The 60,948-nt window shown below is 49.2% G+C and overlaps 1 protein-coding gene across 1 annotated transcript; it reads left to right on the forward strand.

Annotated features, from left to right (window-relative positions):
* Window positions 1–34,704: 34,704 nt before the first annotated feature.
* On the forward strand, window positions 34,705–60,512 carry GRHL3 (grainyhead like transcription factor 3; the record flags this gene model as incomplete). The annotated part of the gene is made up of 16 exons (XM_079942028.1): window positions 34,705–34,790; window positions 37,836–38,022; window positions 40,754–40,815; window positions 43,031–43,376; window positions 43,634–43,707; window positions 44,167–44,320; window positions 44,524–44,635; window positions 46,035–46,129; window positions 48,365–48,523; window positions 49,113–49,191; window positions 49,313–49,446; window positions 51,142–51,176; window positions 52,373–52,461; window positions 53,313–53,398; window positions 55,848–55,912; window positions 60,398–60,512. Exons 1-16 carry the CDS (start codon window positions 34,744–34,746, stop codon window positions 60,510–60,512), a joined length of 1,839 nt encoding a protein of 612 aa, XP_079798154.1. The 5' UTR covers window positions 34,705–34,743.
* Between the last annotated feature and the right edge of the window lie 436 nt (window positions 60,513–60,948).

Genomic DNA, 60,948 nt, shown 5'->3' on the forward strand with positions numbered 1-60,948 from the left:
ATTTCACCCTAATGCAACCTGGGAGAATAATGTAAATTTCAATTTTTAATTTTAAGAAACTTTTAATACTGGAGAGAATAGTCAGAAAAACGAAGGGAGCAATGGACAGAGTTAGCACTCAAAATATATTTGTGGAGGGGTAGGAAAGGGAGGAGGCTAAATGCCTGACAACTGGATGACCAGACAAACTAGCAAATGAACCAATGCATGAATGAAATGGAACCACTGTATCTCCCCCACACCTGGCCACGGCTGGAAAGGAAGAGTGGTGAAGGGAGTTGGCCAATATAGAACACGCATTAGCACAGCAGGTATACTTGCTATGTGACTGGCTCTGTGCTGTGCCTTTTGAATGTATTAACTAACTGAAACCTCAAGCCAATTTCTAGAAGATAATTAGTGCTGTCCCCATCTTACAGATGAGCAGACTGAGGCCCCTGAGAAGCAAAGCAACTTGCCCAACCTCACAAGGCTGGTTAGCAGGGCAACTGGACTTGAACCCACACGGCTGGCTCCAGAAGCTGCCCTCCCAGCCACTACAAGACACTGTCCCTCTGGGCTGTGATGGCTCTGGTCCCTCAGAGACACTCCCAGGAGGCCAACACCCTACCCGGTGGTGCGAGAGAGGGGTTGTGCCCTGCTCAGAATGGTGCCTAGATCCTGCACCCCAAATCACTGGGTCCGGACTCCTTTGCTGCCTCTTTCCCATTTCTCCACAGTCTGGTTCCAACAGAACTTTTTGCATCTTATCTCCTTCTTCTTCTTTTCCTGTACCAAGTGCTGCGTCCCAGCCCGGCTGCTCCCTGGTCACACCCATGCGTTCCTGTCTCTACGCCTATCCTACTGCTGCTCCTGCCCTGGCCCAGAATGCGTTCTATTGCAATCCTCTCCACGTCTCCAAGCCAAGCTTCCATGCTACCTAGCCCATGAAGCCCTCCCTGGTTGTCCCTGCTGGAATGCATCACACCTTGCCTGCCTTTAGGCGTCAGTAGCTAACTATCATACCCACCCCCGCCCCCCCCGACCCCGCCCTTGTCCTCTCCCCCTCCGCCCACCATTCCCATCCTAAGAAAGTCTCATTGACCAACAGCGTGCGCTGCAACTTCACACCCCTCCCCAACCCAGACCTTAAGATGCTGGAGAGCAGGGAGCTTAGTCCGCCTCATGCCCTTGTCCCCACAACCTGGCACTGCAACTGACATAGTAAATGAACATACCTCTGACCTTTTGGATACAATGAGGGTATTAACAGTAAAAGTCGATGACAGTTTAAAAGTCGTCTGCTCCATGAGTCCATGTTCTGCTGCTAGCTGCTAATAACATGCTGGCGTCCCAGAGTCCTTAATTCTAGGACTCCTTAAGACTCCCTCGGTACACACCGCTTTTCATCACGCTTCTGTGCCTTTGCCATGCTGTTCCAATACTTGGAATGTTCTTTCCCATCTCAGTTGCTCAGAGAGAGAATCCAATCCTTGTAAACTTGGTTCAATGTCCCCTCCTCTAAGAAACCTTCCCTGACCACTTAGCGCCCTCCTTTGCCCCAGAGTGCACCACTTCTTCTTTCGAGTTTCTCTGCACGTCACACCTACCTGGGTGGTTACCAGGCTTGCTGCTGCACTGCAATGGGTATTTCCATGTGTCTGTCCCCTGATAGCTCTTTGAGGCCAGGAACATGTCACATCATCTCTATGGCCCCAGGACCAAACATGGTAATGTTCAAGCATATTTGGGGGTAGATTTCTCCAAAAGAAAATCTATGTGTATTTGGATAAATTACTACACATGTAGTGCTTAGAATCTGGCACATAATAACTGCTACAGACATATGAGCAATTGATACAGCCCAACGGAGCTGTGGTGAGGATTAGATCAGATCATACTTAAAATGTGCCCTGTCCAGAGCCTGGTATATGGTAAGAGTTCAATTGACAGAAGCTGTTATTTAGTATGAATTTAGCTCAAATTCAGCACATTACATATGAGCTCTTGGGGAAGAAAAACAAACCTGGACAGAAACTCCAAGGCTTTCGATCTCACTCTGCAATCTCCTGTGAAAGGGAAGTGGGTGTGTCCTGCTGCCTGACTCAGAGAGAGGCGCCCCCTCCCACCTGGTCCTACCCGTCTTCTTGTGTCTGCCCATCCATGCGGTGATCAGACTTGACCCTGGAGAGTAGCAAAGATCCTATCACTGCCCCAGGGTGGGGGCTGGCAGGAGGGGTTATAATTATGGGTTTCACTGAAATTGTGGATATAATGAACGCTGCTTTCTGCGGCTCCTCTAAGGGTTCTGTGGGCCCCTCCACGACCCCTCCTGCCTGGGTGCCCCCAGAAGCCAGCACTCCCAGCCCAGCGACTAACTTAACTGTGTGTGCTAAGCACTTTATGTGAAGTATCTCATTTAATGCCCACAAAGGGCATTCTTTTCCCCATTTCACAGATGAGGAAACCGAGGCTCAGGGAGGCAAAGGGGGTGGCCAAGACAGGCTCCAAGGTCTTTTTGAACCTCGGGCCCGTGATCTTAACCTCCACTTGGTACCAAATGGTACCATTTGTGTCCCAAATGGTACCAAAATCTGGTAGTAATCATACAGTTAGGAAACTGGCCTCTGGACCCCAAGAGCCCTGGGTTTGATTCTTGGCTCTGACCTGTGTCATCCCGGGCAGTCACATCACCTCTCTGAGCCTGGGTTTCCTCCCAGGTTTGTTGTGAGGACTAGCTGAGAAAATGTATGTAAGTGTCTGTAAGTGCCTGGGACAGATAAGGGTTCAGTAAGACTCGGATAATATTCATTCACTGTCATTGTCGTCGTTAGGCTGCAGAGTCCTGAAATCACTGTCTACATACATACAGACATCAAGGCGTTAAGAAACCTCTTGGTATTAGACATGCCACATGCGACATTTCCAATTTTGTCCAGATCCTGCGTCATGAAAAAATGCACTGAGTCCTGGGCTTTCCGTTTTGCTTTTATTAAGCCATCGAGTTGTGGGATGTATAGTAAGCAACAGGATCTTCAATGGAAAGCAAATGAAATGGATCCCCGATTTGCTGTGTGAGTTGCATCCAGTCAATGAAACTCTCTGTTCCTGAGTTTCTCTCTGAGGTTCGTAGTGACCATAGGGTAGAGCCCGGAGCTCTCGGAGGGAAAGGGGTTTTAGAAGCCCTGGGTCATCCTGTCCTTGTTTCCCTTTTCCTGTCTTCTGTTTCCGTGATGAATGCCTGGGAGGGGAAGATGTGCAACAGGGAGGAGGAAAGGGAGGGAACTGTTATTTACTGATCTGGGAGCACCTTTCCAAGACAAAGCACAGAGCCTCGTGTCTCCTGTGACCCACTTCCCTCTGTGGCCCCGAGCAAGTAACACCCTGGCTCACGGTGACTATGCTACGATCACCTCCCTCCAACTTACTCACCTCTCCAGGCGAAGCAGGAAGGAAATACCGTGCCTGGCATTGGGCAATGCCAAGGCCCAGGCAGGGCTCCATTAAACCCCGAAATGAACCCCGGGTCCCATCTGCTGGGCCCCACCCACAAGTGTGCTGGGGCTTCCTAGGTAATTTGTGAGCTTCTTCACTTTGCCTGTTTTTTGTGTGTTTGTTTGTTTGTTTTTGTTTTGCGGTACGTGGGCCTCTCACTGTTGTGGCCTCTCCCGTTGCAGAGCACAGGCTCCGGACGCACAGGCTCAGCGGCCATGGCTCACGGGCCCAGCCGCTCCGTGGTATGTGGGATCTTCCCGGACCGGGGCACGAACCCGTGTCCCCTGCATCGGCAGGCGGACTCTCAACCACTGCGCCACCAGGGAAGCCCGACTTTGCCTGTTTTTATGTTCCTCTTATTAACGAGTGGGCTTAGGACATTCAGGACTTCCTTAATTATGGCTTCCTCCTTCCTGAGCATTCTGTCTTAGGATTTTTGACACTGTTCTAGACAACTCGGTCTTTCCACTGGAAACGACAAGGTGCGGGATGAGAGACGGAGATGCCAGGCCCAGATGGGCTCTTGCTCCCCAGGGCCACCAGCTCACCACCTCCTGTCCCCGGCGGGCAAACCCCACACACAGCCAGAGTGGACCTGCGGAGATTCCGTACACACATTTCTTTTAAAATTCAGAGGCCCAACACTTGGTCTCTAAAGGTAGTAGAGTTCTATCTGGTTCACTGCTCTTTTGAGCTTCCTGGTTTCTGAGGTAGGTCCGTGGGGCAGCTTTTAACTTTTGAGGCACTTTTCCCTCAATTTCTCTCGGGCTGAGATGGGTGGGGGGGAAGGGTTGGAGGTGAGGGGACACAGTCTCAGTGAACAAAAACGCCTTTCTTTTCATTCCATGGCATTCGACACACCAGCACGCTTAATAAAACAGGTGGCAGGCCCGGCGAATCCAGGTGCTGATTCAGCCCTGACACCACTTCCCTTTCATCTTGGGCCTCGACTGTTTAACAGCCGCTTAAGGAGAAGAGATGGAAGAGTTGATCTCCTTAATATGCCATCCTGAAACTGCTGTGCGTAAGCGTGCTCCTCTCCCCGGAGGCTGGGGGCATCGTTTCTGGTTATATTAGTAATTTATCTGGTGTGTCTAAGAACTATTCATAAGGTCATCCTAAAAAACAACAACATCAAAGATGAACCATTGATATGGTTTTTTGGGGGGAAAAAAAGCAAGTTTATAAAACACAGTATCTGGTATGCAATTCCATGTTTTGGTGGAAAAAAGATCCACTTATGGACAGAAATACAGTTTGGAAGGTTTAAAAGGTAGCACTGAATGTTGGTATAATGCGGTTTAAAAATTTTTTAGTTATTTATTGCCTTTGGCAATTTTGAAAAATTTCTCCAACAAACATACATAATTAGAAATTTTCTTAAAAAAAGAGAATCCCACAACCCCCAGGATATCCATGGTTAATCAAACCCAGGCTTAGCTTAAACTGTCTCTCCAAAGCAGACAAAAAATCTAGATGTCAGTAGCTAACTTCCACTTTTATCCCTCATTCCTCAATTCAGGCCCACCTCCCCCAAAGCCCAGGGGGTTGAAGCTAATGAGAAATTATCGTTCATCATTTGTGTTTGACTCTGTAGCACATTTTTTCCCCTAGACCTGGTTTCTCCCCATAATGAGAGCTGTCACCGAAGTACGCAGGGGTGGGAGCGGCTGTCTTTCCACAGCCCTAAAATGTTTAGTTTCTCCAGCCTCTGCTTTCTCCTGAAAGGCCAGGGATTAGAACTACTGTTCCGTTCTCAGAGGGGGTTTGTTTATAAAAATTCTCTGTTTAAACCTGGGTTGAGGTAACCAGAACCTCGAGTGTGGAACCAGCCTTCTCTCTCCCATCTGTCTGGGGCTGTATCTTCTGCAGAAGCCAGGAACAAGCGAGGCCTCAGAGAGAGGCTTCTGTTACTGTCTCTTCAGCTCTCTCGAAAATGGCCTGCCTCCCCCCTCACCTGAAGTTAAGCCTGGAAAGTCTTGGCATCACGTCACTTTAAGGAAGGAGAAGGGCTTATAAAAAAGATCTAGAAGATTGGGAAGATGACAACCGGTCGTTTGAGAGTAAAACAACATTTTTGGCTGATGAAGCTTGAAAACTGATTTTGAAACCTCAGATCCTAGTTCCCAGGGGAAGGGGAGAAAAACCCTCCAGGCAGGCCATCGCTCCTCAGACGCTCTCCTGAGCCTCCCTTCCACTCACGGTCACAAAGCACCTTGGCCCGTGAGGAGGGCCTTCCGAGTGGCCCAGCGCTCCCTTGGGCCTGCTGCTCTGCTGCTGTTTCAGATGACAGGATGCAAGCTTCAGAGGGAGGCAACCTCCCAGGAGATTATATTCACCCCAAGGAAGACTTGTGCGAGGAGGGCTTGGGGGAGACAGGGTATTCGTATGAATAACACGTGCACAGTGGGCGCTCGATACATGAATCTTGGAAAGCTGTCGTTAGGAATGTGAACTTTGGAGCTGGTGGATCTGGGTTCACATCCCAGGGCTGGCACTGAGACCTGAGTGGTCCTGAGCAAAGGAGAGCTGAATGCCCGTGACCTAGGGCTGCTGAGGAGATGAAGTAGGAAAGCTGTCTTGCAGCGCAGAAATGAAAGCATAAAACAATAGTTGGCAGCACGAGGGAACTTAGGGAGTGTCAGAGCTGTGCTGTATCTTGACTGTGGTGGAGGACACACAGTGTCACACATTGTCAAAACCCACAGAACTGCACACCACAAAGAGTGAATTGTACTTGATGTACATTTTTAAAAAATTATCTCAAAGATTTCTTCTGGTTTTGACATTCTGTGGATTTCCTCACCTGTAAGACAGAGTTGTTATTGGAAAGGAATGATTAAACGGATATGTTTTTGCATTATGATGGGAAAAAAAGATGTGTATCCTTTTATAATTTCATTCGTTCACCTCAGTGTCCTGATACCCGTCTGCCTCTGGTCCCTTCAGGATTTACCCAGGCCAGAGATGGCCAAGGATGCCCCTCAGAGCCTCTTGTGGTCGGTCACCTGGAGCAGCAATACCTCAGAGCTGCACCATCCAGTATGGTAGCCCTGGCACACGGCTATTGAGACTTGAAATGTGGCTATTGCTACTGAAGAACTGAATATTAAATTTTATTTAATTTTTCGTTAATTTACATTTAAACTTGGAAACTGAATCAGTGTAAAATATTTTCCTATTAAAGACAACTTTATTCAGACAGAGAAAGACAAATATCATATGATATCACTTATATGTGGAATATAAAAAAATGATTCAAATGAACTTATTTACAAAATAGCAACTGACTCACAGACGTAGAAAACAAACTTATGGTTACCAAAGGGGAAAGGTGGCAGGGTGCAGGGTGGAGGATAGATTAGAAGGTTGGGATTAACATACACACACTACTATATATAAAATAGATAATCAAAAGGGACCTAGTGTATAGCACAGGGAACTCTACTCAATACTCTGTAATAACCTATACGGGAAAAGAATCTGCAAAAGAATAGATATGTGTATATGTATAACTAAATCACTTTGTTATACACTTGAAACTAACACAACATTGTAAATCAAATATACTCCAATATAAAAAAGAAAAAAAGGACAAAAAAAAGACAACTTTATTGCTTTGGTAGGACTACATTTTAATTTTTAATATATTGTATAATTAACTTTAAAAATTGAGATATAATTCCTATATCATTAAATTCACTCTTTGAACGTATACAACTCAATGGCTGTTCATACATTCGCAAGGTTGTGCAACCATCTCCACTAATTCCAGAACATCTCTTCACCCCCAAAAGAAACCCTGTACCTATTAGCAGTCACTCCACAATCCCCCCGACTCCCAGCCCCTGGCAACTATCATCTACTTCCTGTCTCTATGTACTTGCCTATTCTGGACATTTCATATAAATGGAATCATGCAATATATGGTCTTTGTGTCTGGTTTCCTTCCCTTAGCCTCTGTTTTCAAGGTTTCCTCACGTTGTACTTTATTCCTTTTTAAGGCTGAATAATACTGCATTGTATGAATATACCACCTTTTGTTAATTCACCAGTTGGTGAACATCTAGGTTTTTCCACTTTTTGGCCGTTAGCCCTTGAAAATGTAGCATCCAAATTGAGATGTGTTATAGTATAAAATATATACCAGATTTCAGACTTGTACAAAAAAAGGAATATAAGATCTCCTCATTAATACTCTATTTATACTGACTACACACTGAAACTATTTTTAATACATTGGGTTAAATAAAATAGATCATTTTTTAAAAAGAGAGCTTAAGAACAAGGCAGGGGAGGTGTGAGCTGTTGAGGAGGGGGCGGGGACTGTCCCCCCAGGATCTCGCCCTTCAGTGCCCCCTGCCCAGTGGTGAGCCTGAATGAGGAGCAGAGTGGGCCAGGCAGCAGGAACAGCCACCCTTGGAGTCACCCTGCCTTGGCACCGAGGGGAGCTGCAGAGAGGACAAGTCCAGGCAGGAGTTGGTGAATGATCTCCCCCTGGGAGGGGAGCCGGGATTGGAACTATTGGACAAAAGGAGTCATTGGAGCGGCCAGTGACAACAGCGCCCTCTCCTTGTATCTGGCTTGTGCCGGCCCACAGAGTTGCTCAAGTCCCCACAAGCTCCTGGGCTCCTCTCCTCGCCTGGGAGCAAGGGCAGCAATGGGAGAGGCTTGTTTCCTCTGGGCACCAGGTGGCTGGCTCCTGAGCAGCCATTGTGAGGCTGGAGCCCAGGCCCTGCTCTGTCACTACCTTGCTGTGTGTCCTTGGGCAAGTCCCTTCCAGTCTCTGGGCCTTGTCAGAACTGGATTAGATCTTTTGGAAGGTGTTTTCCAGCTTTAACCTTTTAGGGTTCTGCAAAAAGTCCTGGCTTTATCCTTACCAGCTGTGTAACTTCTCTGCTCCTCATTTCCCCGTCTTTAAGATGGAGAAAATACGGACTTCCCTGGCGGTCCAGTGGTTAAGAATCCGCGCTTCCAATGCAGGGGGTGTGGTTTCGATTCCTGGTCGGAGAACTAAGATCCCTCATGCTGCTGGCGTAGCCAAAAAATAAAAATTAAAAAAAAAAAGATGGAGTAAATAATCGTTACCTCACCGTGATACTGCAAGGTTTAAATGACATAGTCATTGCTGACACTTAGCACTCACTAAGTACCAAGCACTGTCGTAATTGCTTTGCACAGATGAGTTTATTTAATCTTCCCACCAAACCCTCTAAGGCAGGTCTCATTAGTCCCATTGTCCAAATTCATATAGTGAGGATGCTTCAGAGCAAGGGTTTTGAACCCACAATGCCCAGCTCCAGAGTCTGTTTCCTTATCCACATGCCAACCTGCCTCCAGCACAGATGGGAAGCATAATAAATCCTCGATAACTGTTGGAAGGGAGAGAATCCCATGATTGTTAAAATACCTCTGCTGGAATCACTATTAAGCAGAGGGGGACACCAAGCCCCAAAGGATAAGGTGACGTGCCCTGGGCCACCGCCAAAATGGTGACAGTGTGAAACCCGAGTATCCTGGCTCAGAGCTCCCCTAAGTATTTGAAACTGGACTGGATCTCTAGTGATACATGCAAATCTGCCGGCAGATACAGAGCCCCGGCCCAGGCTGATCTCAGAACTTATCACATGTCTGATTAATATCTGAATATCAGGGCAGCGCTTCTGGAACTGCCTTTGCCTTCCTCTGTGCAGAGTCGCTGAATTTCCTCCAGGTACCATTCTTAGTTGTTAGGTTTTGCATTATTAAGAAATGGCCGTTCAGGGCACTTAAAGTCACTTTGTCTTCTGAGACTCAGTTCAGATATTTCGTGAGTGTTTATTATGAATAGAGCATGTACTAGGCATGGGAGCTACACGTAGAAGGAACTGCCTCCCTGCCCTGCCCTCTGGGAGTTCCCAGTTGAATCAAACAGATAGAAGAAATCTCCTTGCTCAAGAATAATTGCTTATAGATGGACAAAAATGATAAAAGCCAGGGTTGGTGATGGTACAGGGAAACAGCCACTCTCATTCCTTGCTGGTGGGGAAGGAACTTGGTGCAAACTTTCTGGAGGGCAGTTTGGTAACAGGCATAAAAAATCATAAAATTGTGCCTACCCTAAAAACCCCTGCAATTCTACTTCTTGAAATTGGCCCCAAGGAAATAATGATGGCTGGGCACAAAGATTTAGCCATAGTTAATTTCACGCAGCATTGTTTCTAATAATGAAATATTGGATATGACCTAAATATCCATCAATGGAGGACTGATAAATGAGGTCAGGTCTTCCATATAAAGGTCATCATGGAATATCTGATGTTGGAAACAGATTCAGATTGTTGGCTAGTGGGGGTAAAAAAGCAGGTTACAAACAGTAGCTATGGTGTGATGGCCCTTTTTTTTGGGAAGAATATGCATTTGCTATAATAAGAGCTAACATTTGTTGAGTCACTTTTAGGCATTGTTTCAACCGTATAACATAGATGCTCTGTTTAAAATTTAAAAAAAATTTTTTATATCATAGATGCTCTTTTTATTTTCATTTTACAGTTGAGGAAATGAGGCTCAGAAAGTTCAAGAGACTAGCCCACAGGTATACAGCTAGGATTAGAGTCCAGCCAGAGAGGCTGTGCCTTTAATTGTGGGACGACGGTCTTCCTCTAAACAGAATAAAGGGTAGGAAAGAACAATGGTGGTTCTCTTTGGATGGAAAATTATCAGAATTTAATATTTTTCTTCATTATATTTACCTGCATTTTCATTTTTTCCCCCTCTCAAAGACCATGGGTTGCTTTTGAAATGAGAAAAATCATTATTTTATTTCAAAAAACACTGACCTGTTGAATTCTACAAATCAAAGAAACCGAAAGCTTGACCTGTCAAAAGGGTTTTTCCCTGGCAAGTCCTCCACTTGCCAGAGGGTTGTTTCAGGCTGAGGGCAGAGAACCCTAAGTTCTGATCTTCAGAACTGTAATGGGGGAACCTCATCCCCCGCCAGCCCCCCTCAGGCAGAATCCCAAAGGGCAAGGTTCCAGCTGGTGGAACTTCCCATCAACCCCTGAATTCCAAGGCCTGGACTTCACCAGCAATTCAAAGGTGGGCACTCAGGTCATAGTGGCCCCATTCTTCCTATTGCAAGCCTTCCAACCAATCCACTTCAGAATGAGGTAGGCAAGGAGAAGCCCAAAGCAGATGGCAAAGATGCTTAAAAAACAAAAGAAAGATTTTTTTTTTTGGTGCCAAATCAGCTAGGGATCCCCTGGAGTCATCCCCACCAGGGAGTTAGCTGACTTTTTTTCCTCTTGGGCTGACTGGCTGCTGTGATGTGTTTATGATGAAAGTATCTGTCACAACAGCTCTTACAGGACTATAGCCTGGGTTTCCACCCTCTGAGGAAGGGAGGGGTTGGGAACAGGCCACAGCACTGTTGGGGGAGGGGGAGGAGGAGGCAGGGCGTTGTAATCATAGTAAAAATAGCAAAATGATAATAAGCTCAACAAACATTTACTGAGAACTCACACATTCTGAGAGGTTTACATGCACTGTCTCATTGAATGAATCCTCCCTTAAAAGCCATGAGGTAGGCACTGTTATTATACCAGTCTCCACGGTGGGAGAACCCAGGCTGAGTGATATTAAATAACTTGCCCATGGTCATGTTGTGTGGCTGATAAATGGTAAAGTTAGGGTTATAAACCCAAGTCCTCCTCTTGCTAAGTACCCATTTCCTGGAGCTGTGGGAGCCCCCCAAAGCCTTTACTTCCCAGAAAACACACACACACACACACACACACACACACACATTTTCAATTTCAGGGAAACTGCTGCTTTCAAGTCTCTTGGCCAGAAAGATGTCACATTTCTCCTGGATTTATGTGAAGCCACTTTGGAGGCAGTCCAGCTAAATGGATCTGAGATCAGGCAGTCCTTGGTTTGCATCCTATTTCCAGCACGACACATTTCTGTGACCTTAGGCCTCAGTATTCTCGGTGTACAATGGAGACTCATAATAATAATACACACACACACACACACACACACACACGCACACGATCACATAAAGCTTGGAAACAAAGATACTATTAACTTGCCTGTATTATAATGTAATACAGCTAAACCATTCACATTTGTTATGCATGATTTTCTGTTTTCAGACTTAATGGCTACTCTGAATTTATCTCATGGGGGTTGTGTGTGTATACCTATATATACTTGTGTAAACACATGCATATATATATATAATTAAATATATGTGTAAGGAACTTAGCACACAGCTTGGCACACAGTAGGTGCTTAATACATGATAGCCGTTTTTGTTGTTCTTTTTTTTTTTTTTTTTGTGGTATGTGGGCCTCTCACTGTTGTGGCCTCTCCTGTTGCGGAGCACAGGCTCCGGACACGCAGGCTCAGCAGCCATGGCTCACGGGCCCAGCCGCTCCGCGGCATGTGGGATCTTCCTGGGCTGGGGCACGAACCCATGTCCCCTGCATCAGCAGGCGGACTCTCAACCACTGCGCCACCAGGGAAGCCCTGTTGTTCTTTATTTTTATGAATCTAGCCTCAACTCAATCTCGCAAACATTTGTCAAATACTTGCTGTGTGAGGGCCTTCCATGAATAATTATGGAAGGCTGTCTATGTTGAGTGATGGGCTGCCAGTATAGACAGAGTGCTTTGAGAGAATAACAAAGGAGTGCATTCTTGGCAGGGAGATCTAACTGGTAAGATTTTAATTTTTAGATTAAATTTACAATACGGGGAAATACACAAATCTTAAATGTACAATTCAATGAATTCTGACAAATGTACACACTCATATAACCACCACTGGAGTCAAGATATAGACTTTTCCATACCTCAAAAGCCCCTTTGCGTCCCTTCCAATCAATCCTACTCCTCAAAGGCAACCACAGCTCTGTTTTTTTCCACAATAGATTAGTTTTGCTTATTCTTGATCTTCGTATAAATGGAATCATTCATAATGTCCTCTTTTTGTGTCTGGCTTTCATTTAACATGGGTGGCGGGTTCTGAATTGAGCCTCGTTGCTAGGATTGAATAAGTATCAGTGCGGGCAGGGGAGGGAATCTGAGGCAAAAAGAATAGCCTGAGAAAAGGCAGGAAGGGAGAAAGACAAACATAAAGTGCTTTGGGGGAGGTGCTGTGACTAGAATAAGGGGTACTCAATGGGGAGTACTAAGAAAGAAGGATGAAAAGGTAGGTTGGAGTTTTATTTCGCAGGGTTTTAAATGCCAGGTCACGGCATGTGGACTTGATCCTGAAGGAAGCAGGTTACCACACAGGATTCCTGGACAGAAAAGTGGACTGATGAGATCTGGGTTTTGAGACGATATATACACAACAGGAAGCATAAAATCGAGTAGGAAGAGTCTGGAGGCCAGGAGACCAATTATTTGATCATTCATTCATTCATCCAAAAAGTACTTATCTGATTCTGGGCTCTGGACTTTGATTATTCTCCAGTACATTCCATCCCTGGCTCTGGTCCTTGGAATAGGAAGTAAGTGCTGTAAACCCTGTCTGCTGGTTGTTTCAAATTCTACTCCTCCTCTTCCCAAATTCTGAAAAATCCCTGATTTTTTTCTGAAAGTAGCATCCTCATCAAATCTTAAGAGAATCTTCATCCCCATTTAGTATGTAATTCTCAAAGACCCTACTGAGCAGACATCACCTTAGATTATTTTGCACGTTAGACTAGCCCAGAGAAATATGAAGGTCAATTTTATACTTTGGTGGTGGGCTGGGGGTAGCATTTCTCTAAGTGTGTTCCACAACGGATCACTGGTTCTATGGGTTTTATAGGTATGTGGTGGAGATGGGGGCAGGGGGAGATGATTTCATGGTCATCTCAGTTTGGGAAACCTTGGGTTGAAAAAACAAACAAAACAGGATTTCCTAACTGTAGAAATTTTCAGACACTTGATAGCTGTATACTGTTAATTTTTAATGAGAGCATCTGGTATGAAGCTTTTCCCAAGTATTTCGATCCCAGAACCTTTTCCGCCTGGAGCATCTTTGGCATTCTTGTGTCTCCCAGAATGCATTTGTGGGATTCCCTGACATGACTTGAGGGGACTCGGAAGCAGTTTGGGTCCAGGAGAGTTACAGAGCAAACTGCCCAGGAAGGTTGAGCCAGAGCAGGGTAGAGCCCACGGCTGTGAAGAAGAGGGAGCTACTTCCTCAGGAAGGCATAGGGAAAGGAGCAAAGGAAGTGGGCTTGAGCTGGGCCTAGCAGTTACACAGAAGTAGGAAGAGGAAAGAAACTTCCAGCTAGAGAAGGAACTGGCTCAGGGCTGGACTGGAGCCTGGAAAGGACACCCACACTGCAGAATTCTCACAGAAACTTTATCTTCAAAACTGGCTGCATCTGGACCCTGCATTTGCTGGACAGGAGGAAAAGGACCATGGTTACTGGCCATTGGACATGACAGTGATCAGGAAATAGCGTCCCCCATCGCAATATCTATCCCTAGAACCAGCCTCTTTCCCACAGACAGAGGAGCCCTGAGCTGTCAAAGGACTAAAAGATGATCAGGTGTGTCTTCCAGAACACCGAGTCTGAGATTTCATAAAAGGTGAGCACATCTCTGCCTGAGCAGACTTCACCAAGAAAGCTTCTTTTAAGTTTGCACACTGAAGTCCTGGCTGCAGCAGATGTTCTGCAATAACACAAGTTCCAGCACCACCACTTACTCTAAGCAAATCACCTTACTTCTCTGGACCTCAGTTTTCTCACCTGAAAAATTAAAATCATATTTTTTCCCCACAGTGAAGCCAATATTTTTTTTTAAGTAAGATAATGGGTATAAGATGTCTGGTACGATGTTGGGTACTCAGGGCTTCATAAAAGATACCTCTGTTTGTTAGTTACCACCAATAAATTCCTCTTAGGCCCACCGTCTCTGTAAAGGGAAATTTGTTACGTTAAAATGGTGAAGTGATGTTTTACTATAGAGGGTAAAAACTGGTAGAACGAGTTGAAACCAATTGCTTTTCATTTTCTGCAAATCCCACACGTCTCATCCCCCTGCGGGTTCAAACAGAGCATAAGAATAACTCAGTGGGACTCTGCACTAACGGAGACACAATGGGGAGGGACCCGTAGGGATGCTGAACGCCTCCTCCATTCCCAGCATCTGTCTCCTGCAGGGGGTGGCTCAGACTGCTTGGGGGGCCAAGAAGGGGGGTAGTGTCAGAGGTCACTAGACCAAAAAGAAAGCGTTCTAGTTCCCTGGCGGGGCCTGTTTTATGACAGATCAGAACATTCCCAGGCTCCAGAGGAAGCATCCCTCCCTTGCCATAAACGAATCCATTCTGGTAGAGTGAAGGGTGGTGCTTGCTCCAGGCACAGAAGGGTATGATGCTGGGGGCTGGCTAGTTCATTGCGATGCCTGCTTTGCTTTCTACACGGAGTCCTGGCTGTGGCTCTAGAAAGCATCTTGGGGTCTTTTGAACAGTTCCTTGGGTCGAGAAGCTTCAGCCTAGAGGCTGCTGGATGGGGCGGCTTTTGAAGATGGTGTCAAGGTCCTGGGATTTGTGAAATGTAATCTTGGCAGATAAAGGCATCTGGTACTAACTCTTTTTTCCTTTTTTTTTTTTTGTACCTTCGAAGTCACAGTTCACAGATCTTACACAGCTAGAAAGAACCCAAGTGACCTTCAAACCCAAAACTTTCATTTCACAGTTGAAGAAACTGTGGCTCAGAGAAGGGAGTTAACTTGCCTAAGGTCAACACAGCCAATGAGCAGCAGAGTTGGAACTCAAACCCCAATCTCTTGACTCTGGGTCCAGCACTGTCTCCCCCACTGCAAGACAATAGTACTGCTAACAACTATGTGCTGGGCACTATATTAAATGCTCCACATGCATTTAACCCTCATAACCACCCTATGAAGGAAATACTTTTATTATTCCCATTTTACAGATGAGGAAACAGACTCTGAGACACAAGTTATGAAGCTCAGGGTCCTAGCTAACAAAAAGCTGAGCCAGGTTTTGAACCTGGGTCTAGGGCTCTAGAGACCTGGAGCTTGTCATCATTAACACTAAACTATCTAATGCGCAATTAAGTCTTTAAACTGAGAGCTTTAACTTTCAACACCCCAAGCCACCTCATAGGCTTCAGGGAACCCCCAGGGACTGGAGAGTGGAAGAGAGTGAAACGTAAGCTCCCGAGCTTGTCCCATCCAGACAGGGCTGTGTCTGAGATGCCACTTAGTCCAAATGAAATACTGTGACCCTCTGTTGCTTCATAAATCCAGAGGCTACTAGTAGTTTGGAAATATGTACAAACAGCCAAAGCCACTGGCTAGAGTCAAGTCACTGTCATCTGCCTATCAAGACTCTTATCTCCACAGAGGTTTCCCTAGGGCCCATCAATGGGTAAAACTGTGGGTATCTGCACATGACCTCGGAGGGTACGAATGACTGAGTTTATTGTGAAAGGGGAGTAGGTTGAGGCTGAAGGAAATCTCTCTTTAGGGAGAGCTGTCAGGCTGTGACTCAGATTTCAAAGGCTCCTGGGCAGAGGGGAACACTTATGCTCACATGCCCTGTGAGGCTGAGGAACCTGGTGACTAACTTCCATCCCCAGGCACACCTGCCCTGGGCTGAGTGGCGGGAGCAAAGGAAGAGGCAAGAGAGGAACTCACTGTTTCACTGGGGAGGCCAGATAGGCCCATCCCTAATGACAGCAACAATAGCTCACTTTATCAGGACTTAGTGTACAAGAGTGGTGTAAATGTTTGGCATGTGTTACCTCATTTAAAACCCTACGGGGGGGGGGGAAGGGTAAGCTGTGACAAAGTGAGAGAGTGGCATGGGCATATATACACTACCAAATGTAAGATAGACAGCTAGTGGGAAGCAGCCGCATAGCACAGGGACATCAGCTCGGTGCTTTGTGACCACCTAGAGAGGTGGGATAGGGAGGGTGGGAGGGAGACGCAAGAGGGAGGAGATATGGGGATATATGTATATGTATAGCTGATTCACTTTGTTATAAAGCAGAAACTAACACCATTGTAAAGCAATTATACTCCAATAAAGATGTTAAAAAAATAAATAAAATAAAAATAAAACCCTACAGGGACTTCCCTGGTGGCACAGTGGTTAAGAATCTACCTGCCAGTGCAGGGGACACGGGTTCGAGCCCTGGTCCAGGAAGATCCCACATGCCGTGGAGCAACTAAACCCGTGTGCCACAACTACTGATTCTGCGCTCTAGAGCCTGTGCGCCTCAACTACTGAGCCCGCGTGCCACAACTACTGAAGCCCGTGCACCTAGGGCTCGTGCTCCACAGAAATAGAAGCCACCGCAATGGGAAGCCCGCGTACCGCAACCAAGAGTAGCCACTGCTCCCTGCAACTAGAGAAAGCCTGCGCACAGCAACGAAGACTCAAGGCAAACCAAAAAAAAAAACAAACAAACCCTACAAGGTAGGAGTGACTTTAAAGATGAGGAAACTGAGGATCAAAGAGATCAAAGGACTTGCCCAAGGTCACACAGGCAGTAAATAGTAGAGTCAAGATTTGAACTCAAGTAGTTCATCTCCAGAATCTAAGTTCTCAACTAGATGTGCTCTACCGTCTGTGCGTGTGTGCGTGCGTGCGTGTGCATGCGTGTGTGTGTGTGTGTGCTGGGGCAGGTGCTCTGCAGTACAGACTCCTGCATCACCTGGAGGGTGAGATTAGAGAATTCTCATGGAATCCTCCAACACACATGAATCCATGAAATTCGATAGCAAAAAAGATTGAGCAAAACTCCAGTTGTAGATAGAGAAACGAGGAAAGGTTTTCCCCAGTAGAGGGATTTGATGAAGGTTCACCCACCAGGCTTCCTTGGGGGCAGAAAGAGACAGTATCCGTTTCTCTCCGCAGCCTGTGGTACACATGCCTGACCAGAGCAGGTCCTCACTAAATTTACTGAATGACTGCTTGTTCAGGCAACAGAAAGTGGTGGTTCGGAAACTGAGTTTTTGAGGCAAACAGCCTGAGCTCAGTTCCCAGCTTGGTCACTCCAGGGCCGCATGACATGATGAGGTTCCTTAGCCTGTGTCCACACCTGTAAGACAGAGGTGATGGCTGTAACGAAACCTTTGGGCATTTGTGAGGATTGAGTGGAACAGGGTGGGTAATGTGCTTAGCACAGTCTGGCATATAGTTAAGTATTAAAAAAATGAGAGCTACTCATTAAAGAATACCTTTTTAAGTAAGTATTAAAAAAATGAATAATGTGTGAACACAGCTGGGTCAAGAAGTGGAGGAGGTTCCAGAGCAATTGGGGAATGCAACGGGGGGGGGGGGGTGATGGAGTCAAATAAATGAGCCTAGTCTGGGAGGGAAAGCTGGCCACAGCATGGCACGTGCCCAGGCAGCGTGGGCAGCCTGTCCAGACACCAGTTGAAAGGTGAGTTGGGGCAAGTGAGGGGCGGTGAATGGTTGGTGACCTTTGAGTGACCGCCTTCCCAAGGGCAGAGCCCGAGGGGCCTGATCCTGGTGTAAGATATGGCTCTTAGGCCCCTCTAGGCCATTCCCCTTTCCCTTCCCTACTGCTTGACCACCTTACCCCAAACTGAGGGACTTAAAATTCTTCTGGGCAGGCCAGCCGTGGATTCAGAAAAACCCTCCCCTGAATGCCCAAGGTCCAAGGTCAAGCACTTAACCTCTGACCACATGGCCTCTGCCTTCCGCAGAAGGTACTGAGCTCAGAAGGCCCTAGCAAATCCCTTCCCCTCCTACCACATCCCCCTCCAGTGAGATCAGATCTAAACAAACACCAGAGGCAGCCTAGGAAGGAAAACCCTTAAGGAAAAGGAAGGGACCTTAAGGATTAACTGTGCCTATTTGAACCTCCCTGAGCCTGAAGCAGGCCACACCCACCCCATCCACCCCACCCGACCGCACCTCACTCTAACCTAGGAAGGCAGCCCTGACCCCAGACACTCACTTCTTCCATTCAGCACTGGGGTACCAGGACCCCCTCCGTCCAAGCCAGGCCTTGGACATTTTTCCTCTGTAGTTCCGCAAGGAAATCCTCATCTGAATCCCCAAGTCCCCAGTTTGACTCCTTCAGATAGATGAAAGAGAGGGGGAAATACATTTTTAGCCTTGTTGCCAGGGTGGTAGGGATTAACAGGTGTTTCTCAGCGAAGCTCTCTTATTTGGAAGTGGGCAGTATCTTGTTTAATGGCCCTTTTCTGATGCAGGCTGATGATGGCCCACAGTAGCAGGTGGGCTACTAGGGCCTGAGGCCAGGTCCCTGGAAAGAATGGACCTCAGGGGCTGAGCCAGCTGGGTTCTGTTCTTTCCAGTGGGTCCGCTCCTTCCAGGATTGAGGCTACATTCTTCCTGGCACTCCTCTCTCTAGCTGCCTCCTGTTCTGTCTGGTTCCTGGCAACAGAGAAGGAATCTCCAGACAGCACTCTGGCCTCTTCTTCCTTCTCAGCTCAGGGGTAAGCCTTCTCTGATTTATTACTCTTTAATAACTGTAAATAGTTTCTTTTTTTCTATTAACGGAAGAAATAATGTCGACAGATAAGCAAAAAGAACAAGCTATAAATCACCCCTGATCCTATCACCCATGATATTCTCTGGTGTGTATCTTTCCTCTTTTTTCTCTATTCATGTAAATGGATTTTAAAAATAGGAATGGATTAATTTACTAAAGGTAGAGTAAGTGAAAGACTTAAAGTAGGGAATCAGACCCAGGTTCAAGGCCAGCTCAGAGACTCCCTGGAAATGACCCTGGGTAAGTCACTTCAGTCCTAGGCCTCACTTTCCTCATCTGTAAAATAAGGATAATGGTACTTACTTCACAGCGTTGTCTTGAGGATTAAATGAGATTAATCAACTGAGCCTGGTGCCTTGCACACAGCAAAGACAAAAATGCTAACAATTGTGCTGTAAGTGTAGGAAGTAATTTCCATGGTACTAAGGGGCCTTCTGTAGCATCCTTTTGAACCATGACTCAGTATCCAACTACAATTCAAGTACCTTAATTTACTTCACTGAATCTCTGCTGAAGGGTATTTATATTAATTCTAATTTTTCAGGATTGTAACAATGCTCTGACGCATATCCTTGCAGATAACTCTTTGCATACAGATTATTTGCTTAGGCGAAATTCCTATGAGTGAAACTGTTAGATCAAAGGATGGGCTAAAATCGAAAGCCCAAGTCTGGACTGATTCACACTCACTGCAGCAAGGAGAGCGCCTGTTTTCTCTCACCCTTGCCAACACCAGGGCTCAGCATCTTTTCTCTCATCTTTATCAACTTGACAAGTGGAAAAAACAAACTGACAAACCCTGCCTGTTTGCTTGTTTCCAGGGTTTTCAAACTTTCTCTTAGTTTTTTTTCAGGGGAGCTTCCAGGATGGCTTTAGACCCCATGATTCCTCATGTCCTTCCATTCCTCTAGAAGGAATGTAGGTCATGTTATTGGCAGAACTGTGATAAAAATCTAAAGTACAGAGTGTAAAAGGGCCTGGAGGCTGCCCACTCCTTGTCCTGACTCTTCATGAGCACAACTTCCAGGTCGTTCCACGCCTTCAAATCAGGGCTATATTCTCTATGTCTGGTGTGTGGCCTATCCCTCCACTTAAGTCCAGTGACAGGGTAGAGAATATTAGGATGAAACAGACCTTTAGGTGAACATCCAGGATGGTACTTACGGGACCCACGGGATCCATAATGGTGTCTACGGTAACGCTTTATCCCAAACTTGAGGTTCCAATCCAAACTCCTTTGCTTAAGTAGGGGTGCTTTCTCTAAACCTCAGTTTATGTATCAAATGGGGCCAGTAATACATTGTGCCCCCACCTCTCTGTGGCCTTATCAGAGGAGATAAAGCATAGGAAAACACTTTGTAAACTGAAAAGAGCTTTACACATAGAAGGGGCTCTTTCTAAGGGAGGCTGAGCGCTGAGTGCTGTGAACTAAGCTGTGTGTTGAGGCTAGAAATAGGTGGTGGCTGGGGACCCCTTCCTAAGCTGAGTGCTCACCTATAATACCAGCTACCTACTACTCCTTGCCATTGGGTCTACATTGAGATCTTATTTAATCCTCAGGTCAACCCCACTGAGGGATGATGGGGACACTGAAATTTACAAAATTGAGTCACTGGCCCAAAGGTATATGCTAAGAAAAGGGAGGGCAGGGATTCAAACTTTGGAGGTCTTCCCTGTGGGGTGGGGGTAGAAGGCCACACAGCTGATTTGTCCAGAATGATCTTGTGTAAATTATACACACTCATTTTTCATTTATTCAACACATATTTATTGAACACTTGTTGAGATCTGGGACAGGTGCCATGTGAGATTCATTTTTCCTTGTAGAGTTCCTGCAGTCCAGAAGCTAACAAATCCTTCCTTTCTTCCTTCCTTCCCTCTTTCCTTCCTTCCTTCCATCCGTCCATCCATCCATCTTAGGCTTTGTTCCAGAAAGGAACTCAGGAGACTGAAAGGACCGTTTCCATGGTTTTGGGGTCGGGTAGAGGTTGCTTTGATCCTATCTCTGTTACTAAGTAGATAGCCAAGTGACCTTAGATGAGTTACCTCGTCTCTCTGAGTCTGTTCCTCTTCTGTAAGGTGGGGATAATTACGACAACTACTCCACAGGACTCAAGAGAATTACATGATATGCAATAAAGCTCCTGGACTGTGTCTGGCAGTAAGGCACTAAGGACACTGGGTTATCTCCTTTAATCCTTGTGGTGATCATGTCACTGAGGAGGAAACGTGGGTAATGAAGAGGTGAAGTTGCTTGTCCAAGGTCTCGGGCAGTTGACTCCAGAGTTACTCCTTTAGGAACCTGGTCAGTCTCCAGGAGTTTGCCAATCTCTGTCTGGGATGAATTATGCGATCCCATAATGCAGGGAGGAGTGAGATAAAGCATCTAAAGACAGTATCATAGAGTAAGTGCTCAGCAAATGATAATAATTCTAATTAAGATCCGATTCCTGAGCTGACTAGAGCCTGCAGGTTGGACAGCCCCCCAATCTCTATCCATGGACCTCACAGGGAAGCTCTGAGCAAGGACTGAATTTTTACTATCTTTATCTCCATCTTTACTCCAGGAAGAATAGGGACATGATGACCATTGAGTCAAAGGGCATTTATTTTGGTTTAATGACATTTACACTGGGGCTTTGTTTAGAATTCCTAATTACAAAAGCACCATCAATGCAGAAAATTTGGTGGGAGAGGGGAGATAGGGAAACAATTAAAATCCTATCATTTCGGCACCCACAGAGAAGCACTATTGACATTTGGGTATTTGTCCTTTCTATATTTTTATATATGCCAACAAATTTTCATTAAGTTTGGGATAATCATGAAGTTTTTTTATATATATATAAATTTATTTATTTATTTATTTCTGGCCGCGTTGGGTCTTCGTTGCTGCGTGCGGGCTTTTCTCTAGTTGTGGCAAGCAGGGACTACTCTTCGTAGCGGTGCGTGGGCTTCTCATTGCAGCGGCTTCTCTCGTAGAGCCCGGGCTCTAGGCGTGTGGGCTTCAGCAGTTGTGGCTTGTGGGCTCCAGAGCACAGGCTCAGTAGCTTTGGCACATGGGCTTAGTTGCTCCGCGGCATGTGGGATCTTCCCAGATGAGGGCTCGAACCTGCGTCCCCTGCATTGGCAGGCAGATTCTCAACCACTGTGCCACCAGGGAAGCCCAACCATGAAGTTTTAATGTGTTAGAAAAGGAAGGGCTGTTAGCAGGACCATCATGCCCAATAGTGCAAGTCTCCTGCTGTAAACAGCCCTGTGACTGTGCAGTGCACAACCTTCACAGATGTACAAAGCAGCCCTGGCTCTCAGCACTCACTTACTCAGTGGTCCTAACCTTCACTCCTCCCCAACATGCCAAGAATGTCACACTCTTTTGGAACAGTGGCTCACGGGCAGTCACGACCCTGGAAAGCAGAGGGAGGAATGAAGGACTGTGCCATCCTCCAGGGGGGCAGATCACGAAGTCTGGAGGAGGAATATTTCTTTTCCAGAACTAATCTAGAAAAGAAAACCTAGGTGACGATATGTACCTCTGCCCTTACAGTGATTCACTAATCTTGTCTTATAGAGAGGGAAACCAAGGCTCTGAGAAAAGAGATTTACCTAGTCACACAGCTAGCTGGCAAGCGGCCAGCGGTTGGGCAGAACTTGAACCCAGGATAATTCCTAACTTAGTCTAGTTCTACAAGAGTGGAGGCAGAAAGATGTGGGTTCAAATCTCAACTCTTTCACTTAATTAGCTTTTGACTTTTGACAAATCATTTAACCCCTCTGAATCTGTTTCTTTGCCTGTAAAGTGAGGTAACAGCTTCCTCACTGAGTTTAAATGTGAATTAAATGAGGGGAAAAGAAGCTTTCCTAACAATTACTGAGTGCTCTGTGCCAGGCGCTGCACAATGCACTTCACATACATTATCTCATTTAATTCTCACAATAAGCCCATGAGGGGGATACTATTTTTATAACCATTTACAGGTGAGGAAACAGGTGAGGAAAGCTTAAGTCACTTGCCCAACATCACACAGCCAGTAAGTGGCTGGGCTGGGATTTCAACCCAGGTCTGCCAGTCTCAGAGCAATACTATCAGACGACACAGGTAACTCTTAGCACTGTGTTTGCAAAATGCAAACATGAAACGAATAGCAGCCATCATTGTTTACTATTACTGTGAATATAATTATTATGTCACATAGGATTGGATGGTCTGTTTTCAATCTCCTCCGCCAAGAAACCAAGAATGGGGCCAATCTGAGAAGGGGAAGAGATGCCAGCCCAGCCAAGCCCTGGGCCATGCCCATGCTACAGAGGAGAAGGAGAGGGCCGAGAGCGGGAGCGAAGCTTGGGTGGTGTCTAAAACCTTGGCGTCTCTGAGGCTTTCAACGAAGGCCTACAACAGCCGGTACCTCCATATTGGGAGGCTCAGCTCCTGCTGGAGGGGTCTGGTGACCTTATAAACTGGCTCATGGTACCCTGCCTACCTACCGCAGACCACTAGTCCCTCCATCTCATCCAGGGTGCCTTCTGGAGCCTTCCGTGTGTGGAGACATAGAAGCCCTGTGCCCCATGATTTGGGCCTCTGCTGATCTCTGCAGATGCGTGCGGGTGATTAAAGACGCAAGATCCAGAGGTAGATGGAAAGGACCCATTTTAAAGAGCCCAGCGAGCACAGACACGCTGCCTGGAATACCAGCCTCCACCTGAGCCCAGCCAGCATGAGTCACCCCCATGGCCCTTTACCTGTGAGTTGCAACACAGCTGACAGAAACTCCACAGCCTTTCAGGAGGTGGGCGGACAGGTACACAGACAAGCGTGCCATCCCTTGGGCTATAGTAAGCTCTGCAGTTACAACTGGCACCAAATGGCCCTCCTGCCACCAGTAACCCCTGTCCAGTGCTTGGGTACCCAGGCTATGCTGTCAGATCAGATCCCAGCTCCAGCTCTACCACTCCCAGGCCCTGCAGCTTGAGTAACTTATTTAATCACTTCGTACCTCAGTTTCCTCATCTCTAAAACAAGCATAACAGAAGTGCCCATCGCATAGGGTGGCTGTAAGGATTAGATGAGACAATGTATGCAGAGGCTTAGCACAATGCCTGACGCAGGCGGTACACTGAACGCCCACCATGTGCCAGACACTGTGGAAGGCGCTGAAGCTACAACAGTGAACAGACAGACAAGGTCTCTGCTCTTATGGAGTTCACACTCCAGAAGAAGGGGAGAAAGACAATAAACAATTAGAAACATGTCCAAAAGTCATAAGGGATTTGCAGAGAACCAAATTAAGTGGCGCGATACAGTGACCGAATGTCTGCTTTGACAAGGGTGGCAGGAGAGGCCTGCTCTGAGGAGGTGGCTTCATTAGCAATTATTATTTGCTATTATTTGTCACGACCCCCTTGGCTATCCCCAACACAGCCTCCAGTGAGAAACCAACCTGACAGTTCTCAAACCTGGTACCCCCTTTCCACAGGCATGACTGCACCCCAAGGGGGCTGCTCTGGATCCTTACTTTACCTTGAAAACCTCCATCAAATTGGCAGGAGTAGCTGAAACTCCGCCTTTCCGTGAGAGAGAAAGGAGTGGGCCAAGGTGAGGCTCCCAGGAAGACAGAGCAAAGAGATAATTTGCCAAAAGGGGGGTGGTGGGGGGAGAACAGAAAGAGAGAAAGGAGAAACAAAAGATACCAAGATTGGCTTAGATTCAATTTCAAATTAATCCTGGTGGAAGCTCTAAAAAAAACCTCTAGCATTCTCCTGTCTGTGTTTGTGGACCTTCTGGGTTTACCAACCTTGTTTTTTACAGGAGACAGCTCATGGCAATCATTCACAATTACTTAGTCTAACGGGCAACTGATTTCTCCTGCGTTTCCAACACAGAATGAAGCACTTATTAGAGTTTGTGAAATGACTGGCGAGCTAAGGCTTTGGAGGTGACTGACTTCGACTTTTCCATCCCTTCTGTGCTGGCCGGAGGTATGTGGTTTGCTCACCCCTCATTGAGATCTGTATCACACCAAATAACAGGCTGCCTCCCACCCTACTGCCCCACCCCCCCACACCACCAACACCCGCCCCCAGACTATAAACTCCTCTAAGAGCAGTGACCCTGTCTTTTTGGCCTCTGTCACCTCAGAACCCAGAGTAGGGCCTGGCACACCACAGGTGCTCAATAAATGTCTGCTGAATTGTGGCCACTGACTTCAGCTCAAAGGGAAAGCCAAATTTGCAGTGAGATGACTGAAGATTCAGATCTGGGCTCTGACACTCACTAGCTCATGCCCTTGGGCAAGTCACGTTACCTCTCTGGCTTCCATTTCCTCACCTGTGAAGTGTGTGTATTGGGGAGGAAGAGAGCGTGATAATCATAGCTACCACAGTGGGTCACTGTGAAAGTCAAAAGAAATCACCTGAATAACTGAAGAAGACTATTCAGAAATAAGATGTCGTTATCTTAAAGGGAAGCTCTAGGAAAAAGAAAGGGAACTTTTACAGAGACCCACAGGGGAAGATCTGCTCTCTCTTTTGAGAATTCCCTGGTGGCTGTGAAGTAGTTGATGCTGGGTAGAAGAGGGGCCCAAGGAATTTGCGGGGGTGGGGGGATGTTCCGGGGTATCCAGGATACTAACTAGAAACAGGAATCGAGGTTTCCTGCAGCCAAGTATCTGTTTGTCCCTGTACTTTTCCTCTGGCTATCTTCTCTCCAACATTTTTCTCTCCTCCCTCCTCCTTAATCTCCACCCCCCACCCCCTCACCAAGGAAGGAATTGGCCAGCTCCACCCATGGCTCCGCCCCCAGCTCGGCAGGCCAAGAGTTAACAGCTGCACCTGTTGAGGTATACCTGCTGTCGCCGGCACCTGTACCTGTAGCCAATCAGCGGCAGAGCTGCCGGGAACCTACCTGTCAGCAGAATCCCGACACTGAAACCTCAACATAAATCAAACACTTCCCTGCGCAGGGAATGTCTGTGTCAGGCAAGAATTAGAGACGAGCGGTCAGCAGAGCCTTGGTGCGCGGTGCCGATCCATCCGTCAAGCCTGCGAGCCTGGGAGCAGGAAGATGTCGAATGAACTTGAGTGAGTAAACACCAGTGGATGCCTGGCGCGCTGTGAGCATGGAGTCTGGATGGGGTTTCTAGAAGGGGAAAGAGCAGGGAGGCTGGCGCCAAGATTCACAGAGCAATTTGTAAGGGTAAATGAATGGGCTGACGATCTCATTTTGGCGTGCTGAGGCAAGCCCCGTCTCAAGCTAGAGCTGAGTGTTTCCCTGGGAAAAAAAATTTTTTTTCCTTTCTCTCTCTGCTGAGCAGTTTCGAGCCAGGTAGGGAAACACAGGACTGAAACTGTGAAGGCTTTCAGCACCACTTTCTGATACTGTGAAGGGGGCCTTGGAAATCAGAGACAGCTCCAGTCCCATCTAGGCTTTCTATCTTCTTGCCAAAAGGAACTTCTTTGAGGTGGTTCTAAGAACTGTCTTAGGCAGAGAGTTGGGTTTCTCTAAAGGGACTTGTTTGTTGGGTTGGAACAGTCCCAAGTGGGAAGGTGAAGTGTGCTGGTTAAACATATGCACTCTTTAGTCAGCTTGACCTAGGTTCAAATCCAGGCTCCATTCCTCATGGGCTGAGATCTTGATTTGGGCAAGTCATTCAACTGACCTGTGCTTCATTTTCCTCATCTAGAAAATGGGTACAAGAATGTTTTGTAGGATTCTTGAGAGAGTTGTGTGATAAAGGCTGTAAAATGCTTAGCACAGAGCCAAAGTCTGAAGATGCACTCAAATAACATGTGGTTGATTTCATCCAGAGGCGGTTCTAAGGCTGAGGAGGCTGAGATGTGGTTTTCAGTGAGGTCATCTCTATTGCCTGACAGGACACAGGTGCCTTCCTGCCCATATCTGGGATTTAGAATCCCCGCTGGCTGATGATGACTTTCACCATGGACCCCTGGCTTGGGGTCCAGACCTCAGAGAAGGTGGGATGAGGCTGGGATTCTGGGCTGCCGTAGCCTGGGTTTGGGAAGCTGGCAGAAGCCAGGCTTCTAAAACACAGACTATCCTCTTCCTGCCACCCTCAGGGGTGAGTAGGCAGAGTCAAGGATTGAACAATCTTTTTTTCTAGCTACTCCTTAATAGACTGTTTTAAGAACTTGAAGACCTGAGAGCAGAGCAGTTGGTGGGTCCTGACCGCAGACAAGTTTCCACGATACCAGTCAGCTCTTGGATTCTCTGGGGTTAGCTAACTATGTTCATGGTACAATCACTGGGCATCGGATTCCTCTTGAATGGGCTCCCTGGGGCTGATAACATGTTAACAACTAGGATAAGAACAGGGGCAGTGGAGCCAATACCTGGGTTCAAGTTCCAGCTGCCACTAATTAGCTGTGTGACCTTGGCCAAGTCACTTCACCAGTCTGAATGTCAGTTTCCTCATCTGTAAATTGTGGCCATATTGGGACCCACTTAATGGAGCTGCTGCGGTATCCAGTAACTTTAGACAAGCAATTGACTTAAAGGCTGGTAAGGAGCAATCTAAGATAGCCTTGTTACTTCATACAGAAATAACCAATCAATGAGCATTTCTGAAACTCTTGCCTTCTATTTTTCCATACTTTGAAAACAAAAAACATCTTCTGATGTGTCTCCATCCCACTCAGATCTGTTGGTTAAAACAGCAGAGGCTGCGGACAGAAATGTATTCATTGGTGCCCCTTAGGGGGTAAATGTCCTGAAGCTGGGTTACTTGAACAAAAAGGTTTCCTGCATTTCTCCTCCTTAATGATTTGAGTTTGAAGTCAGAACTCCTGACAGTAGAGGCTTCTCCGGTTGGGGTGGGGTGAGGGGAACCTGTGCCTGCTGTGTAATTGCTGGCAGACTCTGAAGTCACCACTAAAGATTACAATGACAGTGTCTCAGTGCCTGGGGGCTCAAGTGCCTTTACTGATAAGGGGGGTTGAGGGGTGGAATCCGCTGCTTGGCTTGCAAGTTTTGAGCTCCTGCTGCTGCTGCATTCCCCCCAAACGTGTAGAATTAAGAGGACTGGTCCTAGCATCCATTTTGATCCCGACAGAAACACCACCTCTTGCTGGGCCTTGGCGTAGTAGGAAAAGCCGGACTTGCACATGACTCTAAACTCTGCCACTTAGCAACTTCAGGGTCCTGGTGAATCTCCTTCTCCTCTCTGACCCTCAGTTTCCTCCTCTGTCCAATAAAGATTATAAACACCCACCTGGTCAGGGAAACAGTGAGCTCCCGTATGTAGGCCAACCGGCCCGGAGGAGCAGCTCCATAAACGTGAGCCCTATTACTAGGCCACTTCGAAGGCCGGCGCTTGAGGAGCATGGAGGCCAAGGTGGTGGAGTTAAAAGCCAGCTCCAGGCAGCTGGTGGGGGGAGCGCACGGGACTTTTATGTGGACGGGCCGGGAGCATCTGCCAGCCTCCAGGACTCCGCAAACCTCGTGTACCTCCATCCCGCTTTCCTGGGCGCCTCGGGGGGCTAAAGCCGGTCGCAAGGGATCCTGGGGCGGCGAGGGCGCAGGAAGTCGCTGCCGGACGCCCACTTCTCGCGGGAAAAGAGCTCCCAGATGGGCGACGGGCCCCAGCCTGGCCGCCATGTTTAGAGTCCCATCTTTAGAGTGCGCGAGGGCCTACTGGGTGCCTGGCCGGCCTGCACTGTCCCGTCCAGCCCGTCGAGGATATGAGGGGATTAAGATTAAGTGATCAGCACGTAGTAGATCTATCGAATGGACGAGAGAGAGGGAAGTGAGCGAGGCGCGCCAGGATTCCCCCTCTGTAGCCCCGCTCGGGCCGCAGTCTGGGCCCCCAGCCGCCGTCTGGAATCATCTTCGTCCCCGAAATCTTGGAGAGCAGAAGCGGAGGGTGGGAGGGGGACCCGACCCATCCACCGCTCCACCCAAGCTCCGGGAGCGCTGAGCTCCAGACCGCCTGCAGCGCTGAAAGAGTTAACTAGGAACGCCTCCCGCTGTGGTTTTGTGGTCGAAACCATGATTGCCAGGAGCAAATTTTTGTCGTGCACGAGGTGTGTTATTAAAAGTCGGAGCTACGCTGCTGGTGAATGAAAAGTTAAAAATCCTCGTTAAGGCTGGGCTGTAAAACAGGCGGACTGGGCCCCGGTCCGAGAGATCCCTCGACGAGCCAAACGGCGGCGGTCCCTGCCACTCGGCCCGCTGCCCTCGCCCAGGAGGCCCGGTCGGTGCCTGGAGCCAAGAGGGTCGTCAGGGGTCCACATAGAGGAGGAGGAGGGGGAGGAAGGGCCGCAGGGCTGAAAACACAAATAGCACACCCTAAGCGCCCTTCGGTTAGAACAAAAATAACAGCCAAGCCTTTTCTTGAGCGCTGACTCCACAGCGGACACAGTGTCCGGTACTTGATAAATACATCATCTCCTGTAACCCTCCCAGCAATCCACTGAAGGATGGGAGTATAAATTTAAGGATGAGGGGATTTCAGCTTGCCCCAGGCAATATCTTCCCAACATCTCACTGAAGAGCTGAGATCTTACCAGGGGCCACAAGGATGCCCACACCAATGTGCTACCCTGCTTCCTACCAGCACAGATGTTGAAAAAAGACTAAGAGTTATAACAGACTGCTTACCAGTGCTTATTTCTGAGCAGAGGAATGCAGGTGAATGCTAGCCTCTGCTTCTAATTTTTCTATATGTTCCATATTTTATATACTGTGTTTTACAAATCTGTGTTACTTTTGAAATGAGGAAAGGAAGGAAAGAGAGTCATTATTTTTAAAAGAGAGAATTATTGGTTCACCTAATTAAAGAAAAAACGGTGTTCTCAAAGTGTGGTCCTTGGACTAGCATCGTCACCCGGGAACTCCTTAGAAATGCAAATTCTCAGGCCCACCCTAGACCTACTGAATTAGAAACTCTGGGGGTGGGGTTCAGCAATATGTGTTTTAACAGGCCCTCCAGGTGATTCTAATGCATGTTCAAATTTAAGAACCATTGGGGGCTTCCCTGGTGGCACAGTGGTTGAGAGTCCACCTGCCGATGCAGATGCAGGGGACACGGGTTCGTGCCCCGGTCCGGGAAGATCCCACATGCTGCGGAGCAGCTGGGCCCGTGAGCCATGGCCGCTGAGCCTGCGCGTCCGGAGCCTGTGCTCCGCAATGGGAGAGGCCACAACAGTGAGAGGCCCGCGTACCGCAACAAAAAAATAAAAATAAAAAAAAGAACCATTGGCCTAGAAGACCTGGCAGAGGATTGGAAGGCAGGAGATTCCCAGATCTACCGCTGACCTACAGTATAGTAGCTGAGTAGGCAGGCTGAGAGCTTTGCTGTGGGGTCACACCTGTGTTTGAGCCCAGCTCTGCCGTGTACGGACTGGGTGAGTCCGTAAGTGTCAGTTTCTGCATATGTAAAATGGTGATAACGCCCACCTCACGGCATGTTTGAGAACGAAAAGGCACAAGGCCTGACGCATAAAATAACTTAGCTCCTTTCCTTCCCTTGTCTTCCCTCCCCTTTGTGGAACTCAGCTTTTCCATTTGTAAAATGGAGCAAATAATCCTGGCTGGCTGCCCCCTTCTTCTATTGCTTTTGCCTCCTTAAAAAGGTCAGAGCAACTGATCTAGTGAAAGTCTTGAAGGGAAATTCTCTCACAAATATTTGATGTTATTTCACTGGGCCTTCCTAGGAGGTCAGCAAGAATTGAGAACTTTTGAGGGTGGGGACAGCATGATATTTACCTTTATGTCCCAGTACCCAGCACAGGGCCTATTCAGCAGAGTGAATGAATGAATGAAAGGATGTGGTGCCCTGGGTCTAGAGGTAGATTGCAACTTCTTTCACATCTCAATTGAACAATAGAGGAAAAAAATAGGAAAATTGGACAGGAAACCAAGAGGAGAATATAGCATGAAAGAAAAATTCCCATCGAGGAAGGGATTTTCAAAGGGGAGAAAGTGAGTTTGTGGTATAATTAGAAAATGGCATATAATTAATTTCCGTGCAACTAGAGGTGTTGGCTGGAGCCTGATGGCTCTCAGTCAGCTTGCCCACCTGGATCCAGAGGATGAAGCTGGCAGTGCGTGCCCCTCTTTATCTGGGACTCTCCAAGCATCAGGTCTCCTTCTGCCGCTAGTAGAAGGAGAGAGTGAGGTTGTGAGTTGTCATGCAGTTTTCTGGGGGCTACCCCACAAAGTGAGTGTTAGTAGTAATAGTTCATGTTACTATGTGCTGGCATTGTGCTGATCACTTTGCCTCCATTATCCCATGCCTCCATTATCCCATTGCATTTTCCAACAGTAATACTTCACAAAGTTCTAAAGATTAAACAAAACGATGACTAGAAATTGTTGGGCCAGCACCTGGCACTTAGTAGGCGCTCAGTGAACAATAGCTATCATAATAACTCTGTGAAGTTAGTGCTCTCATCGTCCCCCATTTTTTTACAGGTAAGAAAATTGAGGCACAGAGAGGTCAAGTTGCATAAAGTCACACAGCTAGTAATAGCAGAGATGAAACTGGAACCCAGATCAGCATAGCTCTGGGGCCCACCCTGTAACTATTAGTTCACACTGCCTCATTCAAACTGGAGTCATTGTAGAGCCATGCCCTAGGCGCTGCCATTTCCCAATTGAGGCCCCCAAGTGAGCCCCAGCATGTGATAAGGCACATTTCACAACCTGTGCATCCAGAAACCAGATGGGCCACTGTCAAGCACAACAGCCCCGGAGTGCTCCTGTCATGCCCAGGGAACACCTTCCATGCGGATGACTGAAAAATGATTCCTCCGTGAGCAGCGGCGGCAGGGCCTCCCTGTGGGTAATTAGTGAATGTGATTGATCACTGCTGATGAGGCTGGGTGGCTCACAACAGGGTTTGACAAGTCATTGGGCGTATCTGGGTGTCAACACCCAGCTCAGGCAGCCCCTGGAACTCTTCCTCCTCAGGCTGGAGGGAAGTGCGGCCCAGGTCACTGGATCTGTCCTGTGTCAGGCACCTCCTTTGGTGGGGTTTGAGGCTGCCCCCTTGGTGGTGAGTTTTCTTCCCCCATCTGTAAGATTGAGTCAGAGGCCTTACTTTTCCATCTCTGAATTATTGAAATGCCTTTGAGATAAGGTAGTGATTGAGCTGAGTACTGGACAGGAAGCTAGGAGACTTGAGTCCCAATCCAGTTCTGTGCTGTGTGTCCTTAGGCAAGTCACACCTGCTCCCAGAGACTAGATTTCTAGGGAATTCTCTGGCGGTCCAGTGGTTAGAACGCAGCTCTTTCACTGCTGAGGGCCTGCGCTCGATCCCTGGTCGGGGAACTAAGATCCCACAAGCTGCGTGACACAGCCAAAACAAACAAAACTAAAAAAAAAAAAAAAAAAGAGAGAGAGAGACTTGATTTCTAAAGTCTCTGCACCCTAACTGGAACCCCAAAAGTCTCAACTAATGGCTGAGACACATTGACGTACTCTCACTGGGAGTTTTAAGTGGCTCAGCCAGAATGCAGGGAGCATTGGAGTCTGAAAGGACTTGGGATGAAACCCTACTTCACCACTGTAGGCATTTCACCACTCCAGCTTCTGAGGAGGCAGCCTTGTGAAGGTTCTTGATGATGGAAGACAGAGACCTCTATTCTAGGCCTGGCACCATGAGATACCAGCTGGGTGGCCTTAGGCAAACCAGTGGCCTTCTCTGTGGTTCATTTTATCCTGCTATCAAATGGGGATAGTCATACCTTCTCTCCCTACGTTACAGGGGCGTTGCAGGATCAGAGGTGATGACAAATGTATGAGAAGCATGTTGAAAACTATAACACGCTATGCAAATGTGAGGGATTATCAAATCTCAGACTTGAGTTTCCTTCTTAATGGGCTGGCCTTCCTTGAAACAAGGCAACATATGCAAAAAACCTGGCTCACACCTGTCACACAGTAGGCAGACAAGCTCTGGGAGCTGTCCCAGGCTTCTGCCTTTGTCTTGCCTTTCACCTGGAAAGTCCAAAATCCTCCCCACCCATCTTCACGCCCCTCTCCCCCTCCACCCCTCTCCTCAGCCAACATCTAGTCATTCCCCAAAGTTTAGGCAGGTCAGAAGTCCTCCTGCTTTTTTCCTTCATAGCTTTCTTCACCTGATAGTAGCTGTCCATTTGTTTTTGTGGTCACGTCTGCCTCGGCTGCCACTAAAATGCAACCTCTGTGACAGTAGGGATCTTGTTGTCTTGCCCGCCTAGGACAAAGCCTGGCACATAGTATAATAAATACTGATACATTTTATTAAAGTGAAGCATAGATGGTTAGGTGGATGGATGCCACCCAGATTTATTGGTTTTTCCCCTCTCTTCTACATCCCTTCTTGGAAACTAGTGGTTGGTGGAAAAGTGACTAGTCATGGAATTAGATTCCAGGAGTCTCGCTTTGTAACTCACTCAGCCAAGTCCCCTGGAACAGGTCACCTAACGTCTCTTTCCTTTGTCTATTTCCTGGTCGTAAAGTAGAGACAATAACATGTCATGTATGTCGGGAGGCTCCACGAGATAATGAATGTGAAAATCGAGGCAAGGGGTTATTACACTGTCTCTTTTGTTTTTGATGTGGAACCTGGTTCACAAACAGGAGGCTTGGAGAGGATGTTGGTTTAAGAGCCTCGGGCAACGTCTCCGCTTTACTTTCATTTGGGGGTTCTAAGAAGATGGTGATCACGATGATGATGACGGTGATGATGCCAGTTATCTACTAAGCGATGGTTCTCTGGCAGGCTCTGGGCCAAACACATTTCTTATGTTAATGTACTTAATTCTCCCAACAGCCCATGAGATTATCCCCACTCTAAAGTAGCCAGCCCTGGTAACTCCATCACATGACTGTGCTCTAATTTTCTTCACAGCACTTATCACTAACTAAAATTAACTCATTTATCTACTTGTTTACCATCTGTCTTCCCCAATTAGATTGCAAATTCCGAAGGGAGAAGAGCCTTATCTGTCTTGTTCTTGGCGGATTCCCCAGTGCCTAGAAGAGTCCCTGACTGGCACACAGAAGACTCTCAATAGACCCCATTTAAGAGATGAGGAAATAGGCTTGGAGGGGCTCAGTACCTGACCCAAGGACACATGGTTACTCGGGTCTGTCAGGCTATGACCCTGTTGCTCCTTCCTCCCATGGTGCTACAGATTCTTCTGTGCTGCGGCCTGGTGGAGACCTGATGGCTAGAAGGCTGCCCAGAGCCACTTCCTCTCCCTATACCCTCCTCCCCCGTTCCCCTTTCACCTTCTGACGGCTGAGGAGTTTGGCCTTGGACAGGGACACCAACAGAGAGTTTGTGGAGGCCCTCGGGGAAGGTGACCACGTAGGTTCCAGTCAGCTGGTTTCCCCTCTTTGTTCCGGCTCTGTCTCCCACTAGTAGGGCTCCCTCCTTCCTGGAGCCCTTTTCACATCCTTACCCACTGGACCCTCAACTCTCAATTCTAACCTTTAAGAGAACAGGGAGCCAAGAGTTTTTGGATCCGTGTTTGGCACTGAGTCAAGGCTAACTAACCTTATCCGTAGCCAAGACTTTCTAGAAGCCAGATGCGTAGTCTTGGAACGTGACGCTGATTGGTAGCAAACTTGGGAACCAGGACCCTAGAGCTCCCAGCGCCCGGCCAGAAACTCTTCCACTCATCACACTTCCTCACTCAGTCCCTCTTGTCTTGTGTGGGTGGGAAGTCCCTTTCTGTCTTGCAGTGGAGGATTGGTTCAGTTTATTCCAGAGGAGGGGAATTGCCGGAATAAAAGAGGCATTTGAAAGGAGACTAGCATGGGGTTAAGAGCTGCGTCTTGGAGTCCAACAAGTCCAGGTTCAAGGTAAGCCTCTGCCACTTACTGGCTGAGTGACCTTGAGCAGGTAATATCACCTGAGTCTCAACTTCCCCTAAACCTATTGTGCAGAGTAGATAAGATGATGCAGAATAATAGGTGGAACAGTGTCTACCTATGGTAAATTCTTGAGGTATGGTAGCTGCTGTGTATCAAGGAATCAGACTTTGGAATCCCAACAGGATGGATTGGAGACCACTGTAGACCAGAAAAACCCTCCAAATGAACAGCAAACATTGCCTGTCCTTTCGTTTCTGATGTGACTTTATCATTGTCTTCTAAAAATTAACTTTTGAATAGGGTAAGATAACTGATAGCTCATCAAAGCCGATGATGGTCATTCCACCAGAGTCAGCAAATTGGGGCTCCAGGCCCAGATCTGCCAGTGACTTTCAGGGTGACCATGTCTTGTACCACGTTGCAACCCTTTGATGTCTAGCTCCAGGCTGGGCCAAGAGCACAATTATTCCTTTTTTTGGCATATTACTCCTTTATTAGAAATTATAAATGAGGAATTATTTCAACACCTGAAGACCAAACTACAGCATAAGATTCCATAGGCTCAAGATTTTTGACATTCTGGAAAGAGTGTTCTGTAAAGTATATCCTTTCCATGGCATGGCAACATCATTCTTTTTGTGTTAAGCACTTGTTATGTGCCAGAGACAGTTTTAAGCATTTTTCCTGTGATGTTGCACTCAATCCTCATCATCCTGCATGGTGGGTGCTTTTATTAGACACATTTTATAAACAAGGAACAGTGCTAAGCACTGGGATTCCTTGTTGACCCAGAGAGTGATCCGCCAGGCCGGTCCCTGCTTCTCCTGTGCCCCCTTGGTTTAGCAGTTCCATTTAGGCTGATACTGGGAGGGGTTGGGGGCGGCCACCTGGGCTTGCTCTGTAAGTTCCTCTAACCCCAGGCCCAGGAGGCAGCTGGGAGGGGCCTTCTCTCGCCTCTCCATCTTAAGGCCCTTGATTTATAGAAGCAGAAACTTGAGGTGTGCCTCCCTCTGCATGCCCCTGGAGCAGGAAGGTTTCTGTCATCTCTCTTTCCTGTGTGATAGCTCCCTCTCCCTCCCTTTCAGAGCCCAATACCCCACACCCTGGGGCTCAGTGAGATGGGAGACACTGCCCTGGAAGAAGCCCCTGGGAGAGTGCCACCCTCGGCCTGTCTGGGTGTGGCCTGGCTGCTGTTCCCATTCTGTGTCTGAGAATGTAGGCTTGAGCTGCCGGGCAGCAGGAGGGCACTTCCTGTGGTGTGATTTGTGAAGGTCCTTGCCCACCCACCAGTCTGCCACAGTGCCTGCAATTCCACAACTAGAGCATTTTTCTGTTGTGGTAGGGATTGCCCTCTTGCACTATGGTAAAGCTGTGTGGCTTAGTGGAAAATGTGTGGCTTTGGTACTAGACAAGACTGGGTTTAAATCCTGGTTGTGTCATGGACTAGTTGGGTGATTTGGGGGCATTTTCTTATCTCCTCCAAGTCTCGGGTTTCTCCATCTGTGAACTGCAGCAAATGATCCTTACCTCTGACGTTCTTGTAAGGAGCAGAGCTGATGAGTGGAAAGGGTTCATATATAGTATAGTAAATGGCAGCTGGCATTATTCCTATGTCTCTAACATTAGAGAATCTATGAGACTCACCTAGAACGGGGGGCACCAGGGCACCAGGACACCAGTCTCAGGAGTTCTCTTTTCTCAGCCTGGCTGTCCCCAGCTTCTCCCCTACCAGTATCCTTCATACATTCTTTGTTCTAAAGTGAACATAACCAGAACTTTCCCACCTCTATGCCCTTGCTCATGATTAAGAGCATGTTCTACACCAGTGATTCACAAAGTGTGGTCCCCAAACCACCAGCATCAGCATTACCAGGGAACTTAGGGGTGGGGCCTGGAAATCTGTGTTTTAACAAGCCTTCCATGTCATTCTGTTGCAGTGGAAGTTTGAGAACGCTATTCTATATTACAGCATCATCCTGCTCAAGCTTGAATCCCCTCTGGGCCACTCACTAACCCACTAACTGGGACCTTGGGCAACTCCCTTAACTTCTCAGAGCTTCAGTTTCCTCATGTGTAAAATAGGAAAAATAATAGTACATGCCTCACAGTGTTGTTGTGAGAATTAAATGAGATAATCCATGAAAAGTACTTAGCTCAGTGCCTAAAACATGGTCAGTGTTCAATAAAGATTAGACATTATTTTCATCATCATCATCATTAATCTGTATTATGTTGCTATTCCTGGGACACTCACCCTACATATCTGAGTGATATAATCCCCCTTGCTGAGGGTTCCCAACTAAAATGTCTGCCTCCTCCAAAGAGTCTTTCCTGATCTCTTGCCTTTGGGCCTATGTGGCTTGTATTTGTCCAAGTTCTCAGCGCAGCGCCCAGGTTCTGCCTGCCTAGGGGTGCCCTGCAGCGTTCCACTCCAATTCCTGGCATCTGAGCAGCTGCTTGGGCACTCTACAATAAAAGTTGATCTGAAATGCCATTTCCCAAGACCAGGTTCTGCCTATGGGCTTCCTTGCTCTGGCTCTCTCTGTCCCTCACCACACTCTCTAAGTTGAAATGATCTCCAGTCTTCTGTGTCTTTCTCCGTCTTGAGGAGAATTTCATCAGAAGAACTCATGCTGAGTTACCTGGAAATTTTATTCTTTGCAGCTTGTCATTGTTATTTCCCATCCTTGTTACACTAATTCCCCTTGAATAAGTATCTACCATGGGAGCATTTTACTGAATCTTCTCTGAAGCCTTGCGAGGTTGGGATTACAGTCTTCATGTTGTAGATGAGGGAACTGAGGCCCCAGGTCTACAGCTTCTACATGGTAACATTTGGTGGTGACCCAAAGCATCTGGCTCCAGAGCTTGGATACATTCTACTGCTCCATCTGCCCAATGATGACAGAAGAAGCAGTTTCAAGTTTTCAAGGCTGGTAACTCTCTGAATTCCTGGGTGTTGCTCTGAGGCTGACCATTCATGGAACTTCTGCTGGGACAGCCTAAATTTGACCTTCCTTTTTTGCCTTTCAGTTTCAGATCTGTACGGCTGCTAAAGAACGACCCAGTTAACTTCCAGAAATTCCCCTACACTAACGAGGATGAGGCCTGGAAGACCTACCTTGAAAATCCCTTGACGGCGGCCACAAAGGCCATGATGAGAGTCAATGGAGACGATGAGAGCGTTGCAGCCCTGAGCTTCCTCTACGATTACTACATGGTACCTTTGCCACCTCTGGGCATGCCCCCCTCTAACTGACTGTGTGTCTTCGCTTTCAGGCCTCATGGCTCACTAGCCCACCATGACCACCCCTAGCCCCTCACCATGTTCTTTCACACCTCTGGGCCTTTGCACATGCTGTTCCCTCTGCCTGGTACCCTCCCCTTCCCCCTAGCTAAACCGTACTCTCAGCTTTGGGCCTCAGCTTCAATGTCAGCTCATTCCACCGGAGGTGAGGAAGGCTTTCTGGGGTCTCCCATTCTGTGCCTCCTCTGGGCACCCTTAGCAACCACCATCCTTTTCCTTGAAGCTATCCTTAGAAACTTGCTGTTTGTGCATTTATTCCTCCATCTCCCCCCTGACACTGAGCTCCTGTAGGGCAAGAGTCATGTCATGATCATTACTGAGCCCCTAGCACCCCATACTTCCTGCCACACATTGCTCAATACATATTGATTGAATGGATCAATGCCTTGGCCTTACACACCACAGCAATACCCCCATCTTCTTTCTGCCCCTGTACCTTAGGTCATCCCAGTTGCCCTGTCATCCCGACCTGCCTATTCTAACCTCACCACCTAGAACATGCCTTTTGCTCTTGAATCCATTCCCTTCTTTCAGGGCCCTTCCCAAGGCCCACCTTCTCTTGGAAGCCATGCTGCCACATCACCTCTCCCTCTCCTGAGTGTCTCACTGTTGTTCATACCCTCACTGCCATTATATGCATTGTAATACCTCCTGACAGACCATCTTTTATTGTTCTCTAATTGTTTCCTGGGCCTTGGCCTTGACTCTGGGAGACTTTCAGTTCCTGAGAACAGGAATTAGGCCCTCTCATATATGATGAGTGTGCTTAAACCTGTCAATAACCACAAGTACATAACACACGACATCACCCCTCTTCCAGTGCCTGTGCCAGACATTGCTAATGGATTACAAACTGTATTCTCACTGAGGGTATATGAGGACACAAAATCTTTTCCAACCTAGTACTCCAGGCAGCCACTACCCATCTGTCTGAATTGTCATACAGCAAACTTTCTTACTCTTCCTAGGCTGGGTTATTGCTCCAAGAGACTTTCCCAGATATCAGGCTGGGGGACATGAATAGCTAAATGTTGTGATAACTGAATCTGAACTTGAAGATTTAAAGCCACCTTGTAAATAAGCCATCAAATTCACAGGCCCAAGAAGTAGTTTATCTATTCTGCTACACAAAGGAAGGTAAACTCTCTGTAAATTCAGAGGCCAAGGGGGGAAGTGGCCTCAGATATGAGAAAGCCCCAAATTATCTCTCTGGCTTTGGTTCTCATCCTGGAGTAGTATGGTTACCCTACCTTACCTTCTCCCCAGCAGACTGATAACATCCTCATAGCATTTGATGGAAAAGAAATTGGAACTGACTGCCTCAGCCTGGGGACATGGTAGGAGCCAGAATTCTAGGTCTGAGCTTAAACTCCAGCCTGGGATATATAGCTTGAGGTTGGGCCGTAAAATAAAATCTAGCAGCATCTCCCCTGGGCAAGAGGCCGTTCCCAGGGCCAGAGTGGTGGGGACAGGCTCTGAAGGTGACGCTTGCAGTGGTTTATTGCAATATAGTGTTCCGGTGAGATACACCTGGCCCCCTCTTCCCATCCCAGAGCATGTTAGATTCAGAGCAGCACTGTGTATAGTAAAGACATGATCTAATGGTGTGGAAAGAGCACCAAGTTGGGAGTTCGAGACCTGTTCCTACCGCAAGCTGGCAATGTGGCTTTGGGCAATATAGTCCTAAAGGTGACCACTTACCATTCCTTACTGAATGCTGGTTACTGTGCCGGGCACTTTTCCTCATGCTCTTCCACGGGGTGAGACTAAGAACCCAGGCATTGGAGTCACTAGGCTGGGACGGAGACCTTGTTCTGGCTTTATTAGCCTCAGGGAGAAATGACCTGGATGTTCTAAGATACAACAATATTATGATCATAATCATGAAAGGTAACATTTACATAGTCCTCTCCACGTGTCAGGTGCTGGTCTAAACACTCACAACAGTCCCAGGGGTTGGTATTACTATTATTATTCCTGTTTTACAGATGAGAACAATGAGGTGCAGAAAGGTTAAGGGACGCGCAAGATCACACAGCCAATATGCGGCAGATCTAGGAACTAAACCCAATAAGTCCACACTCCTAATCACTAAGATGACAGAGCTCTCTTGCCTTCAGTTTCCTCATCCATATAATGGGGATAACATTAGTAGACATCATAGAGTTGTTATAGGGATTAGATTAGAGGACACAGAGAAGGCACATAGCACAGGGTCCAGTGCATAGGAAGTACTCCATTAAAAAACAGTGAACATTATTTTTATTAATAAATCTTCGCAATCCCTTTGAAGTAGAGTTCATAATCCCCCACTTGACATATGAAGAAACTGAATCTCAGAAAAGCACAGTCATTTATCCAGAGTCACACAGCACTTTTAAGTGGTAAAGCTAGAAATTAAGCTAGGCCTGCTTGACTCCAAATTCCATGATTCCTAACTGCTAATCTTGGGGTACTTCTCCCCACTCTGTAACTTGGGGCTCAGACTAAAAGATGGCCTGACAATTCGAAGGACTGGTGGGTTTTCTCCCAGTGACCAAGGTAGCTACCCTGCCCGGCCAAGTCCCCCGCAGGGGGTTGAGGCTCCTAACAGCCAGATCTTACCCAAGAGTTATGCATAAATCCTTGCTTCCTCTCCTCTCAGGGCCCCAAGGAGAAGCGGCTACTATCCTCCAGCACTGGGGGCCGGAACGACCAAGGAAAGAGGTGAGGCTCGCCGGCGCCACCATCTCTGGCCCTTTGCCCTTCCCCACCCCCACCTCTAGGCCCCTTATCCCCTGGGCACAGGAGGTACAGTCCCTAGGGCCCACCGTACTCTTAGGGGCCCACGAAGGCATTGTAATCTATTTTAAAGTCAGAAGAAAACAATGAATATGATCCAACCTGGGTGATATTTGTATTTATACCAATGCAACTGTAAAAGGTTTTTAAAATATTTTTATGGAGGAAGGGATCTATGAAGGCAAAAGAGAGTAGGGCCCACAAAATCATAGTGAGACCTTGCTTGAACACACAGACACACACAGACACACACACACACACACACACACACATATCCTAGGTGCCTGTAGGCCATGTGAGCTGGAGTTTACTGAAAACAAACTTCAAAGCCATAGTGGTGGAAAAGCCCTGATGGAAGCTTTTCTGTCCTAGCTCCAAAACCCTCCCTGCAGCCTCAAAGGGAGGGGACACCTATGTTCCCGTATTTCTTTCCCTTGGCTCTCTTGGGCCTCTGCCTGGCATTAGTGCCTCGGGGCACTGATGTTCCTTTTCTTGTAGAAAGCAGCCCAGGCCGTGCTCATGGCCAGATGGGCACTGGAAGGGCCCTGCCCGCTTTCTCCACTTTTCCTTTCCCCCCATTGGGCAGGGCTTCTGATGGGAAACCTTCTGGTCTCCTCTCTGCCTTTGAGAACATCCAAACTGCTAAGGCAGGCATTGCGACTCTGGCAGCTGCCTCAGGGCCCCTCCACTGCTAGAAACTGTAGGCTTTGGTTCAGGAGACTTTTCTCAAAACTAATTTTTTAAAATGTTGTTAGCTTTTCTGATTATAAAATAATACCTACTTGTTATAAAATATTCAAACTCTGTAGAAACGTATAAAGTGAAAAAGGAAGGAAGGAAGGAAGGGGAGGAGGGAGGAATGAACCGGTAGATTACATAATATACTTGTTCATCTGAAGAAAATTGTTTATAGGTGTATGACAGTTTTAGGGAAATTATGAATAGACAAGTAGAAAATTATAAAATGAAAAAACTCGTTAATATCATAATTCCAATAACAACAAAAGTTGTTCTAAGAAAAGTTATAGTAAAATATTTGACCAGCCAGGAAACAATATTTGTATAATTATAATAATTAAACTACCTATTGTTGTAACTATTTTTAAATTTAGTTTATTTTTTAAAAATAAATTTGGTGTAGTAACAAAATAAATATCCAGGGCTTCCCTGGTGGCGCAGTGGTTGAGAGTCCGCCTGCCGACGCATGGGACACGGGTTCGTGCCCCGGTCCGGGAAGATCCCACATGCCGCAGAGCGGCTGGGCCCGTGAGCCATGGCCGCTGAGCCTGCGCATCTGGAGCCTGTGCTCCACAACGGGAGAGGCCACAACAGTGAGAGGCCCGCGTACCGCAAAAAAAATAAATAAATAAAAATAAATATCCATGCTGGGGCTGGGCATTGAGAAACAGAAGTATGGTGGTGGGAATGGAAGACTGGCACAATTAAATAAGAGCACCCACTGATAATAGAATCATCTTATTATAAGGTCTGTGTGTTCACTCAGTGTCTCTGATTATGTGAATCTCTGGGCCTTATGTGTGAAAATAGTCTATCTGGCTCTTTTGACAACCAAGTGAGGACCATATGTAAAAATTCTTTGGATTCTGTAAAATTAAATGCATTAAAGACACTGTTATTTTTGCTAAAAAATAAATAAAGTAAAAAAGTAAGTTTCTTGTAATCCTACTTCCCTGCCCCCCTTAATAGTTTGGGGTATATCCTTTCAGACCTTTTTCTCAACGTACATTAACTGTACTCACAAATACCCACTCTTGCCCACACCATGGATGACTCAATACGGTTTTTTTAGTGTGGAGACATTTGACTCTGGATAAGAAATAAATAATTAAACCTTCAGTTTTTTTAATTACCAAGTACTGTAACGGATAAAGCAGACATTTGCCCCCTGAACTCTGAGCCTGTACTTGGTTCCATTCTTGACACCCTCCTCCCTGCTTATCCCTGTGACACACTGGCTTGCTGCAGTATCGTGTTTCACACATGTTGGTAAGACCTAACATTACAATGGATTAAAAGAGGTCAGTATGTCAGTGTGATGGTCACCCTCCAATCTAGCCAAGGAACCCCCGCCTCTCAGAGAGAAGAGGTGCACGCACTTATCCCTCCTGTCTCTCCTCAGGTACTACCATGGCATGGAATATGAGATGGACCTCACCCCCCTTGAAAGTCCCACGCACCTCATGAAATTCCTGACAGAGAATGTGTCTGGAGCCCCAGAGTACCCAGATGTGCTCAAGAAGAATAACCTAATGAGCTTGGAGGGGGCTGCACCCACACCGGGCAAGGCAACTCTCCTCACCCCAGGCCCCAGCAAGCTGGAAGCTGGCTCTGTGGACGGCTACCTGCTGCCCACCAGTGATGTGTATGATAATGGCTCCCTCAGCTCCTTGTTTGAGAGCATTCATGGGGTGCCTCCCACACAGCGCTGGCAGCCTGACAGCACCTTCAAAGATGACCCACAGGAGGTGAGGGCCCACCCCCACATCCCTCACAGCCTCCCTGGGTCTAGTCACACGTGTACAGAAGGAGAGAAGACAGTGAGGCGATCAGAGCTTTGGAATCCATGGGAGAAAGAGTCCTTGAGCTGAGGCAGGGCTGCCATGTACTGTTGTCCAGGTTGTACACTATACAACATTCACAGTTGTATGCAGTGGCCCTGGGCTGAGGTCCCAGCAGAACTGAATGTGGTCATTTATTTTCTCTGGATTGTGTTTCTCTGCAGTCGCTGCTCTTCCCAGATATCCTGAAAACATCCCCGGAACCCCCATGTCCAGAGGACTATCCCAGCCCCAAGAGGTAAGTCAGCCTCCCTGGACCCTTGGCCACCTGGGCAGTGGGCTGCAGAAAGACGCTACTGTCCCCAGAACAGGCATTGCCAGTGAATGAAAAGAGGGGAGTGAAGGCACATAAAAGAAGAGAGTCATTTCTACATCCCTTTCCTGGGCTGTGACAAGGACCTCAGAGCTCAGCACCCTGTTAGAAAACCAGGGTTCTGTTGTCCTAGTCGTCCCTATAACTTTGTCACCCCTCAGGGATCTCTGGTTTCCATTATTCATTATTCAGGAGGATTATGGCTCAACAAAGCCATTAAATAGAAACTCTGAAAAAGAGGAAACTGAGTCCCCAGGAAGTAAAGTGATTTACTGAGGTCACATAGTAAGGCCATAGCAGAGCCTTGGGCTTCCTGCCCTACTGCCCTTTGGGATACTCCTGCCTGGAAGCCCAGCCTCACTCTCCTCTCCCTCCTCCCTGCAGTGACTTTGAGTACACCCTGGGCTCCCCTAAAGCCATCCACATCAAATCGGGTGAGTCACCCATGGCCTACCTCAACAAGGGCCAGTTCTACCCTGTCACCCTGCGGACCCCAGCGGGCGGCAAAGACCTTGCCTTGTCCTCCAGCAAAGTCAAGGTACTTGGACAGTAGGTGCGGGGGTCGGGTCAGCCCTGCCTGCCAGGGACCCCAGGGAGAGGGTGCTGTTGTATGACTGCCCATTGCCACGGAGAGGGGGAGACTGAGCCAAAGGGCTGGGCCACTTGACCCGGGCTGGGGCAAGGGATGAGGCTGCCTGGGCCTCTTCTGAGGCTGGGGTCACAGTGACTGCTGTGTTGCAGAGTGTGGTCATGGTGGTCTTCGACAACGAGAAGGGCCCGGTGGAGCAGCTGCGCTTCTGGAAGCACTGGCATTCCCGGCAGCCCACCGCCAAGCAGCGGGTCATCGATGTGGGTGAGAGCCCGCCCGAGCCCTCCGTCCCAGTCTCCCTTCCTCTGTCTCACAACACACACACACACACACACACACACACACACACACACACACACCCCACTTAGGCCTTGCTTGCTGTGCCCCTTTTTCCCAGCCCCCTCTGACCTCTGCAGGACTTATTTCTGACTCCAGCCGCCTGCCTGGCCCCTGTCTCCAGGTCGAACGCTGTGAGGTTTGCAGGGATTTGCATCTGTTGGCTGGAAGCAATGACCTCTTTTCTGTGTTGCTTTGGGATAAACAGGACCCTGGGCACCCTAGTAGTGTCAGATAAATACACCCCTGGGATGCTGACCTGCTTGTCCCCATCAGGGGGCTTGGCCAATTGAGACACAAATGCATAAGAGTGCAGGCAGTGGGTGATTTGGAAGGCTTGAAGCACAGTGCAAGGGCAGTTCTGCCTTGGAAGCTGGAACCTTTGGGCTTTGTCAGAGGGAAGGGGACGGGGAAAGGCCTTCTGTGTGTGCCACCTTGTCCCGGGCCCCGAGATGAGTGGGAGGCACGGCCCATCCTCAGATCTCCAGGCTCTGGCTCTATCACCCTCTTCCTGGCTGTGTGACCTGTGTCACCTCCCCTTCCTGGGCCTTGGTTTCTTCAGCTGTCAATTGGGAAAACAGCAGCTGCCCTGCCTGCCTGCAGTGCTGTTTCTGCCTTGGAGCCACGTGTACTAGAGAACATAATACAAATAGGGATGATTCAGTGACTTATCTGAGAGGCCAGTTAGTAAAGTGGTTAGGAGCCTGGGCTCAGGAGACAGACAGAGCCGGACTCCAGTCCTTACTCTACCTTTTATTAGCTGTGTGACCCTGGGCAAGTGACCAAACTTCTCTGAGCTTTATTTTCCTCATGTGTAAGCTGAATATTCATAGCATTGTTGTGAGGATTAACTGAAGGCTTGCCATATTGTAAGTGTTCAATAAATGACAATAGTACTATCATTTATTTAATATGACTAGTTCAATACTAGTAGTACTGGTACTACGACTGTGACTATGGCTATTACTACCACTATTACTGCGATTACTACTACTACTACTACTGCTTTGTCTGGGGGATGTCCTAAATCACAATCCCATGAAAAGTATAAGCTCCACCACAAAACCATGAGGGCCCTGGCCTAGTTGGCAAAGTGAAGGAGTCCCTCTGGAGTTTGGACAGATCTGCTTCTCAGGCTGGACCTCAGTTTTTCCACCTGTAGCCCAGGGCACAATTACTAATTTCCTCCCTGCATTGAAGCATGGTCCTTGGGGGAGAGGATACAAGTCCCTGCCAAGAACAAGGCCCGCCCCCTAAATGACCCCTCCCCATGGGGCCCCCAAATCCCTTCCCTTCTGACTCTCCTTCTGGTCTCCTGTGGTTTCAGCTGACTGCAAAGAAAACTTCAACACTGTGCAGCACATCGAGGAGGTGGCGCACAATGCACTGTCCTTCGTGTGGAACGTCAACGAGGAGGCCAAGGTCAGTGCTGGGGCCGTGGCCAGGATGGGGCTAGGCTGCCAGGAAGTCCCCATCCTGGGAAAAGGCCTTACCTGTACCTAGGATTGTGGCAGCTGCTCCGATGAGGGCACCAGTGGAGGAGGCAGGATACATAGTGGTGGAGAAGCCAGAAACGCTAGGCCCACTTCCCAGCTCTGTGACCTTGGACACATGCCTTAGCTGAAAATTGGGGTGTAACCATAGCACCAACTGATAGGTTGGCGTGAGGATCGGGTGAGATAAGGAAAAGGTAGAGCACAGCCTGGCACATGAGCAGTGGCTGTTGTTAATTAATCCAATCCACCTATTTACCAGATAGGAAAACTAAGCCTTGTGCGTGGCCACACGGCAAGCTGCCGCTGACGCCGGGTTTCCTGACTTGTGGGCTAGTGCAGGGTGTTGCAGGAGAAGTGCTTTGGAGTCTGGTAGATGAGGGCTTAAACCCATGACCTCACTTCCTGAGCGCATAGGAAGGGAAGAATAATCTGCCTCCTAGAGCTGTGGTGGAGATCCTATGAGATCACACACGTCAAAGAGACAGGCACGATGCCAGGCCTATCGGAGAGGCCTGAGAAATGGAGCCTCTGGTGTTTTTTTTTCACACCAGTGATTAAGCCGTTTAGTGCTTGAGACCAGACTTGAAGTCACCTGTGCTGCAGTGTCCCTCTGTGTCTTGGTTTTCTGTTTGGACAAGTGGCATCATGGAAAGGGCACTAGTCTGCGTGTTGGGGACTCGAGTTGGGTAACCCTGGGCCTGTCCCTTCACCTACCTGGGCCAGACTTACCCCATCAGACCAAGGTTGGGTCTGGCTCTTGGCAAGGGCCTTTCTGGCCTAGAAAAGCTGGGGGACCTAATCCCTGTCTCCCTGGCTTGCCTCATGGGGCGGTCCAGGGTGCCTGGAGAAAATGGAGGTGAAGGGACTCTGAAAACAACAAAGGGAGGCACAAAGGCGAGGGATTATTATTATTCAAACAGACACCAGGGACTGGGGGAGGAGCTGGGGCCTCCAGTTCAGGGAGGGGGGGAATGAGTTTCGTGGGAAGGGAGAGGTGGGTTTCGGTTGGGATTTTCTCACAGCCTCTTAAGCCCCCAGGCTTGGGTCTTTCTCAGGCGTGAGCTGGGTGGGGGCTGCATTAGGGCTGAGCTGGCTGAGGGGGAGGTATGTCTGGCATGCACCTGTGGGCCTGGCCCCCCCAGCCAGGGAAGGAAGGGGGTCTGCTCAGGTACCACACCCCACCCCTACTTGTGCAAGTCAGGGTCATTTCCAAGGGAAATGCCCCAAGGAACAGGGGCCAGCCTGGAGTGGGGTCTGGCCTAGGGTCCCACGGAGGAGTCAGCAGTAGGCAATCACTAGGTGAGCTTGCCAAGTGATGCCCAACTAAGACTGACCCCAGACTGCCATCAGCTGCACATAGGCTTCGGGTTGAGACTCCAACTGTCCCACTTATAACAACAGTTACAAAATATCCAAGCCCCCTAGGTGTTCTGCCAGCCTCACAGCCACAAGAGGTAGGTTTAATTGTCCCCATTTTGCAGATAAAGAAACTGAGGCCCGTGAGATTAAAGGACTTATCCAAAGCCACATGGCTTGAGTGGCAGAGGTCTAAGTGGCCCGATGTCCAGGCTCATTCCACCATGCCGCCCTGCCCAACTCCCTGTGGAAACGTTAACAAGTCACGTCCATGCTCAGAGCCTCCATTTCCTCAGCTGTACAATGGGGGTGCCTGGTTCAGCTATGGCTAGAGCTGGTGGTTGCCGTGCACAGGGGCAGTGTCTCACTCGCTGTGGCCCAGGGCCAGCAGGAAAGCGGTCTTCTGGAGCTGGCGGGGAGGGAGATTTGGCCGTTCTCTACCTCCTTGCTCTGAGTTGCAAAAAAATGGGCTCTGGATTTTAAGCTCCTAAAGGACCCTTAGTCTCCCTCCCAGGGCCTTGATCCTTTGGGCTGCCCTTGGCAATCTAGTGGAAGCTGCATTGTCCACTGATGAAGACCTGAGCCCAAACTCCGGTTCCCTTATACATTCCCTGTGTCGCCTTGGGACAGCTGCCACCCCTCTCTGAGCATCAGTTTCCCCGTCTGTAAAAGAGAGGTGGTGATGTTTGCCTTCCAGGGGCGTTGTGAAGTTAAGGGTGACCGCCGGGCACACAGTAGGCTCCATAATTATACAGGGGGGCCTGGTGACCCGGGTCAGCTGTTTAGCTCCCTCTTCTGTCCTCAGGTGTTTATCGGCATCAACTGTCTCAGCACAGACTTCTCCTCGCAGAAGGGGGTGAAGGGTGTCCCCCTGAACCTGCAGGTCGACACCTACGACTGTGGCTCGGGCACTGAGCGCCTGCTACACCGAGCTGTCTGCCAGATCAAGATCTTTTGTGACAAGGTGGCTGCGGTGGACCCTCTGCTGGGCCCTGGGGGGGAGAAGGGCCAGCCCCTCCTGTGCATCCTCCCCAGCCATTCTGGGCGTGTCTGTCTCTGTTTCTTGCTCTCTGAATGTCTCTCCTGTGTGCTTGTCGTTCGTCTGTCTTGGTTCCTCTGTGTATATTTTCCTCTGCTCTCTGCATTTCTGTCTCTCATCCCTTCCTCTTTCTGAAGACCTCTTTCTAGATCTCTGTAAATAGTTCTTCAGGTTTCTTTTTCTCTGTGTCTGTCTGTCTTTTTCACATTTCTCATTCTTCTTATCTCTCTCCGAGTCCCTTTCTCTTTTCTGTTTCTCTCTCTGTTCCTCTCTCCCCACACCTCTCTGTCTCTCTCAATTTCTTCTTTCTCCGTCTTTCTATTTCTCTGTCTCTCATGGTCTACCTGACCTCAGGGCTGGGCTGCACTGGGCTGGGCCGAGTGCTGGTACCTTCCCATCTCCTGGTCTCACTCTGGGGAGAAAGCAACACCAGAGGGCTGGCCCACATTTAAGAGGCAAAGCAGCCAGCTCCTCCCAAGACCATTGGTGACCACCTTTCCCTTCTCCCCCACAGGGAGCGGAAAGGAAGATGCGGGATGATGAGCGGAAGCAGTTCCGGAGGAAGGTCAAGTGCCCCGACTCCAGCAACAGTGGTCAGTGGGGATGGGTCACAACGGGGCAGGGTTGGGGTTAAGGGTATAGGAGACTAGAGGGCAGTGGTCGGAGGCATAAATGGAGGGACTTCACGGCACAATGCCTTCCTTTTCCCATCAGGCATCAAGGGCTCCCTGCTATCCGGCTTCAGGGGCAATGAGACCACCTACCTGCGGCCTGAGGCAGACCTGGAGACCCCGCCAGTGCTGTTCATCCCCAACGTGCACTTCTCTGGCCTGCAGCGGCCTGGAGGGGTGAGGGTCTTGGGCTGAGAGAGGGTGGCCCCTGGGTGGGGCTGTCTTAGCACAGACCAGCAGGGAGCAACCTTTCACTCAGCCATTACAGGCCAGTTTAGATGTTGATAGGTCCTGATATCATCAAATTATCTTTACTGAATCCCAGGGAACTAAAAAAATGTATATATGGCCATGTAACTTAAGTGACCTTTTCTACTGAAGAGAAGAATGTTAATAAAGAAATGGACCTCATACCCATCGAAATGTTCACTCCTGGAGCACACACAGGGCAGGTTTCTAATATCAGGGTCCCAAGTTAGACTGTAGCCGCATCAAAGCTGGGTGGATAATAATCGTCACAGCAACACCTGTGAGCGCTCACTTTACTCCAGGCGCTGCTCTAAGTGCTTTCCACGCCTTATCTCCTTTAGCCCTCACTACCTCCCTGTGTTGCTAATACGATTCTCCCTGGATTCATGGCATGGAAATGGAGGCTTTGAGACCAAAATTACATAGGACGTGGCAGAGCCAGGATTGGGACCCAGGCAACCTGGCTTCAGAAACAGTGCCCGTTACCATGAGTTACACCCCTTCTCAACACAGGGAGCCGTTTACCAAGCACCTTGACCGGCCCGCGGTGCCGGGCCCAGCCTTTTGCTGCATTTCCCCCTCACCTCACCTGGGCAGCCCAGCCCAGCCATCCTTTGAGGTAGAGACTGTTATTCCCATTTTCCAGGCAAGGTCACTCAACAAGTCAGTGGCAGAATCAAGACCCCAGAGCCTGTCTGTGAGTTTGCTTCCATATTAAACAATCTGACTGTTGCCTTCCACTGAGCTCCCACCGTTTAGGTGGGAATGTTTGCAGAAATGGCCCTCGGTGTACGGATGTGTTCAGTGCAGTGACTTCAAACAATAAGATAGATTATGGTGCTGAAAGAGCAGCCAGTCCTGAGGTCAGCCCTGGCTCACATTCAAAGCCTCCTCTGTGTCTGCCGCACCCCCTTCGCTGCCCTGAAGTAGTTCTGTGGCCCCCACAGCCCAGGAGGCTGCATTAACCCACTCTCTCTCCCCAGCCAGAGGCCTCAAGTAGGGAGATGACCACTTGGGCTCAAAGCTCCCTGTGGGAGGAAGAAGTGGGGCGCCAGTGCTTGTGCCTGTGAGCCTGAGAGAGGGCACCAAGGGTGCGGGAAGGCAGAGAGCCCGGTTCTGAGCCACAGTTCTGCCCCCATGGTGGTCCCCCAGCGACCCTGCCGTCTCGGGGCCTGGGTGTCCTACCTCACGGGGCTGGTGATGGCTGCACCAGGTAGTACAGTGCCAGGCACACGTGAGGGTTCAGAAAGACTGCCTCTTCCCCCTCCACTTCTTTTGCCTCAGCTCCAACTACCTAGTTACGAGCTGCAGGACAGTTTGCAGTTCCAGCCCTTCTGGGCCTGCTGGGGCTCAGATGGGACTCACTGATTCTGCCACCCTTTCCTTAGCACCTCATGTGTTCACTGAGTCCTGACTCATCCAACTGGGGCTTGGTACTTCCTTTCAACTCAAGGTCTCAGCTCACTTGAGGGGACACATCTGAGCAGAATGAGCTAGAAAGCCATTGAAACTGCATTCCCCCGTATCTCCCCACAAAGATTGTTCATCCCAGAAAGCCTCCGCAGCTGAGGGCTACTCTCATCTTCCTGTATGTGATGGAAAATGTCTTTCTCTTCATTGCAGGCAGTGCCCTCAGCAGGACACGGCACCTCCAACAGGTACGGAGAGAAGCAGCCAAGGGCCTCATCTCCCTGCCTGTCCCCCCTTTACTGCTCGTAAGCTCCCAGCCTGCCCTTCCCTTTGCTGTCCCCCAAGCCAGAGGCTGGGCCCGGAGGAAGCAGCCTTGAGACTCTGCCCCCAACCCCCAAGCTAGACTCATGCTCCTTTCTCACTGAAATTGCCTGAGTTTTTATGGGTTTGTTTTATTTGAAAAGTTGGAGAATCTTTGGCGAGACACCTGCTTGTAAAATGGGAAAGAGAAAGCCTCTGAGATGGTGGTACAGATTCGGAGAGTAGGGAGGGGAGCTGTGTGGGAGGACTTAGGGGAATCAACCCCATGTCCCCTCCCCCCACACCCACCAGCCTCCAGGAGGCCAAGGGGGTGGCCAGGGCCCCTTGGCCCTTCAGCCCAGGATGGACCTCCACGTCCTTCCCTCTGTCAGCCACAGTCCCTTCACCTCTTCAAGCCTCAGCTAGAAATCTGTCAAAGGAGGAAAATGGCCTCATGAGAATGAGGCAGATATGAGAAGCGGCATGTAACAGAATCTTTGTAAATGGGAAAGTACTTTATGAAGATCGTGTATTGTTGATATAGGTCTCCTCCTTATAAACAAGAAGTACTTTTCATAAGGTTCTTTCACACCAAATTATGTCACTTATTACCTCACAACAGTCCCAGTGAGTCAGGCAAGCAGAGGTTATTGCTCCACTTTATAGATGAGGAAACTGAGGCTCAGAGGAAGTGAAATGACTTGTCCAAGGTCACACAGCTTTTAGGAAGCAGAGGCAGGCTGGAAGCTAAGTCTGACTCACTCTAAAATCCACAAGCCTCCCTCCTCCCACTGACTCACGTCCAACTTGATTCTTTCAAAAAAGAATACTATTGATGATGAAACAATAGTCCATATTTATGGAGGGCCTGCCATGTGTCACACACTGTTCTAAAAGCAGGGTGCATTATCTCCTTCAACCTCACAACTTTATGCAGCACCCTGCTATAGGTGGGGACACTGAGGGGCTGTCACCCTGCTAGTGAGGGGCAGGGCTGGGATTCAAACCCATGCAGTCCAACTCCAGAACCTGCTCCTGTAACCTCTGTCCCACTGCTTTGTGCCCACCCTCATAGGGTCTTCTTCACCTCTGGGGCCCCTCAGACTCTGGGTTCCTCACAGGTCTCTCCCTGCCATCCCCACAGGCTGCCTCTGAAGCGTACCTGCTCACCCTTCACCGAGGAGTTTGAGCCTCTGCCCTCCAAACAGGCCAAGGAAGATGATCTACAGAGAGGTAGCCTCACTCCCACCCCGTCTGTCCTCTGACCCCAGCCCCAGCCCTCCATGAGGCCTCCCCAAAGCCTCAGACTGATTCTGGTCCAGGCAGCCAGGGCAGCGCCCACCCCAGTGGGGAGAGCTCGAGGGGCTGCTTTACTCCCTGGAGTTTGGGCCTGGGCCAGGATTTGAGTGAGGGGTGGAGCGGGTAAGGAGGGCATCCAGGGTGCTTGGAGGGACAGCCACGGAGCTGGGGGGCTTCTGCCTCTGACCTTGTTTGAACGTGGGCGTCCTGGGGCAGCTGGTAAGGCAACAGGCTCATGATGTTGGGCAGGTCCTCCCCACTTTCTCTGATGGGGGTAGGAGTGGGGTGGGTTTTCAATACCTGGCTTTCTGTCTTTGACACAGTAAGTCTGTGACTTCCTGAGAGAGGGGTGCTCTAGCTGACCATCAGGAAGAAACCAACCAGCAAGCAAGATCAGAAGCTTCCAGCAGCCTGGAACTGAGCCTTGCACCCCACTTGGTGTTCTATCAGTACTGCCCACAACAACTCTGTGAAAGAGTGGGTGGAGCTGTCTCCATTTTCCATCTGGAAAAAATGAGGCTCAGTGATCTTAAAAGAACTCCTTCAGGGTCACAGAGCTGGCAGGTGGCAGAGCAGGGATTCAAACCCACCAAAATCAGCAAAGTCTGAGCAAGTGTGTGGGACCCGCAGAGCCAGGTGGGGTGTTTCCCAGCTGGGTACACACCCTCAGCAAGGATTTGCTCTTTTTGCAGAAATCAATCTTAGGTTACAAATAATATTTTTTAAGATTCTCCCACCCCCAGATGTTCCCTTACACCACTAAAAGCCACCCCTTTGCTTCTCAGTGCTGTTGTACGTGCGGAGAGAGACTGAGGAGGTGTTTGATGCCCTCATGTTGAAGACCCCGGACCTGAAGGGCCTGAGGAGTGCGGTAAGAGGCCTTGTGGACCCTGGCCGTGGCCCTCTCTGCACTCCCATCTCCCCCGACTCTTCGCCATATAGTTCCGATTTCCCACAGGAAGACTCTGGGAAGGAATATGCTGGAACGCTGGCTTTCTGGTGGCCCATCCGTCCCACCCATCTGAGGGCGCCTGTGGGGCCCGGCTGGTGGAGGTGTGCCTCTGAGATGTTATCTCCCAGCCAGAACCCGGGCTCCACCCTGGGAGTCGCACACACCATAAATCCTCCTTAATCTGATGGCTGCTGTCTGACAGGCCAGAGCTTTTTGTTGGCTTTGCAAACCTGTTTCTATTTTAATGGGAATGAAACCCCAAAAGGCCAGGCCCCAGAGATACCCTTTTTTCTTTCCCAGAGGGCCTCATTCCTCCAGCTTGTGGTTGGACGGGGGGCGCTGGCTGGGGCGGCTGAAGGTGGTGTCTGGGCAAGGAGACCTTCCCCAACCCCCCAAACCGCCAGAGAGCAGGTGAAACAGCCCCGAACAAAATCCACAGCAGCTTTGTGGTTCAGCTAAAAACTGAGCAAACACAGCCTCCGCCAGGGCCAGCTGTGTTTCAAGGTCGAACCACACAGAAAAGCCAGCTGGTTCTAAGATGTCAGGTTGGGGAAGGGAAAATGAATCAAGTGATAACATAGCTATCTTTTATTGAAGCCCCACTACGTGTCAGGCATCTTGTCAGGCGTGCTGCATTCGCTAGCTCACCATATTCTCTTAACAGCCCTGAGAAGTGGGTGCTATTAGGTCAGGTGACTTGCCAAGGTAACTAGAAGTGACAGAGCTGAGGTTCCAGCCCAAGCTCTCTCCACTCGGCTGTGTTATCCTGTTCTCTTCACATAGCATCAGCCCTGCTTGGCACCAGCCCCAGGAAGTTGGGCTCGCAAAAGGCCATTAATGTCACTTGAATATAGACTCAGAATCTTTGGGTTGGACAGTACCTTAAAGGGTCAGCTCCCACCTGGTGCCCCAGCTCTCTCCTCAGTGACTCTTCCAAGCGGGTGCCCACTCTTGACTTGCATACTTCAGGGGTGGAGAGCTCATCGCTTGGGGACAGCCATACAATGCAGTTGTCTTGGTACAACATATAGTTAGAAAGCTCCTAAGTTCTTGCTTAGACTGACTTGAGATCTTCCTGATAGCCTCTAGCCACATTGCCTGCCATTAAGATAAGTAGTCTAAGAACTTTTCTTGCCTGGAGAGATCTCTGTCAAGGCAGAGACCAGTTGAGGAGCTGAATCGGCTCCTCTTCCTGAAAGGCCCAGAGAGGACAACCTCAGCCTGAAGCTTGTTGCTTGCCGCTCCCTGCAGCTCCAAGGCAGCCAGCAGTACTAACCAGCGGCATTTGACCGAGCTTTCCCCAGGGATGGCGCTGGGCCGGGCCCTTGACGTAAGCGTCTCAATTCCTGTGCAGAACCACCTGTGTGTACATCCCATCATGGCGCCCATTTTACACATGAGGAAACTGAGGCTCCATGAAGTAAGGTGACTTGTTCAGAGTTCTGCAACCCCAGGTGGTGGAACTGGAACCAGACCAGTTCTGTCCGCCCCACAGGAGACTTCAGGAGGTCTGGGGAGAAATGGGCTGACTCTGTGTGAGCTCAGCCAGGTTGCTGAGGCCTCTGAGCTGCAATTTCCTCACTTGTAGACTAAGCTCCAATGTTCTGGGATGTGATGGGGGCAGGAAATCTGGGTTCTAGGCTAGGCCTTGGGTGCATACCTTATCTTCTTCGAGTTCAGCACCCTCACCCATCAGATGGGGTAAATAATTCCTGCTAGAAAGGGAAAGTGTTTGGGTTATCCACCCCTCCCCCCACAGCAGGACAGGAGCATCCCTGTCGCACCACTTCTGAAGTAATAATGACCATTTATTTGAGTACTGACATTTATTTAGTACATACCAGGAACTGTCCTAAGTGTTTTACATAGACCAATTCATTTAATTCTGTCAACAACCCTATGAGCTAGGCACCATTTCCATCTCCACGAGTGGTTTGCACAGCTGGTCAGCTAGCTGGTGAGTGGGGAGCTCCCAGCACTGGAAAAATCCAAATGTCTGATGATAGGCAAGGATTGAGGGAAATGGCAGATGACCTTTGGAATAGTTTACAACCACCAAACATGCTGTTGGTCAAGAGTTTGTCGTGATATGGGAAGGCTTATAACATACAATGATAAGTAAAACTATCTACGTGGAATATAAAAATACCCGTGTACATGGCCAAAAGACAGGAAGGAATACACTCAGATGTTATTAGTGTTTATCTCTGGGATACAGGATTATGGATGAGTTATAATTTTCTTCACTGTATTTTTCTACAATATGGGTATATATTTTATAATCAGGAAATTAAAAGTCATGACAGAAAAGACTGGTATAAACCCAGTTTTGGCCGCAGATGGTGAATCTCCTGTCATTCTCTTCCAGATCTCTGAGAAGTATGGGTTCCCTGAGGAGAACATTTACAAAGTCTACAAGAAATGCAAGCGGGGGTAAGTGCCCAGCACAGCTCTCCCTCCTCACACCCCCACCCTGCCCCTTTCCCTCTAAAACGTTGGCTCAGGGAGCTCCCAGAAGGTTCGCCCTGCCTGGCAGAGGCCTGCTGCTCGGAGCTGAGCTGTGTTTGTACTTGGCTTTGTGGAGAGGTAGAGGCGATGTGGAGTTGGGGTGGAGAGTGCCCTATCAGGCCAAGGCCACCTGCAGAGACCAGACACTGATCACTGTTGGGAAGGAAAGGAGTGGGAGCCGGATGCAAGGGTCTTTATACGCCACCTACTCAGGGGGAGAGGGAAGCACAGGGCCACATGTCAGGAATAACCAAGGTAACCAAGTCATTTGACTATAATGGTAATGATGAGGGTGACGACTATCTTCACTTAACCACCTACTACGTGCCACATACTAGGCTAAGCTTATCTCATTATCTCATTTAACCCTCATGGGTTAAACCCTCATTTAACCCATACCGTGAGGTAGATACCATTACACACATTTTACAGATAGGGAAGTTGAGGCTCAGAGGTGATAAGCAATGTTCAGAGGGGCAGGAGCAGTGGAGGAAAGACACAGAAGCAGAAGGGCCCAGCAAAGTTGCTACCGGCTGAATCAGAGGGTCCGAGAAAGAAATGGCTGGCGATGAGTCTGGGAAAGGAACTGTGATTGGATGTCATTTTTTTTTTTTAATTTATTTTTGGCTGTGTTAGGTCTTCATTCCTGTGCAAGGGTTTTCTCTAGTTGCGGTGGGCGGGGGCCACTCTTCATTGCGGTGTGCGGGCCTCTCACTATCGCGGCCTCCCTTGTTGCGGAGCACAGGCTCCAGATGCGCAGGCTCAGTAGTTGTGGCTCATGGGCCCAGTTGCTCTGCGGCATGTGGGATGCTCCCAGACCAGGGCTCGAACCCGTGTCCCCTGCATTAGCAGGCAGACTCTCAACCACTGCGCCACCAGGGAACCAGGGAAGCCCCCTGGATGTCATTTTGAGGGAGCCCAGCCAGGGATGCTCCACAGGCCTCCTCCATCTTCAAGTCTGGATGAGGCAGGAGGGAGTAAAGCTTTACCTTCCAGGGGGCTGGGCAGTGACTGCCACCTGCCACGGGCTCCAGAGGATTAGTGCTAAGGACCACAGTAGCCTTTGCTCTCTGCCCAGGAGATCTCTCCTTGGCAGGGGTGGCATGGGGGGGTGGAGTTGGAGGGCCACGTGCTGACGGCCCTCCCAGGCTTCCACCCCCCGTCAGAGCCAGTGAGCCGGGCCTCTGCAGCCCTTGCTGCCTAGGTCGCTTCACCAGCCCAGCATGGGGGCCCCCGTGCAGTGAGGAATCGTGACTGCCATTACCTGCCTAGAGGACCCTGGACTAGGGCCCTGGGAAACACGCCCAGCCCCTCCCCGCCCCCGAACAGCTCGGACTGACCCTCCAGCTCCGGACAGCCTGAGACTAAGTCCCGCGGCTCTTCCTGGAAGGTGCTCAGGCTTTGCCCTGGGGCTACTGTCTGTGGCTCTTCTTTCAGGGGACTGCACAATGAGGCATGTTTTGTACTCAAGCTGAGGGCCATCCAGTCAGGCCCAGGGGCCACCTCCTTCCTCACAGACAGGCCTCCTTCCCTCCCCTTTTTGGCTCCCACCCAGCCTCCCATAGAAGGGCCGGCGGTCGGGGGAAGGTGTGCAGCCCTGCAGCCCCTGGGAAAGGATCGTTTGGTTTTGGTTGTATGAATGTCTAGGGTTCTTTGTGTATTTTTTTCCTTCCAAGTTTCGGTTTCAAACTGGGAACTGGAGCTCACATGCTCTGTGGAGCGGAATCCACCTCATAGCGGAGGGCAGGCTCTGCTTTGCCCAGACAAGCCCAGCCCCACTTCCCCTTTGGTGCCAGTGTCCACACCCCCTGGCTGCCACCCCACCTGCCACTGCCGTCCTCTCTTCCAGTTCCCACCTCAGGCTGCGCTGAGGGGCTGGGAAATGCCTTGTGTGTGATTGCGTACAAAGAAGCCCCAGAGCCCCACTGGCGGAGCTGCAAGTCTTTCCCTTAAGCCCCAGCCAGATATTTCAACTATAATGATAATAACTTCCATTTGTGGAGCACTTCCTACATGCCACGCGCTGGGTTAAGGAACTCCCAAGCATCATCTCGTTGACCATTTGAATTTGGTATGATTATTTCTACAGATGAGGAAACTGGGGTTCGGGATAGTCCCAGGGTTACAAAGCTAGTAATGGCAGGAGCAAGCATGGCCTGTCTAAAGCCCGTGCGCGCACCCACTGTTTCATCTTGCCTCCTGCTCGTTCCCTTGACCGCTAAGCAATGTGCAAATACAGGCTGTGGCCAGGCCAGCCGATTTATATTTGCCCAGCTCTACAGCCCAGGGCATCACCCAGCGGCCCTTCAGAAGCACCCACACCCCATACACACCCCAGCTATGAAACCTCAGGCCTAGGATTGTCTGCGATGCCTAAATGAGAAGAATCCCCCAAAAAACCTGTTGGGAGAGCAGAGGCAGGCTCATCTGCTGCTTCCCTCATCTGAGGAACAGGAAACTGTAATCACTGGCTTCGTTTATTTTCACAGAACCCTCCAGAAAGTCCTCTGGACAAAGGTAGATACAATCAGCTTTACAAGCACCACTGAGTGTGCTTGAAAGATTAACAAATACATTGTTTTTGCTGGCGGCTGGCCAGGGGTTCTATGCGAACTAGGACAGAAGACAGCCAGAAGCTGGCAAGTGACAGGAGGCCCCCATTCTGGGACAGCGGCTCCTGACAAGCCCCTGCCTCTAGGGCCCGGTTGTCATTGACCTCTGAGAGGAACGGGTCTGTGGGCCTGTGTGGGATCCCCTGTGCGCGGGCGTGCGCTCCGGGCCTTCTGGGAGGCCCTGCCTGAGAGTAGGCCTTCAAGTTAGTGCACGTAGGGCGCTCAGTAAATGCCACTGTAGGAGACGAACAAAAGCACCATCACCGACAAAGCGCCCACCCCTCTGCCGCAGCCCTGGTCTCCTCTGGTCTGTTCCCAGCCGGCAGCTCCCAGACAAAGATCCCTCTGTGAAATGAAGGCACTGCACACAGGACCCAGGGAAGCAGGATCTTATAATTAGATGCTGGCAGTCAGCACCCAGGCCTTGGAGCCTGAGCCCAGACCTCCTTCCAGAAAGCAGCGGCTGCTCGGTGCCACTGCAGAGACGACTGGACATGGGCCGCAGGCTTCAGCCTACTGCTGTCTCCATCACACCTCCTGGTCTGGGGGATGCGGGGTGGGGGGACAAAGCCACTGCCTCTCCTGGGGTCCCCGGGGAAAGCAGACGGCTGGCTACCTGCCAGGAGTAGTAGTCTGGGATTCTCACCGCCCTCCCTCCCGTCCCACTTAAATAATCTTGCCTTATCTTGAACTCTTCCCCAGCCCTGGATTTTCCCTTCCTTTTATATGCCACTCCCTAACTTATAATTACAGGGTTTTGGGTTTTGTTGTTGTTTTTCTAAAAAAATGATGCAGTGGAAAGAGACAAAAGTCCAGATTCAAATTCCAGTTCTGCCGTCTCTTAACTGTGTGATCCCAGGCAAATGACTTTGCTCAGCTGCCCCGTCTGTGAACCGGGCTAATACGGTTATAAGGACCCATTTTCCCGGGCCCGAGTAGATTCAAAACTCCTGGAGGGCGGGACCTAGGATCTCTATGTGGCCCTTGTTTTTGTTTGGAGCAAGGTCTTGAACATGGAAAGACCTCAGCAGATGCTGGTGAAGTGGATGGAGGGGTGGATGGAGGAAAACACCTGCCCCATTACAAAGAGGAAGCTGCTGTGCTCAGGTCAGGTCACAGCCCGGTGGGTCCTTCACTGGGGAGGCAGCTCCTAGAGGGGTGCCCTTGGCTACACTATGGCTTTGACCCTCTGCAGAGGGCCACACCCACAGAGGCTCTGTCCCTCTCAGGTTGGCCTAGGTCCTTGCCTGAAGACTGTGGGGGGAGAGAGCCAAGCCCCTCAAGTCCACGATGCCATCCCTGAGATTTCAGCTTCCTGGGGTGAAACCGAGGGGGCCTTGCGTGGCACCTGCTTGTGGGTCAGGCGGGCACATCTGAGTGCCACATCGCAGCCTCCTGCTGAACCCAAACCTCACGGGTCCACCCGCCATGCCTGCTGCACTTGAACTCACTCCGCGTCCGAGTGGTCGGTCTGGCCTGGTGACTAAGGCGCACTGCGCTGGTTGTGTCCACGCTCGTGTGTGTGAGGAGAGGCAATCTGGTGCAGTAGGTGGGCGTGGCTGCCAGCAGGCCTGGGTTTGAGTTGGGCTCGGCCACTGGGAATTGTGTCCTTCCCTGTAAAGTGGGACAGTGAGTGCCCACCTTGTGGGTTGTTATGAGGGTCAGAGAGAAAGTCCAAGAGGTGCCTGAAGTGCTGGGGGCGCCCGATAGGTAGCAGCCATTACTGTCCCCCTTTACTCAGAGGCCCTGTAAACAAGGGGCCCAGCCCATTCTACACACACCTTCTCTTCTCTTCCAGAATCTTGGTCAACATGGACAACAACATCATTCAGCATTACAGCAACCACGTCGCCTTCCTGCTGGACATGGGGGAGCTTGACGGCAAGATTCAGATCATCCTTAAGGAGCTGTGAGCCCTGGGCGCCCACAGCCTCAGACCTCTTGAAGTGGACCCCAGGCGAGGAGCCAGCTGGGAAGTGGCCCCGCGCCACACACAACCTCTCCGCATGCCTCAGTGCTGTTACTTGAATGCCTTCCCTGAGGGAAGAGGCCCTCAAGTCACAGACCCACAGACGTCAAGGCCAGGAAGGGACCTGGGAGGTGTCCTGATCCGAACCCTCATCTCGTGCTTGAATCTATTCTCTGAACTTCCGGCCAGGGCCTGCCCAGCCAGAGACAGTGTCATGTTGGTTAACAAGCCCAGCAGGCTGTTTCCTCCTCGGAAGACCTTCTCTACAGCCCCTCTCCTGCGGGCTGCCGTTCGGATGGGGGAAGTGGGCCCTGTCTCCCCAAGCTGACTTCACTCTTCCCGTTCTTGACTCTTCCATCAACTTCAGACCAATGAGTCCT

This window comes from Stenella coeruleoalba, assembly GCF_951394435.1.
Source record: "Stenella coeruleoalba genome assembly, chromosome: 1".
NCBI lineage: Eukaryota > Metazoa > Chordata > Mammalia > Artiodactyla > Delphinidae > Stenella > Stenella coeruleoalba.